Raw genomic sequence first — 65,030 nt, 5'->3', positions numbered from 1 at the left:
TTTCTTTCTTTCTTTCTTTCTTTCTTTCTTTCTTTCTTTCTTTCTTTTTTGGTTTTTCAAGACAGGGTTTCTCTGTATAGCCCTGGCTGTCCTGGAACTCATTCTGTAAACCAGGCTGGCCTCTAACTCAGAAGTCTGCCTGCCTCTGCCTTCCAAGTGCTGGGATTAAAAGTGTGCGCCACCACCGCCCAGCTTGGACATTTCTTTCTTTATTCAGCTACTAAATATAAATACTTAAAAATTGTATAGCAAAGGATAGTGTCTATATTTAAAATGCCAGCACTTGGGAGGCTGAGGCAGGAGAACTATTATGAGTTCAAGGCTAGTCTGGGCTACTCAGTGAAACCCAATCTCAAAGATATATAAGTAAAACTGGAGCTGGAGAGGTGGTTCAGCAGTTAAGAGCATTGGCTGCTCTCCCAGAGGACCTAGGTTCAATTCCCAGCAACCACATTGCAGTTCAAACTGTCTGTAACTCCAGTTCCAGGGGATCCAGCAAGCACCTGTTTATACAGACATAAATGCAGGCAAAACAGCAATGCACATGAAATTAAAAATAAATACATTTAAAAAATAAAACAGAATGTACATTTGTAATTTCAGCTCTGGGGACATGGAGGCAGGAGATTCAGAGTTCAAAGCCAGCCTGGGCTAAAAAATGGCATCCTGTCTGCCCTAATTAAAGAATCAGTCAAATAATAAATATTAAAGATTTTTATTAACTTTATGTATATGGGTGTTTTGTCTTCATGGTTCTGGTGCCTGTGGAGGCCAGAAGAGGGTATTGGATCCCCTGGAACTGGAGTTACAGACATTCATTTCCATACTCATACCAGTTCTAGGAATTGAACCTGGGTCCTCTGAAAGAGCAGCCAGTGCTGTAACCATTGATCCATCTCAACAGCACCAATAAGAAATAACTTCATTTTTCAAAATTAACTTATGTGTGCATGTGGAGGTTAGTGGGCAAGCTGGAGGAGTAAGTTTTCTACTACCATGTGAGCACCAGGGATGGAACTTAGGCTGCCAGAACTGCAAATGCACCTTTACCAGCTGAGCCATCTTGATAGTTCAAGGAAATAGCTTTCTCTCATAAATACTGTATGCAGCAAATAACTATGTCTTACCATGAAAAATATATACAGACTGTGTGAGGAATGCGAAGAGGACACTCTGGGCATTCCAACACTCCAACAGCCTCAGATGAATGCCACACCTCTCCTCACAAAAAAGTGACCACACAGAGAGAGGACGGAGGACGGAGGAGTGTGTGCAGCTGGAGCACCTCAGCGGCCTCTTGCAGGCTTCATATAGAAGAGAATCAGTTTCTGCAAGTCGTCCTCCGACCTCTGCACAAGCACACACACAAATTAATGTACACAAAGCCCTGCGTGGTGTCACAGTCTTTAATCTCAGCACGCAGGAGACAGAGGCAGAGGCAGGAGGGTCTCTGTGTGTTCAAGGCCAGCCAGGGCTAGGTAATGAGGCCTGTCTCAAAAAAAAAGAAAAAAAAAAAGTCACAAGGCTGGAGTGATGGTTCAGAAGTTAAGAGTACTTGCTGCTCTTGCAGAGGACCAGAGTTCAATTCCCCCATCCACATGGTGGCTAACAAGCACCTGTAACTTTAGGGGACACTGCATGCCCACGGTGCACAGACATACATGCAGGCAAAACACGCACACGCATAAAATAAAATACAACTTGAAATAAAAACATTAAAAAGTTCTTTTACAAGAAGATAAATATCTCAACCAGGTAGATGGGGCTTGCTGGACCGTGCAGGGTGTGGGAGGGTCCGCCCGTGCAGGTTCAGCTGGAGGCGTACTGGACAGCCTAACCCGGAGGCAGGCTCCTAGGGCCGCCCAGACCCACGCCCTGCTCCCTCCGCCCGGCACCTGCAGGAAGGACTGGAACCGCCTCTGCGTGCCCGCCGCCCGTTTCCGCCCTCCCGCTCCTCCCACGCGTGCCGCCCGGGACCCCGCAGCACCGCGGCGCCGATCCGAGGCCCCCCCTGGTCCTCCTCGGCTCCTCCCGGAAGCGCGGCGCGTGGCGGCCCGGCGGCGCGGATTGGACGCGTGGCACCAACAGAGACACCCGGGGGGGGGTGGGACGGAGGTGAGCGGGCGCCCGCGGAGGATGCGGTGGGGAACCAGCTCCGGGCGCCGTCCGCGGTCGCGCGTGGGGCCGTGCACGCGGTGGTGGCGGGGGGAAGCGCGTGGTCCCCTCAAGCGCGCACCCTGCCGCCCAGCCCTTGCGCCCGCACAGGGTGGTGGCCCCGGCGAGTAGAGGGTAGGGGTCGCCCGCGGCCGGCGCCCCGGGACTCTTATTGTGACAGGGTGGCGCGCAGTGCTTAGTCACCGTGACCCGCGCGGCGGAGGCGGAGGCAGAGCGCGGCCATGGCGGGGTGAGTGCGCCGCTCCAGGCCGCGGCCCGGGACCAGGCCCTGCGGGCTCTCCAGGCATCAGGGCTGCGCCTCGGAGCGGCGGGGAGGCCGCTGGAGCAGGCACCGGGTACCGGGCGGCCGCTGCACAGCCTCCTGCGCAATGCCAGACCCGAGCTCCGGCAGTGTGGTCACGCGTGACAGTCGTTCACTTACTGGGGCCCCTGGAGCATTTCATCCCCCCACGGTGATCTAATAGACATAACACGCGGGGATGCGACTCCAGGCTGAGCCCCAGGACCTGGGGAGCCAGCTGCAGACCCTCTTTGTCTCCCCCCATCTCCTTTGAAAGCATAACTGTTCCCCTGACCCCAGGTCTCCAAGGGTCTCCTGAATCCTTCCCCGTGGGTGCTCCAGATGCTGCACACCCCAGGACCTCGGTGCTCGCTTAGTGTTTTCTATACAGACCTTGCTTTATTTTCAGGCCTTTTGTGTCTTCCTGCTGTGTTCCTGGAGCTCAGAACAGTTCCAAGTGCATAAATGGCAGGCTCTGTAAATTTTGGTGAGGTGTTGAAGAAAGGAATTTGACATGTTGGATGAAGGGAAGGATGGCGGGAACAGTGAGGAGGTTGGGAAGGGGGTGTGGAGTTTTACAGGCCATTGAGGAGCTGGGTTTCCATTCTTGGGCTCGGTGAAAGGTGTTCGGTGATTTTGAGCAGGAAAAGGAACATGATATGTCCTGAAGGCCCGGAGTTGAGGAGAAGTTAGTTTGAATGGAACCGGGTGTGTCCAGTTTACTTGGCTTGGCAAAAAAACGGCTCTAGAAATCATTGTTTACTCTTGCAAAGAGAAGTCTGGTTGAACATGTGGCAGATACTTTAATCCCAGCCCACGGGAGGATGAGAAGTTCAGGAGCCAGCCCTGGCTATCTAAGACCCTGTCTCAGAAAAAAAAAAAAAGTGGCAGGATTTGGCCTAACCCAGCCTCTGTTCCCAGCCCTGTACTCTTCCCTCCATCCAGGCCCCTAACCGCTATTGGAGGAACTGTATCTTGTCATCAGGAACCCCATGCAGCCCGAACCCAAGCCTAGCGGGGCTCCCCGCAGCAGCCAGTTCCTGCCCCTGTGGTCAAAGTGCCCCGAGGGGGCAGGGGACACGGTGATGTACGCCTCCACGGAGTGTAAGGCAGAGGTGACACCCTCACAGGACGGTAACCGAACCTTCAGCTACACACTAGAGGATCACACCAAGCAGGCTTTTGGCATCATGAACGAGCTTCGGCTGAGCCAGCAGCTCTGTGACGTGACCCTGCAGGTCAAATATGAGGACATCCCAGCTGCCCAATTCATGGCTCACAAAGTGGTGCTGGCCTCCTCCAGCCCAGTCTTTAAAGCCATGTTTACCAACGGGCTTCGGGAGCAGGGCATGGAGGTGGTGTCCATTGAAGGCATCCACCCTAAGGTCATGGAAAGGCTTATTGAGTTCGCGTACACGGCCTCCATCTCCGTGGGCGAGAAGTGTGTGTTGCATGTAATGAACGGGGCGGTCATGTACCAGATCGACAGTGTGGTCCGAGCCTGCAGCGATTTCCTCGTGCAGCAGCTGGACCCCAGCAACGCCATTGGCATCGCCAACTTCGCTGAGCAGATCGGCTGCACTGAACTGCACCAGCGTGCCCGGGAGTATATCTACATGCACTTCGGGGAGGTGAGTGAGGCCTGCGGTTTGGGTTCAATTGTCACAAGAAGTGGGATAGGCCAGCATGGGGCTCTTCATTCAAGGCTGGGGGAAAACTGGAGGGTTTTTTTTTTTTATCCTTTTCTCCCGTAGGGTCTCATGTAGGTCAGGTTGCCCCTAATCTGGTTTTGTATCTGAGGATGACTTTAAAGTCTTGATTCCTATCTCAGTCTGCTGTAGTTACAGATGTTCACCCTCCCAATACTTAAGAGGTACTGGGAATGGAAGCCAGGGCTCTGGGCTCTGCCAGCAGAGCCCCAGGACTTGGTTTTACTTTTGTTTTTAAATCTTTTTTTAAAAATGTATTTACCTTTATTGTAAGTGGATTGGTGTTTTGCCTTAATGTATATCGGTGTGAAAGTGTCAGATCTTGGAGTTACAGATTGTGTTACACTTGTGAGCTGCTATGTGGGTGCTGGGATTTGAACTCAGATCCTCTGGAAGAGCAGCCAGTAGCACCCTCAACTGCTGAGGCATGTCTGCAGCACCTTTGATTTTGTTTATTTATTTTCTTTGACAGTCTTCTTTAGCTGAAGTGTTTTTGTTTTATTTATTTTTGTTTTTTGAGACAGGGTTTCTCTGTGTAACAGTCCTGTCTGTCCTGGACCTCAATTTGTAGACTGGCCTGGCCTTGAACTCACAGAGATCTGCCTGCCTCTGGGATTAAAGGCATGTGCCATCACACCTGGCTATTGAAGCTGCTTTTTTGTTTTGTTTTGCTTTTGTTTTTTTAAGTCCTGTATTTGCTGTCACATTCTGAGTGCTGAGATCACAGGCAAGTAACACCACACTCTGAAAAAGTGTAAAAAAAAAATTACATGTATTGTATGTGTATACATGTACTGATCTTGTGTGTGAGTCAGACAACAAATTTCAGGAGCTGGCTCTCTCTTGCTACCTTATATATGTTTCTAGGTTAAACTTAGGTGGGCCTGGCAGAAAGTGACTTTACAGCCGGGCGGTGATGGCCCACGCCTTTAATCCCAGCACTTGGGAGGCAGAGGCAGGCGGATTTTTGAGTTCAAGGCCAGCCTGGTCTACAGAGTGAGAGTTCCAGGACAGCCAGGGCTATACAGAGAAACCCTGCCTCGAAAAACCAAAAAAAAAAAAGAAAGTGACTTTACCCACAAAGCCACATTGCCGAGCTGAATACTCAGACTCTGAGCCCCTAATCCAAATACAGAGAGGCTTTAGGAACAGGTGAAGATATGCCCTCCAGCACCTCAGCAGCCTGGTTTCTCTGGGGTTAAAAGTTGTGATGGCCAGCCTGGGCTACACAGTGAGACTCTGTCTAAAAAAAAAAAAAGTGTGTGTGTGTGTGTGTGTGTGTGTGTGTGTGTGTGTTGGTGGTGATGTATGCCTTTAATCCCAGCACTCAGGAGGCAGAGGCAGGCAGATCTCTGTGTTCAAGGCCAGCCTGATCTATAGAGGTAATCCCAAGATAGCCAGGGCTACACAGAAAAACCCTGTCTTGATACCCCCCCCTCCCAAGCAGGGGCAAAATCTGATGGACAGGCAGTCAATAGTACCCACCAACCTTACACATGCAGTCTCCAGCTTTGCTGGGCTTTTCCTGGGTTCACATGGTATTGCTTTCATTTTCATTTCTCAGTGCAGGAAGTCCTCAAGGGAAAGTAATAGAACAGTTCTCGGGGAAAGCCTTGGCTCTCGGGTGCCAGTGACTAGAAAAGTCCCCTGGACATGACTGCATTCTGAATATCACCAACCCAAACCCCAAGTCTGAAATGCTCCAAAGCTTTTGAATGCCACTTGTCACCCTCAGGTGGACAGCTCCGCACCTGACCTAACAGGATGGCTGGTCACACACACAGTGACCGCACAGGCATCTTACCATAGTGCATAACATCTCCAGAGGGCCGGGGGTGGGGTGGTCGGTAGAATACTTTCCCAGCATGCATGAAGTCCTGGATTCTATGCCTACCTCACATAAACCAAGTGTGGCTGTGCACACCTTTAATCCCAGTACCGGGTAGGCAAAGGCAGGCAGATCTGTGAGTTGGAGGCCAGCCTGCTCTATATAACAAGTTCCAGGCCAGTTACACACACACACACACACACACACACACACACAGAGCCTTGAAGCTATGTAAGGTCAATATGGACCAGCATAAATGTAGTTTGTTTATTTATTTTGATTTTTGAGACAGCAGGTTGTCATAGCCCGGGCTTTCATCTGAAACCCAAGATTCTCAAGTGTCAGGTTCCCAAGTGCTGAGACTTGACACGGGCCTTGGAGGCTCACTTAAAGTTCTGTTTATACCATACTCTCATTCCTGAGATGTCTCATCATTTGTATGAAATATTCCTACATCTGAAAAAAAAAGATGCCAAGCTGTAATACTGCCTGTCATATTTTATTTTTATTAATCTAAAATTTTTATTGTATTTATTTAGGGGGCAATGCATGTGTCACAGTTCATGTGAAGGTCAGAAGACAACTTGCAGAAGTTGATTCTTTCCTTCCACCGTAGGAGTCCTGGGGGCCAAACAAACAAACAACCCAGTGCCTTTCTGAGCTAGTCAAGGCAGTCACTGCCAAGCCAGAAGACCAGTCCCAGGGTTCCACAGGGTGGAAGGTGAGACCACACCCACTAGACACGAGCATTTCACACACATACATTACAAATCAATAAACAATTAAATGTAATTAAAAATACTTTTTAAAGAGAGGGTCTTACCGTGTAGAACAAGTGGCCTGGAACTCAGAGACATCTCCTGCCTCTCTTTTCCAAGTAGCCATTAATCCGATGCTGGGATTAAAGGCCAGACTAGGTTCAATTATTTGTTTATTTTGACACAGGATCTTACTACGTTGTCCTAGTTGGTCTAGAACTGGCTTATGTTGACCAGTCTGGCCTTGAATTCAGACATCCCCTTGCCTCTGCTTCGCGTGGGATGGGGTATTGATTATAGGAGTGTGCCGCTACACGTAGTTACATATTATTTTTAAAAATTAAAATCAAAATCAATACAGGCGCCTAAAGAGTCCACACTATGGCCTGTGTAATGCCTGGTGGGTGCTCGGCCAGGAGGGCTCCCGGTCTCACCTGAGCTCCCCGCAGGTGGCCAAGCAGGAGGAGTTCTTCAACCTGTCACACTGCCAGCTGGCCACGCTCATCAGCCGTGATGATCTGAACGTGCGCTGCGAGTCTGAGGTGTTTCATGCGTGCATCGACTGGGTCAAATACGACTGCCCGCAGCGGCGCTTCTACGTGCAGGCACTGCTGCGGGCCGTGCGCTGCCACGCGCTCACACCGCGCTTCCTGGAGACGCAGCTTCAAAAGTGCGAGATCCTGCAGGCCGACGCGCGCTGCAAGGATTACCTGGTGCAGATCTTCCAGGAGCTCACGCTGCACAAGCCCACGCAGGCGGTGCCCTGCCGCGCGCCCAAGGTGGGCCGCCTCATCTACACGGCAGGCGGTTACTTCCGACAGTCGCTCAGCTACCTGGAGGCCTACAACCCGAGCAATGGCTCCTGGCTGCGCCTGGCAGATCTACAGGTGCCGCGCAGCGGGCTGGCAGGCTGCGTGGTGGGTGGGCTGCTGTACGCTGTGGGCGGCCGCAACAACTCTCCAGACGGCAACACTGATTCCAACGCCCTGGACTGCTACAACCCCATGACCAACCAGTGGTCGCCCTGTGCCTCTATGAGCGTGCCGCGCAACCGCATTGGGGTGGGAGTCATAGATGGCCACATCTATGCAGTCGGAGGTTCCCACGGCTGCATCCACCACAGCAGCGTGGAGAGGTGAGCACGGCGGGGGAGGTCCCGAAAGGCCAGCACCTGTTCTTGTCCCTGCCTCCATATGAGATTGAGTGGAGGATGCTCATCCTCTGTCCAGAGTTGGGAAGTTCTGGAGGGGCTGTCCCAAACCTATAGGAATCACCTCTGCACACTGGGGACAGTAGGAGTTACTATCATACGTGAATTATGTTGTGCTGCTTATAATTACGTTAAAATGTGTCATCTGAACGGAGATGTAGTTCAGTGGTAGTGCTCTAGTCCCTTTCTAGAATCCATGGTTTAGATCTCATCCCCAGCACTGCCAAATGGCGGGGGGGGCCGGGGCCGGCCGTTCGCGCGGGGGCCCGGGAAAGGACTGGGAGTGTGCCTCAGCTGGCAGAGCAGCAGTGGTTGCCCAGCGTTCAGGAAGCCTTCATAACCTAGTGTGGCTGTACATACCAGCTGTCATCCTAGTGCTTGGCAGGTGCAGGTAGGAGGATCAGGAATTCAAGATTATCTTTGGCTGTATGGCAAGTTCAAGGCCAGCCTGGGATATAAGAGACCCTGTCTCAAGATAGAGAAACAATTCCCCTTCCCTCCTTACCCCCCTCCACACATACAGATTTAGGGCTTGGAGCAAGAGTAAGAAAATGAGAAAAGTTTAAATTTTGTATTTGTAGTGCTGGGAATAGAACCTAGGAACTTTGCATGCTAGGCCAGCCATTCACCTCTGAGCTAACCCCACCTGTAGCCTGAAAATGGAATTTTAAACAAATGCCCTAGGGGCCTCTAATGTGTGTGGTCTATGAATAGGATGGTGGGATGATGCCTCACCCTGAGCGGGCCGCTTTCAAGAAGGACAGGGACACTATTAATAACTCCAGGAACACAGGTATGGACTGGACGCTGCTGGGCCAACCGGGACGTGTTCACCCCATCTCTGGTCATGTTGCTTGGAGGAGAACCATCTGGGAGAACCAGTTAGACTTCTGGATTTGAACACCTGCCCAGATGTTACTTAGTGACCCTGGATGTCCTGCCCCCCGTTTCCGTAGCAAATCTTGTTGTGGTGTGAGACTGTGCATTCCCCTCGGGTTGAAGCGCACAGTGCCGCAGCCCTGCAGGATAAAGCTGCCTAGGCTTAAGGGAACTCCTGTTGCTTTCATAACTGATGACAGTGAGCCTCGGTTTCCTCCTCTGGAAATGGAGCTGCCCCTCCCCCTCACTCCTGCTGACCCCTCACTTCTTGAGAGAAGTGAAGAGATCAGAGCCAAGAGTGGGGCTGTGTGTCCTTCACCCCGGCACTGGGAGACCAAAGCAGGAGATCACGGAGAGGCCAAGGCTAGCTTGGACTATGTAGCAGGATTCTATCTCCAGAAAAACACTAAAAATAAAAAGTGCTAGTAGATGGTGGACCTTGGTGTAAGGAAGTCCAGCGTAGCCTGGTGACCATGGGGTATTATGTCCTTTGCAGATATGAGCCAGATCGGGACGAGTGGCACCTAGTCGCGCCAATGTTGACACGGAGGATCGGAGTGGGTGTGGCAGTGCTCAACCGCTTGCTGTATGCAGTGGGGGGCTTTGATGGGACTAACAGGCTTAACTCTGCAGAATGTTACTATCCTGAGAGGAATGAGTGGCGGATGATTACACCAATGAATACCATCCGAAGTGGGGCCGGTGAGTGGGGCATGGGGTAAAGACACATCCAGCCCAGTGAGGAAGGGCTTCCTTTATCTGCGCCCCTCCCTGTAGCCCAGGAGTCTACAAGCCTCCTCCCAGTTTGTTTTTGTTTTGAGTAAGGGTCATTCATACCTGAGGTTGACCTAGAAGTCCTTCTGTAGGTGAGGCTGACTTTGACCTCCTGATCCTCCTACCCTAGTTTCTCCAGTAGTGGAGGGAAGGGCGGTGGCTACTAAGGTCCCTTGTCCAGTGGCACCACTCCCCCCTAGACCAGCCTCACAGTGAGTCTCACTGTGTGCTTTCATTTAGGGGTCTGCGTGCTGCACAACTGTATCTATGCTGCAGGGGGCTACGATGGGCAGGACCAGCTAAACAGCGTGGAGCGCTACGACGTGGAGACAGAGGCCTGGACTTTCGTAGCCCCCATGAAGCATCGCCGGAGCGCGCTGGGGATTACTGTGCACCAGGGCAGGATCTACGTCCTCGGTGAGGCCCTTGGAGTCTGGGGCAGGGTGCAAACATCCTTAGGTGTCCATATCTTTTCTTTTTCAAGTTTTGGTGCTGAGTATAGAAGCCAGAGACTGCTGATTGTGTGGCACGTGTTCTTTAATTGTGCCACGCTCCACTGGGGGCTTCTGGGCTGCAGCAACTCTACCACTGAGCCCCTCCCCACCGCTCTTATTACACTTCCCGCCCTGCACCCCACCTTCACTGGGAAGTCTAGGCCAGAGCTCTACCACTGAGCCACATTCCATCCCCTCCCTATCCATCGCAAACAGGTGGCTTCTTTCCCTTCTGTTCTCTACCACCAGTTTCATTAGTGGTGGGCTGAGCCCTCTGAGGGGGGTGACCATTCTCTTCACTCTCCCTGCAGGAGGCTACGATGGCCACACTTTTCTGGACAGTGTGGAATGCTATGACCCAGACAGTGACACCTGGAGTGAGGTGACCCGAATGACATCTGGCCGCAGTGGGGTGGGCGTTGCCGTCACCATGGAACCCTGTCGGAAGCAAATTGATCAACAAAACTGTACCTGCTGAACCACTTGGAATACCTGAGCACTGACAACAAGACAGAAAAAGAGTCTGTGTATTGCTGCTGTCTCTGTACTAAAGAAAAAAGAAGAAAACAAACCACAAACAGAAAACACAGGGCAGAAGAGGCAGCAGCAGAAGTCACCTCTTCTTCCAGGAAGGGCAGCTGGGATGTCTTGTCAAGGATCTTGTGGAAGACCAGAACTCAGATCTACGGGCCCCTCTGTCATAGCCCTGGAGCATCCGAGCCTGCCATGGGAGGGGGACCCTCACAGGTGAGAGGCCCCACCACCAGCACCCAGAACCCCTTTCAGGGGGGACTGGCAAAGCAGGAGGTCATGTGTGTTTTCTTTGTTTCCTGCAACTTGGTGATCAATTCCAGGGGACAAGGAGAAGAAGGGACAGGTGAAGCCAAGGGGCTGAGACTCCCTCTGGAGTCGGGGCCCTGGGGACAAGCCTGTGCAGAGACGCCTCTGGGCTGTAAGCCCTGGACAGCTATTTTATTAAATAACCCTGTACCTTTCTCATGGGAATAAAGAATGGAGTAGGCAGTGTCTTGCACACAGGTCCTCAGAGGGCGGTTGGAATCCCTCAGGGAGAGGCAGCTCTTGTATTGAAATACACACAGGTCCTGATGGGGCTGGTATCTGACACCCTCTGTTGTATCTGCTTGCCATTGTACATTCTGCTTACAAAGGGCACCCTGCTCCCCCATGGGACACACAGTTTCAGTTTCAGGGCATTAGAAGCCAATGATTTAACTTCTGGTGCCACTTCTCCTGGGGCCTCCTGTGTTTTGCTTTATTTTGAGACGGGGCTCATGTAGTCCAGGATGGCCTTCAGTTCAGGCCCTGAACTCCTGACCCTGCCACCTGCCCCAGGCCCCTGAGTGCTGGGGTTACACCTGTATTCCACCATGCCTGGTTCCTGCTTCTCCTTTTTGTATCCAAGTAGAAAAATAAGATTTCTGGGACGTTGGGTATGGCTCAGTGGCTCAGAGCTAACCTGGCATGTATGACCCCCCGGGTTCCATCCCTAGCACTGTAAACTAGGCATGGTGGATCGCACCTGTAATCATAGCAGCAGGGGACAGAACAGGCAGATAAATTCAGAGTCATGCTGGAGTACATACATCACCAAGGCAAGGCCAGCCTGGCCAACCGAGACCTTGTGACACACGCCTTTAATCCCTGCACTTTGGAGGCAAGCAGATCTCTGCCAAGTTTGAGCCCAGCCTGGTCTTCAGAGTGAATTCCAGGATAGGCAGGGCTGTTATACAGAGAAACTGTCTCCAAAAAAAAGAAAAACAAAACAAAAAAGCATGTGTAACCAACCATGCTGGGCTCTTGGGAAAATTTTTAAAAGCACCAGAAGAAAGGAAACTCTGGGTCATGCTGAGCTATCTGTAGAGCTGGAAGCTACACTGGGCTACAGGAGACAAGGTCAACAAAGTGCACACCTTTGATCCCAGGAGCTGGAGATGGTTCAGCAGTTATGAGCACTTGCTGCTTTTCCAGAGGCTCAGCTTTCATTCCCAGTACTCAGGCTGGATGCCTCACAGACACTGCTGTCTCCATCTCCAGTGGCTCCCTTTCAGTAATTTCTTTAGATGTCTTCATATGCAAAGTATAGCTTGGAATGGTGGCACAAAACTGTGACCCCAGTGATGGAAAGCTGAGGCAGGAGGATTGTGACTTCAAGGCCAGCCTGGGCTACACAGCAAGATTCTCTCTCCTAGATGTGGTGGCACACACGTTTAATCCCAGTGCTGGGAAGGGGCAGGCAGATCTCTGAATTCCAGCCCAAGCTACGTGGTGAGACCATGCCACACAACACAGGAATGTCCACACATTAGGCTAGAAAGCTGGCTTCTTGGTTCTTCCCACAGATCAGAGCCTGGTTCATAACCAGAGCCGTCCGTGAGGCACCTGTCCACAAATGTATGGACAAACACACAGCTGTATATACCTAAAAAGTCTGTCAAAGAGCTGGAAATGAAGCTCGATAGAGCCCTTGCAGACAGGTGTGGCGGTGCACACCTTTGATCCCAACACTTGGGAGGCAGAAACACATGGATCTCTGTAGTTTGGGACCAGCCTGGTCTTCATAAAGAGACCTGTTTCAAAACAAGACAGCACATGCCAGCCTCTGCCCTAGAATCCTTCAGTGAGGAGCCGGGGTAAGAATGCTCATTCTGTAAGCAAGAGGATGTGAATCTGAACTCCCAGCAGCCATGCATGTGACCCCAGCACTGGAGGCAAAGATAACGCCGCCACACCAGCCAGCCTGGTTGAAATGGTAAATTTCAGAGAGATCATTGGGGAGGGAGGGAGGGAGAGAGAGAGAGAAGAAAACACCAGCATTTCTCTGTCTTCCACCTCTATAAAAATTTGAGAATTAACATAGAGGGGGGGAGAGAGAAAGAAGAAAGAGAAGTGCTGGGGGGGGGGGTGCTGTTAAGAGAACCGACTGCTCTGCACACGACCCGGGTTCAGTCCCTAGCATGTACATCACAACTACCTGGGACCCTTCAGCCCTGTGGGGTCTGATGCCTTCTGGCCTGGATAGGCTCCTGTATGCTTGTGCTACATGTGAACTCACAAAAGCACACATACATTTTAAAAAATTTTTTTAAAGAGAGAAGGGAGTGGAGAGGATTTATATGACTGGCAGGATGTCTGCAGCATGATTGGTTTGCAGGGTCTAGAAGGAAGGGAAGAGAGGGAAGCAGGAGGGAACTTCACTGTGGGCAGCCATGAGGAATCTCAGCCATGGATGTCACCTGGGTACCCTTACAGCAGTCCTGATATCTCTTACCATTTCAATTATACTTGTTTGTGTCTGGGGAAAGGCAGGGTTGCCAACACATGTGACAGTTGTGTGGATGTCAGAGGAGAACTTTCAGGACTGGGTTCTTCTGCCAAATGGGTTCTGGGTCTCAAACTCAGGGCCTAAGGCTGGCGGCAAGCCCCTCTACCCACTGAGCCCTCTCATCAGCTCCTTTCCTGGTGGCAACACAGCATGAGGACAAGGGAAACTAAAGAGAGTCCTGTGCATATCAGTGAGAGGTCCAAAAGAGTTGAGTGTCCAGCTGAGGAGATCCGCCTCCCTGTGCTGCTCCTCTCACTGGAGTGGGGTGATCTCTGCCATGGAGAGTTATGGCCCTCACTCTCAGGTCAAGGTCTCTGAGTCCGGGAAGCTGCTGGGGCTCAGGATCAGGTGCATTTGCTTGTTGTTATCTGTGAGGATGGGACTTTGGACATGTATTGGGCAGCACGCCCTGCAGCAGCTGGATCGACTAGGGGCCAGTTTTAAGCTTGCTGACTTGTTTTTTCAGTGTTAGGGCTTGAACCCGGGGTCTGTTGCACACTAAATATGTGCTCTACCCATGAACTACACCCTCAGCCCCAGAATGAGCCAGCCTGCCTTCCTGCCTTCCTTCCTTTTTTTTTTTAATTGTTTTAATGTTTTTCAAGACAGGGTTTCTTTGTGCTTTGTGTAACTCTGGCTGGCCTCAAACTCAGAGATCTGCCTGTCTCTGCCTCTGGAGGCATGTGTCACCCCTGCCTATCTCCCAGTGCGTGTGTTTGTGTGTTGGGGTCAGTGTGTCACAGCGTATGTGTGGATAGAGGTCACAGGACAGTTTGTAGGAGTTGGCTTACTTTCTACTACATTGGTCCCAGAGATAAAACTCAGGTCATCAGGATTAGCAGCACGCCCCTTTACCACAAAGCCAACTCACTCACCCTTCCCAGTCTCTCTCTTTTTCTGTCCATTTGTGTCTGCAGACACAGGTGTGTGAACGTCAGAGCTCAGGCTCAGATGTGATTCCTCGGGAATGGTCTACAGTGTTTTCTGAGATATGATCTCCTAGGACCCGGAGCTAATTGATTAGGCTGGAGTGTCTGGCCAGTACGCCTCAGGGTCCTCCTGCATAGTCCCTCAACTAGGATTACAACTGTGCAGCCATGCCTGGATATTTACTTTGGTGCTGGAATTAAATTCAGGTTTCCTTGCTTGTGCAGCAACCATTTTACTGACTGAGCATCTCACACCTTTTTTGTTTTTTCCGTATGCCCAGGCTATCCCGGAACTCTCTCTGTAGACTGGCCTTGAACTCACCTCCCTTTGCCCCCTGAGTGCTGGGTTTAAAGGATACCACCACCACCCTGCCTGGGTAAGTAGGGTGGAGAGTGATTGATGAGGTTAGCTCAGGCTGTCAAATTGAGGTCTCACAGAAAAGCACACAACCACACTGGCAAGCATCTGGGTACATCTGCACACCATGTGTGTGTACATATGCAAAAATGAGAAAGGAAACCCTAGTTGTGAGTCATGCAGTGGTGGTGCATACCTTTTAAACCTTTAATCATGGCACAAGGGAGGCAGAGGCTGGTAGGTCTCTTGAGTCGGAGGCCAGCCTGGTTGACAGAGTGAATTTTGGACAGCTAGGGCTATACAGAGAAATCCTGTCTTGGGAAAAAAAAATAATAATTTGACCAACCTAGTAGGTCCAACTGCAGGAAAGAGTTGCAGTCAAGTATGGCAGTGGGGGAGCTCTATGTCAAGCCCCAGTCTCAACCCCAGCATAGCCATAAATAAATGAATTCATCAGCCAACATGGGTGGGTGGATGAGGGTCAAACTGAAACCTCAAAGTTCATGAGGTTGACACCTCAGGTCATCAGGCTTGGCTAGAGACAGGCGTGCATCAGGGAATGCTAGGCAAAAGGCGGAAGGCATTGGCTGTCATCCAGGGGAGAGGTTGCGGTGATTCAGGTTCAGCGCGTGTGGGTAGGCACGTACTGCAGCAGAAGACTACAGAGAGCTGATTGGAGGAATGAAGCCAGTGACAGATCACCTCTCCCTGTCACTATGCTGGAGCTAAAATCCAAGGTCTTGTAGGTGCTGTGTAAGCACACTCTCCAGCCACACCCCCAACCCGTCTAGAGGGCGGGGCGGGGTTTCAAGGCAGGGACTCTATTACTGAGCTACCCCTTCAGATCCTCACTGGGGGATTCTTGCAAGGCAGGGGGTTCTACTACGGGTAGCTGAGAGCCACCCAACGTGGGTGCCTCGAATCACTCTAATCTTTTTTTTAGTCTGAGTATGTATGGCCTAGAACTCACTACACAGAACCTCAAACTCAGAGATTCACTTGCATCTGTCTCCCAAGTACCTGGGTTAAAGGCTCTAATTCATGTTTTTATTTTTATTTATTTATTTATTTATTTGGTTTTTCGAGGCAGGGTTTCTCTGTCCTGGAACTCACTCGGTAGAACAGGCTGGCCTCGAACTCAGAAATCCACCTGCCTCTGCCTCCCAAGTGCTGGGATTAAAGGCATGCGCCACCAACGCCCGGCTCCTAATTCATGTTTTTAAAGGATGGTATTCTGATGGGGTCTGCTCAGCGAAAGTTCATTCAGTAACAAACCAGCAAATTCAGGTGTCTGGTCACTTGCCAATGCCACACTGTCTATGAAGCAAGTTTACATTCGCATATGGGGGCATGCTGAGGGGAACAAAAGGGCTGGGAAACTCATGGCGGTCACGTGAGCACAGTGCCGTCGAAGAGGACCCAGGTTTGGTTTCCAGCACCCACGCCGGGCAGCAAAAGGGAAGTCAAAAAACCAACGAGAAGGGGGAAAATCAAGCTCGTGTAGAGCGGGAAACTCAGCCCAGAACGACAGTCACGATGGAGGAGCACACACATATCCCTTCCCTGACTAAGCATCCGAAATGGCTATGAAGTCTGTGTGGGCAGGCACACAGGCCGTCAAGCTCCTGGGTCTGATTAACGCAGTCCAAACAAACAGGGAATCCGAGCCAGCCAGGTTTACAAACTCTTCAGCTGAGAGGCGAGGCAGGAGGACTTGCTGGGATCTGAAAGTCTTAACGAAGTCCTTGTTCTTTGTATTCAATGCTGCTGTGGTGTTCTCTGATACCGTGAACAAAACCAGTTTGGGGAGGAAAAAGCCTGTTTCAGCTTACACTTATAGTTCCATCACTGAAGGAAGTTAGGGCTGGAACTCAAGGCAGAAACTCCAAGCAGAGACCATCAAGGAAAGCAGCTTACTGGTTCAGTCCTCAGTCTCTGCTCAGCCCAGAATTTACTACCTAGGATGGTCCCACCCACAGAGCTACATTGAGAGACCCTGTCTCAAAACAAAGAAGTAATCAAAGTAAGGATTAAAAATAAAACAAACAAAAAGAGATTCCTCCGCAAGCTCAGTTGTCTCCACTATGGTATATCATGTGCATACATGCACACACACACACACAACATGGAGAGGGAATGGAGAGATGATATCCAGTGCTGACATCCAGTACCACATACAAGAGCAACCCACTTCCAACCTTGAACCTTTGAAAACACACACACACACACACACACACACACACACACACACACACATCATCCTCCGAACCAACCAACCAAGAAACAAATATGTGGAGTTGCATGGAACTGGCTAGGTTTTCTAGGAGATTATGCCAGTGTGTGGCCAGTTGGAGACCAGCTATTCCATGTGCGGGAATTTCATCCTTACATCTACTTCTACATCTACATCTGTCTGTCTGTCTGTCTGTCTGTCTACCTATCTATCTACCTATCTATCTATCTATGTGTGTGTATATATATGTGAGTGCATTGGATTCTCTCTGCAGCTATTTTAGAATAGCAGCCCAGTTCTGTAAGCAGTGTCACATGAGGTATCTCACACGGGACACACTGAGTTCCCTTGTCAGCTAATTTGTCCTTCCTGTGTTTCTTTCTGGCCACAACTCACTATGCTCCAAGAAGCTTGAGACCCTAATCCTCTGCTTTCACCTCCAGAGTGCTGGGGTGGGGGTGGGGCACGTCATTTTCTGCAGTCCTGGGGATGGAGCCCAGGGCTTTGAGCATGATCGGCAAGCGCTCTATCAATTGATCACAACCCTCTCAATTTTAAGGGGTGACTTGAGTCTTTGAGTCTTGTTTTTTGTTTTTCTGTTGTTGTTGGTTTTTTTTTTCTCCCCAACATAGGGGAGAAAAAAGGAGCTTTGGGTTTTTTTTAATTCATGGAACCATGGAAGATCCCATTGAATTGAAAAACATCAGAGAAGGCAACACATAAAACAAAAACAAACGAAACCACAAAACAAACAAACAAACAAATAAAGACGTCAGTGGGTAATAGTGGTACACGCCTTTAATCCCAGCACTCGGGAGGCAGAGGCGAGCGGATCTCTATGAGTTTGAGGACAACCTGGTCTACATTGTGAGGAGCCTTGAGGAGGGGTGAATAATTCTAGGGTTCTCTGAGGAAGGGTATCAGAGTTCTTATACCACAAAAGATGGTTCTCTGCAGAAACAACACTGTTGGGGACCAGCAACCTTGACTGATTAAGTGGGAAACGCCGTGAGATTACTCAGGATAAACTCATGGGGGGGGGTGCATGCCTGTTATCCCAACAGTTAGGAGATGGAGGCAGGAATTCATGGGCAGCCTGTGCTACCTGAAACTGTCTCAAAAATAAAAGGTATTACCCTAAAGTAGGATTGACGCCAGGACCAGGATACTCTCAAGAAAAAGGACCTTAGGGTCCTGTTCAAATCAAATTGAAAACAAGGTCATTAGGAGGACTACAGGAGGCAGAACCCAGCCTTCAGATCAGAAGTCGAGCGGCCGCAAACCTCATTGGCTATTTTCTCCGCAACTGACAGCGACCGCAACCAATAATAGCTTGGAATAGCCTCCCGCCCTAGCTCCGCCTCTCAGATGGTCTGCACCTGCTCCGCTTCCTGATGTTCATGTAGTTCCGCAGGTATCCAGCAGGGGACGCGCGAGGGCTTGTGCTCCCAGTACTGGCTCCTTTCTCATCTGTCTTGGGATCCATCTCATAATAATACGGATTTGACTGGTAATACAGACTATTGATAATAATAGAGTCAAACACTCTATGTCCAGAGAGTAGTCTGCACAGGAATAGTGCCATTGCACTTAACTGAGTAGATATATTAACTGGTTCAGATTTAAGCTTTGAATAAGTCTGTGTGGTGGAATGAGCGTTTAGAAAGCAACAGGGGACTCATAAGTTCAAGGGCACCATCGGCTACATATAGAGCTCCAGAACCGCTGGGATTACGTGTGACTCCATTATTTAAGCTTTTTTGATACAGGGTCTTTCTACATAGATAAGGCTGGCTTTGAACTTACAATCCACTTGCTAATGTTGGGATTAAAGGCGTGTGCCACCACACTTGGCGAGAGATCTCGTTTTTTTTGTTGTTTTTTTGTTTTTGTTTGTTTGTTTTGGTTTTTTTTTTTGAGACAGCGTTTCTCTGTGTAGTCCTGGCTGTCCTGGAACTCACTCTGTAGACTAGGCTGGCCTCGAACTCAGAAATCCACCTGCCTCTGCCTCCCAAGTGCTGGGATTAAAGACGTGCGCCACCACCGCCCAGCTAGAAATAAATCTTTTTAAAATAAAATCAATCCTACATTAATATTTCAGCAGGCATTTTTTTTAGATTTATTTATTTTATGTGGGTACACTGTCTTTGTCTTCCAACACACCACAAGAGGCCATCAGATTCCATTACAGATGATTGTGAGCCACCATGTGTTGCTGGGAATTGAACTCAAGATCTCTGGAAGAACAGGCAGTGCTTTTAACCACTGAGCCACCTCTCCAGCCCTAGAAATAAATCTTTATTAAAAAAAAAAAATAGAAGGATGCCTGGAAAGATTGCTCAGTGGTTAAGCCCTTCCTGCTTGCTCTTGCGGAGAACATTGGTTCAGTTCCCAGCACTCAAACTGGGCACAACCTGGGTCTGGTCCTAGGGATCTGATGGTGTCTTTTGGCTTCTAAAGGCAGCATACACAGCTAGTGCACACATACACAGGTATGCACATGTACACACGAAGGAGGATAATTTTTTGAGACAGGGTCCAATCTTGTAGCTCTGGCAGTCCTGGAACTTGCTATGTAGATCAGACTGGCCTCAAACTCACAGGGACTCACCTGCCTCTGCCTCCTGAGTGCTGGGATTAAAGGTGCTACCACACTTACCACATACTTAATAATTTGTTTTAACGGAGTAAGTTTTTTAAAATTGGCTCACTGGTGTGAAGGCCTGACCTCAGTCCCAGGAACCCACATAGTGGGAGAGAATTCACCCCATGAGTTGTTCTCTGACCTGCATGTGGGCCGTGTGGCACGAGCACATTCTGCATTCTCCCCTGCCTGCTAAAAAAGAAAATAAAATCCAGCTTATTCTATTTTATTTTTTGAGTCTCTCTGTTGCAGAAAATGTCTCGGTGGGCATGAGCTTTTTCCTTTTGAGACTGGTTCACATGTGGCCTAAGGCTGCCACTGAATCTGCTGAACAGTTGACCTGATCACCTTCTGTCCATCTCTCCACCCCCATTTCTCCTGGCAGGACGGGTTGCTTGGTTCCCTAGCAACTCTGAGACAGCCGATGAGGTAACCTCACCAGCTTGCTTGGTTTGGGCTCCAATATACCATGTATCAACATCCTACCAACCCTTTTACACTTGGGGAAACTGAGGCTGGGAGCAAATATGTTCAGCACTTAGGGTGTGTGTTTGCGCGTGTATCTCCCCACTCAATAACTCCCTGCAGTCTAGAATGATTTGTGGCCTCTTGACTTCCAGCTGAGTAACCTTTCCTCAGCCTGCTAGCCTTTGAAGATCCCCTGGGACGGTGTCTGGGTCTTGTGTTTGCTTCTTGCATAAAGTTCAAGATTGTCTGAAAACTTCCATTTTTCCAGGTTTGCTTTTCCACCCAGGGTCCAAGCTGGTTCCTCATCCTCTAGGACTGTTCCTGGCACCATCAATAAGGTAATCTGTCCCCTCCAAAACCTGTCCTTAATGTCACTTGGTTCCAGAGTCATCCAGTGCAGAGCCCAGTAGTCGCTGGACTGAGAGTCACCTCACAGAAAGGACATGTACAATGTCAGGAGAAGGGTCGAACGCCCGTCATCCCAGCACTGAGATGGAGGCAGGAGGTTAAGGGTTCAAGGTCAGCCTCCACCACACATCAGATTTACAGTCAGCTGGGCTGCAAGTGAGACTGAAACTAAAAACACAGCAAAAAAGGGAAGACTTCCCAGACATGGCAGCATATGTCTTTGCTTTCAGCACTAGAGAGAACAGTAGATGACTTTCAGGCTACCCTGGTCTGGGCTAAGTTCTAGGCCAGAAAGGCTTTATAGTTCTACTAAAGTGTGTGTGTATGTGTCAAAGGTTTCACTAGGTTCTAGGGCACCCTCAATCTTGACAATGCCATTACACATATTTGGTATGCTGTGCTAGGACTTGATCCAGGAAATGCAAGCTTTCCCAATCAGCCATGCTCCTCCTCTTCCGTCCCATAGATGGGACAACTGAAGCTCAGGAACATTACTTTTGTTGTTTTGGATTTTTGTTGTTGTTGTTCTTATTGTTTCCAGACAGGGTTTCTCTGTGTAGCCCTGGCTGTCCTGGAACTCACTCTGTAGACCAGGCTAGCCTCAAATGAGACATCACTTTTCTGAGGTAGGGTTTTACTATGGAACTCTAGGTGATCTAAAACTTGCCCAAACAAGACCAACTAGGCTGGCCTTGAACTCTGAAAGTCTTTGTTTATTGTGGTGCTAGGGTAGAACAGAAGCCAGGTAGGAAAGAGACTGTACTGTCAAGCCACCTCTCATAGAATTCTAGGCCGCTCTTTCTGAGTCATACCCCTAGCCTCACTGGGTAGCCGAGTCACTGGCTCGACTGCTGAACCGTGGGCCCAGCCCAGTCTAATGCCTTTCTTGTTTCTCCTCCTCTTTTTCTTCTTTTTTTGTTTGTTTTCTTTTTAAAGACAGGGTTTCTATGTGCAGTTCTGGCTGTCCTAGAACTCACTCTTGTAGACCAGGCCTGTCTCTGCTGCCTGAGTACTGGGATTAAAGGCCTGAGCCACCACCTTCATTTCTTTTCTTTTTTTTTTCTTTCCAGACAGAGGTTCTCTTTCTACGTAGATCAGCCTGGCCTGGAACTCACTATGTAGACCAGGATGGCCCTGATCCAATTCATCTACCTTTGTCTACTGAGTGTTAGGATTAAGGGAGTGAGCCACCATGCCTGGTTCTATCCCTCTTTCTTCTTTTTCCTTTTTTTTTTTTTTTTGGAGACAGGGTTCCTCTGTGTAGCCTTTGCTGTCCTGGAACTCTGTAGACCAGGCTGGCCTCAAACTCAGAGATCTGCCCGTCCCTTCTGGGACTAAAGGCATGTGCCATCACCCACCACTCAGTCACATAACCTCTACCATTAGACCGCCTTCATGCTGTAGCTAGGAGTCTGCAGGTCAAGACCCTTGCTGCCAAGCCTGATGCCTGATTCTATCTCAGAATTCACATGGAGGAAGGAGAGAACCAACTTCTAAATGTTGTTCATATACCATGGTGTGTACACCCTTCACTCACCACACACCCCGATACTAAATAAAGGTAACGTAAACACCTTTTAAGTAAGAACCCAAATCTATGTTCAGTGTGGTGGTACACAGCTTTAGTCCCAGAGCAGACACAGAGGAAATCTCTGGGTTTGAAAGAAGCCTGTTTTACATATGAGTTCCAGACTAGCCAGAAAGATGGCTCAGTGGTTAAGAACATCTGCTGCTCTTGCAGAGGACCTGGGCTCAGTTCCCAGGGCCCACTAGCACCTCATAACTATCTGTAGTTCCAGTTCCAGAGGTTCCGATGCCCTCTTCTGGTCTTCCTCAGCACTGCACTCACACAGTACAGGGACATGCATGCATCTGGGCACACAGTCAGGAACATAAAAATAAAAATAAATCTTTAGAAAACAATTATATACATAAAAATCAGTTAAAAAAAAAAGAGATTACGCAGGGTCTCTGTGGGTTTGAGGCCAGCCTGGTCTACATAGAGTTTCCCAGGACAGCCAGAGCAGTGTAAGAGAAATCCTATCTCAAAACAAAACAAAATGAGACAAAACCAAACCAAGCAGACAATCGAAAATTCCCTGTGTTGGTGAGATGGCTCGTGTGTGAGAGGGACTCACCTCCTAAGCCAAGTAAGGGCAGGAGAGAATTCCCTCCAGAGCTGCCCTCTGTCCTCTAAACATGCTTCACGGCATGACGTGTGCCCGTTACATATATGATAGTCAACTGTAAAAGAAAACCTCTTCCTAATTAATCCCAGCTGTGTTTTTAAACGTGTGTAGGAAGACTGCCTGCTTAGGGGCTATGGACACAATATGCCACTTGGGTATGGGGCTACTTCCGGTTGGCAGAGCACTTGCCTAGCATGTAGTAAGTCCTGGGATCCAGCCTCAGCTCTGCATAGACTCAGTGTGGATATCCAGGCCTATCATCCTAGCACTTGGTAGAGGCAGGAGGATCATGCATTCAAGACTGTTCTGAACTAAAAACCTTGAACCAGGGGACACACACACACACACACACACACACACACACACACACACACAAGAAAAAGAAAGAAAAGAGTCCAGATACCAGACTTCAAGTCATCAATCCTACACAGTAAGACTATGTCTCAACATGAGTGAATGAATAACAGCCAGGCATGGTGGCACACACCTGCAATTCCAGAGTTCAAGGCCAGCCTCAGCTTACAGCAAGCGTGAGGCCGGCACAGCACAAGTTTGGGTTACATGAGACCCAGGTTTTGGAGAATAGGACAGGTGAGATAGCTCGGCAGGTAAAGGTGCTTTGTCGCCTGTGTTGACAACCTGAGTCTAATTCACTGGATTCACACGGTAAAAGGGAACTACATCTCTCAAGTTCTCCTCTGATGTGTGCCCTGAACCCCAAAATAAAACATTTTAACATGTAGGAAAAAAAAACATCAAAAACCAAAACAAAAATCTCAGGAAACGAATGAAGTCGTATCAGCCGTCTGCCGGAAGCACCGGTAACAGCCTCGCTTTAATTAGGGACAAGACTGGAGGACTGATTGTCAATCCACAGACCAATTGATCAACTGTCAGTGTGGACAACATGTAGGCAGCTCATTGGGTCCTGCACTCACCATGGCAGAAGGACCCCTGACTGAGGGTCAGGGGTCTGGCCAGCTCTCGTACCCCACCCTAGGCTCGTGAAGGATGAGAACAGGGAGCAAGCTATGCCCAACCCTCATCCCTCCTCAGTTATGACACAACTTCCCATGAACTGACAGCGTGTCCACCCTGCATTCAGGGAACATGGTACAGCTATTATGATACAGCAGGAAGGTGTGACTCTCACTGGAGAACCCCTTCCTCACCTTCCCAATGGGGTCAGCCAGGGAAAGACAAGTTCACTGTTTCCTTTTGTCTCAGTAGAATAATTTATATAACCTTACAGTATGTACAAAACCCACACATGGAAAGGAGGGAGGCACGTTCTCATCACCAGCTAGGACAGAAACTATTCTTGCTTAATAAACAAACCAAAACTCTGTAAGCATCGGGGGTTGGGGGAGTGGGTTAGGCAGGGATAGCTGGGGAGGGATTGGAGTGGGGCTACAGTACCGTGTACAGAGATGTAACAGGGCAGGCAAGGAATGATAGCCCCCCACTGCCCTGCTGCAGATCGGTTCCATGTGGCAGGGGGAAATGGGTTCATTCCTTTTTAAAAGTCCCCTCACCCCCATGGCTTGGAGAAAATGGCCTTGCTCTATCTGTATTGCTTAGGGACTGCCTGTGGCTGGGGGGTGGGGGAGGTGGGGCTCAGTAAGGTGGGGAGAGGGCTGCCCAGGACGGAGGATGTGGTACACACCATTATTGCTTCCTCCTAGGGCAATGAAAGTTGGTGTAGGGGAGCAGAGTGACGGGCTGAAGGGTGGGTGAGTGGATGCTGGGAAAGGAGTGTTTATGTTGGAAGGGAGGACCCGGGGAGCAGGAGGGAGCCATGGAGACTTCATCTATGGCCACAGGGATCTTTAAGGCAGAAACAAGAGGAAGAAGCAGCTGGCAGGAGGATGTGTTTGTGCGTATGAACAGAGCCCCCTTCCTCCAATGGAGATAATTCAAAGTGACCCAAAGTGGACCAGGAAGATGGCATCCGGAGAAGGGAACTGAGACTTGGGACCCCAGGCTGAGGCTGGTGGACGGGGAGAAACCAAGAGTCCCTGGAACGTACAGCAACAGCCCATCTGACCACCTTTTCAACCACATGGCCAGAGTGTACAAAAAAAAAAAGACAGAAAACAGAGAGAGAGAAGAGACATGGAAGACTTTGTGGTAGAGGACAGTGAGCCAGAGAGAGGCCCGCTTTGGATCAGCCTCTCCTGGGACAGCCTCTCCTGGGACAGCATCTCCCGGTAGCTATTCCCAATTGGGTTATAGACTCCCTCTGAACCTCAGAATGGCCCAAAAGGAAGTGCCACACCTAGGATTGACTTTCAAGGAGCAAGTCTCAAAAGAGGCAGGAGGATGGCGCCTTAGACGTGAGGTTGATGGTGGGGTGCAGAGGGAAGGAGGCGTGCCCAGGCACAGGGGGCGGGGTGCAGAGGGAAGGAGGCGTGCCCAGGCATGGGGAGGGGGAGCATCTACAGCTGATGTGTTTCATTCTTTTTTTTTTCTTTTTGTTCTTTTTCTAAAAACGTTACAATTAAAATTCAAAAAAATAAAATCCCTTTTTTTGGGGACTTCAGTTCCTGGCTCCCCATACCCCACCTCAACAAAAAGGCCCTGTGGGCAAGGGCAGGGAGAGAAGGGTGAAAAAAAGAAAAGAGAAAAAAAACCCACTTTTCTGTTTTCTTTTTTCTCAGGAGGGCCAGGCGTCGTTGAGGTGGTCTGTGGTGAGTGGCGAGCGTGGGAGGAGGGAGGACCCAAGGGTGAACAGAAACGGGATCAGGCAGGGTCTCCACCTGACCCCCACCTGCTTGGAGCAAAGATGTCTTCTGATGTCCCAGAGCAGGCAGAATAAGCCCTCGTGGCAGCCAGACGGTCTCTTGGGGCCTCCACCTCTGCCGCCGTGGAGGGGAGGCCCAGGAGGCCCGGGGCCTCCTCTGCGGGGGATAGGGTCCTCAAGTCAGGCAGAACAGGGGTTCCAGGGCTGAAGGAACAGCCCGCAGCCTCCACGGACTCCTCAGAAGCACCACATGCAGAGGCTGTCTTCTGCCTCAAACTCTCTGCCGCCTCCACCACTGCAGCGCTCTGGCCTTCGACCTTTGACTGTTCCATAGCCTGAGCTCTGGTATCCTCTGGAGCCAAGAAAGTTTCCTCAGTGGTAGACAATCCTGGAGCCTCCAATGAATCCTCTTCCTCCTCTTCCTCTAAGGTGAGCTCAAATTGGAACTTGTCAGGCGGGGCCGGATCGCCAAGCTCTCCTGGCTCCTCTTCCAGGGTTGGGGAAGGACTCTGCCGGATGGCACTGTGGTACCAATCCCGGTTGTCTTCCAGCGTGTCCAGGATGTCTTGGGCATCAGGGTGGACTAGATCAGCCCACGTTTCCCACAATGGGTGAACAATGTAGTCGATGAAGCCCACCTAGAAGAGAGGAATGGGGTCTAAACAAGCAGCTTGGTGAAGCGAGCAGAAGGGTCTACTCAATTAAAAACAATCTTCTAGGGCTGGAGAGATGGCTCAGTGGTTAAGAGCACTGACTGCACTTCCAGAGGTCCTGAGTTCAAATCCCAGCAACCACATGGTGGCTCACAACCATCTGTAATGAGATCTGATGCCCTCTTCTGGTGTGTCTGAAGACAGCTACAGTGTATTCATATATAATAAATAAATAAATCTTTAAAAGAAAAGACAATCCTCTAATGGCCTGGGTACGTAGTGCAGTTGATTGGCAGGCGGCTCTTTTGCCTAACATTCGGCTGGTGCAGCCTACAGTGCAAGCACTTGGCAAGCCAAGGCAAGAGGACTTGGATGTTCAGTCATTCCTGAGTTTGAGACCAGCCTAGGGTCTTAAAAGCCTGTCATCAAAACAACAAAACAACATACCCCCAAACTCACCAGCGGAACAAACAAAAACCAAAACCAAAAATCAAACAGCCAGAAGGAAATGGCTCATGTTTTTAATCCCAGTACTTAGGAAGCAGAGGTGGGCAGATCTCTGAGTTCAAGGATAGTCTAGTCTAAAAGCTAAGTTCCAGGACAGTCAGGGCCTGAGAAACACTTGTCTCAAAACCCAAAACCAACCAACTAACCAACCAACCAACCAACCAACTGGGCTAGAGAGATGGTTAAGCTGTTAAGAAAACTGGCTACTCTACTAGGGTTCAATTCCCAGCACTCACAATGAAGCTCCTATCTGCCTATAAATCCAGTTCTAGGTTATCTGACACTTTATTCTGGCCTCCATGGACACCAGGAAAACATATACATTCAAGCAAAACCATCATATACATAAAAAAGTAAAACATCATTAAAAACAAAACACAACAGAAACAGAGCTGGAGAGATGGCTCAGCGGTTAAGAGCATTGACTGCTCTTCCAGAGGTCCTGAGTTCAATTCCCAGCACGCACATGGTGGCTCACAACCATCTGTAATGGGATCGATGTCCTCTTCTGGTGTGTCTGAAGACAGCCACGGTGTACTCATATCCATAAAATAAATAGATCTTTTAAAAAAAGAATGTTCCCCCAGAATTAAGTATTAGAACAACAACAATAACAAAAGCTCACTGAACAAACAAGGGGGCTGTCCTGAAGATGTCTGAGGTTGAATTCTGGCCTTGGCATATGTGTACACCTGTGGTGTACACACACACACACAACTTCCACCTTCTAACCCACAAAATTTGCTTCTTTAAACTTGCTCAAGTAGCATGAGAAAAACAAATGAGACAAGATGCTCACAGTAACTGCTGCTGCCAGGCATGGCAGTATATCGTTAATCCCAGCACTCGGGAGGCAGAGGCAGGTGATCTCTGACTTTTACACTAGCCTGGGTCTACAGAGAGTTCAAGGATAGCCAGGACTACATGTGAAAACCCTGACATGAAAAAAAAAAATCAAAACAAAAACCCAACAACTTCTGGATGTGGTTAAACATGCCTTTACTCACAGCAGAGGCAGGCAGGTCTCTGTGAGTCCAAGGCCAGCTTGGTCTACATAGTAAGTTCCAGGCTAGGCAGTGCTATAGCACAGTCCCTGTCCCAAAAAGATAAAATAACAACAAGATAACAATAAAACACGTGGGAAAGGTTGAGTGTGGTGTGCTGCCTGCAATCCTAGCACTGCCTGGGTCGACAGAGGAGAATCAAGAGTTCAAGATTATCCTACAGCGCGAGTTTGAGGCCAGCTCTGACTACAAGGAAACACTATCCCAAAACAACAAGAAAACCGTATGGGATGGTGCATGCCTATAATTGAAGCAGTCAGGAGGCTGAGGCAGTAGGATTACCACAAGTTCAAGGTTAGCCTAATCTACAGTGAGAAAACACTTGATATATCCCATACTGGGGCTGGAAAAGAGGGCTTAGTAGTCAAGAACACTAGTTCTTGCAGACAATAGAAGCTCAGTTTCCAGAATCCACATGGTGGTTCACAACCATCTGTTACTCCAGTTCCAAGGAATCTGATGCCCTCTTCTGGCCTCTACAGGCACTGGGTGAGCACGCGCGCACGCACACACACACATACACACACACACACACACACATTAAACCCAAACACATTAAAAATAGTTCCATATATATCAACTGGTGATTTTTTAATTTGAGACACTCTCATTGTATAGTCATGGCTGGCCCAGAACTCACTATGTAGACCAGGATAGTCCTGTACTCCCAGAGATCTTGCCTGCTGCTGCTTCTTATTTGTTTGTTTGGTTCTTTGAGATAAGGTTTCTCTGTGTAGCCCTGGCTGTCCTGGAACTTGCTCTGTTGACCAGGCTGACCTTGAACTCAGCAATCCACCTGCCTCTGCCTCACCAATGCTGGGATTAAGGCGTGCCACTACCATCCAGTTTATTTAATTTTAAGTGTATGAATGTTTGCCTTTGTGTGTGTGTGCGTGTGTGCGTGTGTATATGTGTGTGTATGCATGTATGTATGTATGTATGTACACCATGTTGATGCCTTATGTCCAAAGAGGACAGATGAGGAAGTTGGAGTCCTGAAACTAGAAGAGCTACAGACAGTTGTGAGCTGCCACGTGGGTGGCCCCAGGTGCTTTGGGAGAACAAGTATCTTTCCAGCCCTATCCCGACCTCCCAAGAACATACTTGGCCTTTAATTCCAATACTGGAAGCTGAGGCAGGCAGATCTCTGAGTTCTGGGCCAGCCTGGTCTACACAGTAAGCTCCAGGTTAGGTAGAAATACATGGTAAATCCTAGCCTAAAAATCAAAAAAAACAAAAAGCCCAAAAACATTTTTATTAAATTTTAATTTATTTTGGGGACACATATGTGCTTTGGCATGAGTGTGAATGTTGGCATGAGTGTGAATGTTGGCATGAGTGTGAATTTGGAGGAATCTTGTGGGATCATTTCTCTCTTTTCATGTGTCAAGCACCTTCACCTGCTAAGCCTTGACCCACAGACAGAATCCTGTCAAGATGCCAAGCTTGCCCCCAATGTTTAGGCTAAACGTGCCTCCTGCTTCAGTGTGAAGAGCAGTGTGTCACTTGCCCAGTATAGACATAGGTATATACTGATACTGTGAGGGCTCAAGTTATGTTTTAAGTTTAAATGACTGCTTAACAGACCTATAAAACAAGAATGACTCTGATCTGTAAGCCCCGCTCGTCCAGGGACAGATACCTTCTTAGACCGTTGGGAGCTGCTAGTCATGTAATACAACAAGCCACGTATTTTTACTTCTGTAAACAAGCTTGCTTGCCCAACTGCAAGGGATCTGGCTGATCACATGTGGGTGAGAAGTACATAGGTGTGAAGCTCATCAGGACCAATGCTTGCTCCAGTCTGGACAAAGGCAAAAGCTACATAGCCTTATGGGTTTTGCCTGTATAAATCTCTAATGTAATTTGGTGCCATACCCTGAGAAGCCCAGTATTAAATACTGGCCAGTATTTAATAAGGCTTGCTTAAAAAGTTATGGTCTTTTATTTGCCCAGTAAGATTAACAACACAACTTATTTTAAAAAAAAAAGAAGATAAGGGGGAACTGGGCTGTAGTTTGGCGAGCAGAGCTTGCTTGCCTAGAGTGCAGGAGGCTTTGTGCTTCACTCACAGACCACATAAACTAGGTGTGGAGGTGAGGGCCTGGGATCCAGTCCTAGAGACAGGGCAGGAAGACCAGAGATTCAAATTTATCCTTGGCTATAGCAAGTTCAAGGCTCAAATGTAAAACAAAAAACTAAAACCACCCCCCTCCCAACACACAAAATATTGTTTTTAAAACTGCCTAGGGTTGCAGCAGACTGCTGCCATGGGAGGTGGAATAGCCAGAGATCTGTGAACATGAGCCTGCAAGACGAGAGTGACCTGCTTCAGATGATCACATCACCAAACAGTAACTAACTTCTGGCCCCCAGAGAACCCTGAAAACAAAGGAGCTTGTTACCCTGGAGAAGTGGGCCAAATCACGCCTGTGCTCGGGCCCAGGGGGCCCTGTACCCCTACCTGAGACTTCTCCACAGACGCTGTGTGCTTGTCGCACATAGGGCTAATCTCCATTCCTCGTTCCCGTTCTCGGTCACCTTGCTGGAAGAACTCGGCCATGATGCGGTCGGTCCATTGCCGGTACAACTCCAGGGGCTTGGTGGGGTTGCTGAGGTCCGCACAGTGCACCATGTTCCTGAGGACCTGGTGAGGATAGGAGGGGGACCTTCAGAGGCCTGGTGGAATCCCAGTCTGTGGGGCCACTGTCTCTGTCTGTCTTTTTTATGAGACAGGGTCTCCTACAGCCCAGACTGGCCTTGCACTTGCTATGTAACGATGGATGACCTCATCTTCTGAGTGCTGGGGATGCAGACATGCAACATCACACTCAGGTTTAGTTTTTACTGGTTTTACTTGGCTTTTTAAGAAGGGTCTCCAAACAAAGTCTCAGCTGGTTTCAGACTTGCGGTCATCTTCCCGTCTCTACTTTTAGAATGCTGAGATTATGGGCACTCAATAGGCCTAAGGTTTTCTTTCTTTTTTTTTGGAGGGGGGAGGTCGAGACAGGGTTTCTCTGTGTAGCCCTGGCTGTCCTGGAACTCACTCTGTAGACCAGGCTGGCCTCGAACTCAGAAATCCACCTGCCTCTGCCTCCCAAGTGCTGGGATTACATGCGTGCGCCACCACTGCCCGGCATGCCTAAGGTTTTCCTAACTCCCAACCATGTGTTTGTATGTGTGAATGTGTGTGTATCTCTGTGTGTGTGTATCTGTGTGTATGTGTATGTGTGTTATCTGTGTGTAGTGTGTGTGTCTGTGTGTGTAGTGTGTGTATGTGTGTGTATATCTGTTTGTGTGAATGTGTGTGTGTATGTATATCTGTGTGTGTGTGCGTGTGTGTGTGTGCTAGGCAGATGAATTGGAGTGAAGGAAAAAGCTGAGGCGAGAAGTGTGAGGGAAATGGAGAGAGGTGAGAGACATCTGAGGCAGATGGGTGGGTGGTGAGAGAAGCTGGATGGGGCACCTCAGGGCTGGGGAAAGACGGAAGAGGTTGACAAAGAGACATAAGGGAATGTGACACAGGGAGGAGGGGCAGTCAAGAACGAGGAAGAGGGCATCTGGGGCACCTGGATACGATCAGAATAGTTGTCCAGCAAGAGAACTCCAGAGCTGGTCACTTTCTTCGTCTCCACCATAGTCTTCAGGTCAGCCAGGAGGGTCATGTGCTTGGACATGTCTGTGGCCAGCACCTGAAGGCAAGGTATATCAAGTAAAGGGGCGAAAGCTTGCCCACCCTCCCCCAGTCATCAACTATCTGTGTCACCTACCCTGGCCCTAGAATTATTTTCCTCTGCCAAACTGCCGAGTTCTTAAGGCCCGCCCCGCCCACCAAGCCCCGCCCACCGCACTGGCCCCGCCCACCATGTCGATGACCATCTTGCGCAGGCTCTGCCGCTGGCGTTTGCTGAGGTTCTGGAAGATGTCGCAGTTCTCTTCTTGCAGTAGCTTGAATCCCACAGCCAGGTGGTGGTTCTCAAGCACAGACTCATCGTTGTACATCAACGCCAGCTCCGAATCTGCGGAGTACCACGTGGTACCACCAGGGTACCATGTCCCTCCCCGTGCGCTCCCAGTCTGCAATTGGCTCCATCCTCAGTCTGACCAGTCCCAGCTCCCTCCTCCGCCACAGCGGTGCAGAAGTACATCACCATAATCCAAGCGTCAGGCGTCTAGACTGTTCCTGCTCCACTTTTCCTCCTCTGGCTGACCTCAACCCTAACCTAGCTGGCCCATCCCATCCTCACAAGCCCCGCCTGGCTGGCCCCACCCTTAGCTCAGTTGGTTTAATGTCACACCCCATTAACCAGGTTCTCAGGCAGATTGTTTCCCATCTGTATATTAAGCCCCAAAGCTAGTCTTGCTAGCCCCTCCCCTAGCCAAGGTGGTCAAATCTCTACAACACAACTGGCTCTTCCTTCATCCTGACCAGCCCCAGCCGCAGCTAGACCAGCTCCATTCTCTCATCCCAGCTTGGTGGGCTATTTCCACCTCCATTCAACCAGATGTTGCTTCTGGGTCAAATGGCCACACCCTGAGTCTGACTGTCTCCCCCCTGAAAAGCCACTCACTGGTGTTGATTAGGAACTGGTTGGAGACGCCAGGGTGGTCCACATCGTGGATGGCAGCAGCGAAGAGGGCAGCAAGAATCTCCAGGTCTGTGAACACGGCCTGGGGGCAAGGAGAAGTGAGAGAGAGGCAGAGTCTGACACAAATCGGACAGCACAGACAGAGATGAGGAAGAAGATGGGATTCCAGAAAGATGAGGGAAGAGAAAGATAAGAGGTAGTGTCTGGGCCGATGACAGCTGAACCAGTAAAGCACTTGCTTGCTATGCAAGCGTCAGGACCTGAGCTTCAAACCCGCAGCCCACATCAAAAAGCCAGGCCCGATGGGCTGCTCTTGCAATTTCAGCTCTGGGGCAGGAGAGGGGTCAATCTCTGGGGCCCCTGGACAATCTTTCCTACTCAGTGGCCCAGGCCATAGACCCTGTTTTAAAAATGAAGGTGTTACTCTCAGCATTCAGGAGTCAGAGGCAGGCAGGTGTCTACAAGAGTTAGTCACCAGCCTGGTTTATAGACTGAGTCCCAGGTCAGCTAGGGCCACACAATGAGACAATCTCAAAATAAAAAAGGGTATGCTGGAGAGGTGGCTCAGTGGCTAAGGCACTGGTCATGTAAATATGAAGACATGAGTTTGAATCCCCAGAACCCATGTGAAAAAGCCACAGTGTACATCTGTGACCCCAATATTCCTACAATGAGACGGGAGCCAGACAGGAGGCGCCTGGGAAGCCCTTAGGTCAGCTAGTCTGGGGTATGTGGCAACACGTGAGATCCTGACTTTAAACAAGGTAAAAAGGGAAGGTAAAACACACAGGAGTGCTCTCTGACCTCGCACATGCCCCATGGCTCACACATACATGCCCCGCCCCCTTACACATACACACTATGTGCAATACAGACACTAGCAAGGTGGCTCACTGGGTAAAGGAACTTGCCACCAAGCCAGGCAACCTGAGTCTGGTTCCTGGATTTACATGGTAAAAAGGCAGAAAAGATTTGGTTCCAAACGTTCTCTGACCTCTACACATAGGCAACAGTACTCCCAAACAAAGAAAAGACAAGATCAGAGAAATGGGTTAGAGATTGAGGGACAAATGGGAGGAGAAGGTGGTGACAGGGGAGGTGGCGGGCACTCACATCCAGTGCAGGCGTGGCCAGCAGCACGTGTGTCGACTGCAGCACATCGGCTGCGTGCAGGCTGTTGTGGTAGGCCACGTCAGCATGGTAGTGGTCCTCCAGGGTCAGCATGTAGGTCATCATGGTGTCCACAGGGATGTGAAATTTCTTCAGTAGGTCCCGCTCCTGGGAGCCAACAGAGACAAAGCAGTGACTCCTGCTGACCCTCCAAGGACCCTGCCCCCGCCCCCTGGACCCCAGCCAGCTCTGTTTGCCCCATCACCTGGAATATTGTATACATGATACAGCTGAGAGAGCGGCCTCCGGCGTACTCTGACACACAGAAGATGTTCAGGCCCCACTTGCTCAAGTTCTCCAGTTCCTGGCAGTGATGGGAGTGAGAGGTCAGGAGCCTGCATGGCCCAGGGACATGAAGGCCACTTCCTACGACTCTGGGTCTCATTACTGCTCACAAAATGTGTTCAAATGCATGGACTCTTTTAAACTTAAAAAAACATATTTATCTCATGTACATGAGTGCTCTATTTGCATGTATGCCTGCACGCAAGAGAGACCATCAGATCCTATTGCAGATGGGTCACAAGCTACCATGTAGTTGCTGGGATTTGAACTCAGAACCTTTGGAAGAGTAGCTAGTGCTCTTAACCACTGAACCATCTCTCCAGCACCCCCCTCCTCAGACTGGGTTTCTCTTTGTAGTCCTGGAACTCACCCATCTACCTGCCTCTGCCTCCCTCATGCTGGGATTAAAAGCATGGGCCAGAGTCATGGACTTTAAGACAGACTACTATCTTTTTATGTGTATGTTCCTATGTGGAGGTACGCATATCTATAGAGATCAGAGGTCAACTTAAGATTTTTTGTTTTTGGTTTTTTTTTTTTTTTCGAGACAGGGTTTCTCTGTGTAGTCTTTTTTTTTTTTAAGATTTATTTATTTTATGTATATGAGTACACCATTGCTCTCTTCAGACACACCAGAAGAGGGCATCAGATCCCATTAAAGATGGCTGTGAGCCACCATGTGGTTGCTGGGACTTGAACTCAGGACCTCTGGAAGAGCAGTCAGTGCTCTTAACCACTGAGCCATCTCTCCAGCCCCAATCTTTCTTTTTAAAATTCTTTAAAAATATTAATTTTTTTTACGTGTATGTATATCTCTGTATATCATTTGTGCATAAGGCCAGAAGATGCATTCCATTCCTGGAGCTGAAATTACCCACAGCTGTGAGCCCCTGGCCTCCCCATCATGGATGCTGGGAACTGAACTGGATACCTTTGTAAGAGCAGCAAGCACTCTTAATGGCTGAGGCATCTCTCTAGCTCCTTACGTGTGTGTGTGTGTGTGTGTGTGTGTGTGTGTGTGTGATCACATGTGTGGAGGTCAAAGGACAACTAGGGGTTGTTGCTTTTCTCTTCCTAGTATGTGTGTCCTGGGGATTGAACTCAGGTTATCAGGCTTGGTGGCAAGTGCTTGCTGGCCCCAGGCTCCTTATTTTTTAAGACAGAGTTCCTAGTGAACTAGGAGCTCACCAGTTTGGCTATATTGGCTGCCCAGTGAGCCCCAGGGATCACCCTGTCCTGTCCTTACCCAACACTGGCATAACTTTTGATGTGGGCAATGGGGATCTGAACTCAGGTCAAATACTGAGCGACCGCCTAGCACCAGCCATCTTGTTCTGTGATGGATCTTCTGCAGGCCATGCTGGCCTTAAACTTACTCTGTGGTGGAGGATGATCACGGATGCCTCATCTCCTGCTTCTACCTGCCCAGTGCTAGGATCACAGGCCACCGCTCTGGGTTTATGTGGTGCTGGGAAGGGACTCTGGGACCATAAGTATGCCAGGTTGATTCCCAGACCTAGGTCAGACTTTAAGCCAACCTGCTCATGAGACCTCAGTTGTGTTGGGGTCGGGGAAGGAATGCTGGTCTCCTCGAAATACATTACACACTCAGTTAATAACACTGATTAAAGGGGGGCTGTACCAGGGCTGGCCACAGTGTGTTAGAATGAATGGCTGTCTAAATCCAGGGCCCTGTTGAATCAAGCTTGGAGTCCATTTTCTGACCATCCTTTCCTTCCACCCACAGGTCAGAATCTGCATCCCAGGACTGGGATGGATGAGCCCCAAAGCCTGGGCCCTTTGACAGATACCTCCCAGACAACGCTGCCCCTGCTGAGACCCCCTCCCCACACCTACTTGTGCTAAGAGGTCTTCTTGATCTGTCTTGACTCCAAATCGTGGGATATTGGTGTTCAAGCTTCCGGTGTGTACCAGCTTTTTCAGCCCTGTGATCTGAGACATGGGCTGGGACTGTCGCACCACTGATGGCGGGGGCTGCTGGAAGGCTCGCTGTCGAGGCGTGGGTGATGGGATCTCTACTTCGTGCTGCTTGTCTGTCAAAGATCAGGTAAGAAACATGAGGGGCCCTTTCCAGGAGGCTGCCCCACATCCCTGAGACTGTGGTGCTGTCCTGAGATATCTCACTTGATATGAGGTCATCCTTCTGAGGGTAATGCTGGTCTCTTTTCTGAGGCTGGAATCTGGGACACATGTAAGAAGTTTTCTGGGCGGTGGTGGGCTGGAGTGGGGGTCTTAGGGATGGTCCTGGACTATGGAGTACCCTCAGACTGGTGCCCAGTTTGGGCCACAACATGGTATGAGACATGAGGATGTGGGGTGAAGACCCCCAAGTAAGTTGCTGCTGCTGACTCTGGACAGTGAGGGGACCTTCTTGGCCAGGGAAGATATCACTAGGATGGCTGAGGGTAGCGGTGGGAGGGGACATCGTTGGTAGATGGGAGGGAAGGGAGGTCTCTGGATCCATGACCCCCGCCCCTTGGCACCCTTCAGCCTGAGGAGCAGCCCCAGAGACTCTTTTCTTAAGCTTTCAAAGGCTTCTGAGAACCAGCTGGGCTGACCCCATTATGACCTTGAAGGACCTAATTTGCATGCAACCATCCCACTGGCTGCATCCTCAGAATTCTAAGACATACCACAACCTCCCTATTGGAGGGAGGCTTAAAACTCTGCATCTCCCAATCTTCAAACATTTTTTGACACGGTCTCATCATGCCGTCTGGGTTCACCTGGAACTTGAGATTTTCCTGCCTCAGCCTTTAACTGCTGGGATTTTGGAGGTATGCTTCACCACCTCACATAAAGTTTCTTTTTCGTGACAGAAATACCTATCTGTATGAGCATGCAGATACTCTGAGAGGCCAGAAAGGAGCATCAGATGCTATGAAACTGGAGTTCCGGGTAGTTGTGAGCTGTCTGGTGTGTGTACATGGAACTCAAGCTGAATTTACTCTTAGCCACTGGGCATCTTTTTAGAGCTTCCCCCACCCCTGCATTTTATTGACTTGTTCCCCACCTTGGTATTTCAAGACAGGGTTTCTCTGTGTAGTCCTGGCTGTCCTAGAAATCAATATGTAGACCAGGCTAGCTTTGAACTCAGAGATCTGCCTGCCTCTGCCTCCTGAGTGCTGAGATTAAAGGTGTGCACCACTACCCTTGGTCTTTTATTGATTTGTTGTTGTTGTTCTATTTTGTTTTGTTTTTCAAGACAGGGAATCATTATGACTGGCTAGAATTCTGAGATCTGCCTGCCTTGTCTCCTGAGTGTCATGATGAATGGCATATGCCACCACACTGTCTCTCTTTTATTAATTTTTAAACATTATGCATTTGTGTGTGTGTGCGCATATATGTGTGTGCATGTGCCACAACACAGAGGCAGGGGTCAGAGGGCAATCTTGGGTATCAATCCCCTACTTCCACCTTGGTTTTACTTGTTTCTTAGATAGGGTCTGACTGTATATCCTTGGCTGGGCTGGAATTTTATCTATAGAGCATGTTGGCCTTGCACACACAGAGATCTCCCTGCTTCTGCTCCTGACCATCAAGATTAAAGGCTGTGTGAAAGAAATGTTCAATTTATTTTATTTTGACTTCTTGAGACAGCATCTCACTATGCAGCCCAGATTGTCCTTAAATTTACAATTCTCAGACTTAACATTCTGAGAACAAAGATCAGAGGAGTGTGCCAACACACCCTGCTCTTTGTCCATATGTGTGTGGGGGATGCGGCGGAGGTGGGTGGTTTAGTTTGAAACAGGGTCTTTCTTAGCCAGAAGACTTCTAACCAGCTCTGTAGAGCACCGTGACCTTGGACTTCTTCCTCTGCTTCCCCAGAGTGCTGGGACGTCAGGCCTGTGCCATCAGGGTGGGTTTATATTATGCTTGGTAAGAGACCTCAGGGCTTGTGCATGTAAGCCAGTGCTCTACCCATTGGACAACCTTCCTGCACACTGCCTGGAGTCTCTTCAGAGTTTAAAAATTCTGTTTGAGGCTGGGCAGTGGTGGCGCACACCTTGAATCCCAGCACTTGGGAGGCAGAGGCAGGCGGATTTCTGAGTTCGAGGTCAGCCTGGTTTACAGAGTGAGTTCCAGGACAGCCAGGGCTACACAGAGAAACCCTGTCTCGAAAAAAAAAAAAAATCTGTTTGAGCCTGGTCCACATATCTAGTTCCAGAGCTACACAGCAAAATCTGACTAAATGAATAAATAAATAAATAAATAAATAAATAAATGAAAAGTGAGTAAGAATTCTATTGAATCTCTGTGGAGATTTTTATCTTCTTTTTATCTTCTGTTTTACTTTCTGCGTGTGCACATGCGCACATGTGCAGGACAGAGCTAAGCCCCGTTGTTGTTCCAATACCGCCCATCTTGATTACTTTTTCCTTTTTCTTTCTTTGAGACATATGTAGCCTAGGTGTCCTGGAACTTGCTATGTAGACCAGGCTAGTCTCAAATTTGCAGAGATGCTTCCCAGTGCTGGAGTTAAGGGTGTGTGTCCCCACGGCTAGCTCTACCTTAAGTATTGAACCCGGGCTCACAGATTTGGCTATATTGCCTAGCTAATGTTTTCTTCTACTCTGAGCTTGATTATGGGTGTACGACATGGTGCCTGGCCTTTTCTCTGGGTGCTAGGGATTCCAACTCAAGTCCTTATACGTCTGAGGTCAACACTTTAGTAACAGAGCAATCTCCCTGGGCTGAGATATACTTATAAATTGGGCTCCACAGAAATTGAGTGGGCTTCACAAATGGGCTCACAAATGAGCAGCTCTTGAACACATGACCCTTGACCCAATGCCCCACCACCCCTCTCACCTGCTGCCCTGCACTCACCCAGGAATGTGTTGGAAATGTACTCTGAGACCTGGTTTCCTGACCTGCTCATTTCCGACAGGTGTGTGAGTTCACGGTTCAGCATCCTTTTGAACTGAGGAGTCAAAAAAGAATGGGTGATAGGCACCATGATGGGGTACATATGAACATGCATACATGAGAGCCCTTCCCAGCAAATTCCTACAGGCCCACAAATTTTCTACTCAGAGCCCCAATTAGGCTGCTTGAGGAGTGGAATTAGCTTCTCCTGTCCTGTTGGCTCTGGAGGAGGGGCTCCCCTAAGCTTGGGAGGAGGGGATTCCCAGGAAAGGAAAAGGACCCCCTCCTCCAAAGAGTAATGCAAGGGGCACCTGTGGAGGGGAGGGGCTCCGGTTGACCACAGAACCAATAGCACACCAGGAGACTCCCGTTGCCATGGTGATGGGAGTCTCCTTAGCAACTCCCCTTCCAACCAGCTGCTGAGCCCAGGAAAGGGGGGGGCAAGCCTGAGGCCCCTTAACCCTTACCTTCCCAGAGCTACCTCCCTCCACCATGGCCTAGGTGTTGCCAAACATGACCTCAATTCAGGCGTGGAGATGGGAGGGGAAGGATGAGGGTCTGTCAGCTAGCCCAGCCCAAACTGCAAGGTCTCACAGTATCCAAGCTCTGGGAGGAGAGGCGAGGGTTTGGCTAGACACCAGGACCGAGTGAGCCTAGGAAATTATAGTCCCATCACCTCGGGGAGGGGGTTCCCAGCAAACTCCCCCCTCCTCCATCCTCAGAGAGGTAGATAATGTACATTGGGTGGAATATGTCCACAAATGGGTTTGGGGGTCCCCTCCTGGGTCCCCCCCATGTCCTTTCACATAGGTGTCTTCTGTGACATTGGGCTTGGAGCAGAAAGGGCATTCGCTCCCCACCCCCAGCACCCCACAGCAGGGACACACTCTTTTATGGGCAAGGTGGGGGGGGCAGACAGGAGGGGTGAGCCACACTGAAGATTGGGGTGTCACTTTTCTCAGTACTACCCAGAGACCCTGGACACAGACACACAGACACACTCACATAACTGCACATAATCACAATTGCCTTCAGTCTATCTAGCATCGCAAAGCTCAGATGCTCAAATCCACCAATCAAAGGTACACATCCCAATTAAGTCAGTCATTGACATTTGGGGGTCACATACCCCCAGAAACATCAGGTAGCACTGCATGTAACAAATATGCCCCGACACATTTCAGGACCAGGTAGGATGCCCAGTTATTGCAAACACATGCACATCCAGATACAGGTCAGTCACACCCAGCCAGAAAGACACCCAAATACACACTCACACGCAGACTCTGCCATCCACACCCGGCCATGGGTCACACAGAGGCCACCACGCATTTATATGGCTCAGCCACACATGAACATAGCTGAAGCCAAGCCCGTCCCATAAGATCAGAGGTCCCTGATGGAAGTTGTGCCCCCCGCCCCTGACCCTGCATCCCCCTACCTGGTCCCACCAGCCCACCAGCCAGGGCTTGGAGCAGGTCTCACAGAAGAAGTCAACCAGAGGCATGATGGAAGCTTAGCTCTGGGCTGGCACACAGATAAGGTAGGTTTGGCCGAGTCCCTGGGTCAGTGGTTCCTGGGGGCCGGGGGCAATGAAGGGGAGCAGCTGGGGAGGAGGGGACAAGGTCCAAGGGGAGCCGCGGAGGGGCCTGGGCCAGCCCAGCAGGACTGGGGGCCCCCTTCCCCTCCGCGCTCCCAGCAGCAGCCCTGGTTACATCCTCTGCCAGCCCCTGGTCCTGATGAGTCCCTCTGCAGCAGAGGCAGGAGGCAGTGGGGGGCTTGTGCCCATGAGGACAGGCAGGGTAAGTGCCCTGGGAAGCAAACTGTGCTGAGAGGCTTAGGGCTCTGTGTGTGCACTGGTCTGTGTGCGCCCGCGCTCGCTCACTGCGGTACTGGAGGCTGCACTTGAAGTCAGGTGGTGTTGGGGGTGGGGGGGCGTTAAAGGGGCATCGGAGCCCATGGGCCTCAGCAGGACTCAGAGAAGGCTGCTGAGGGGAGGCACAGAGGCCCTAGAATCTCAGTGAGGACACAACTCATCCAGGGACATGGCCAGATAGAAAGATACTCCATACCACACAAATGCCTTGAGACACACTGTCCTCAAACCCAGACACTGAATGCAGTCAGACACCAAATGCTTACACACACACACACACACACACACACACACACACACACTTCAACAAACAGTTTAACCTGTCCCCAGGGACACAACTGCCCCTGAACTCCTTTTCCCAGACAAGCCTCCACCCACATGGATGTATGCATTCCTAAAGGAAGACCGCCTCCACCTGCACACTCATTTCCTGACAGACGCCCGCCCACAGGGGCTGCAGGCTCCCAGAAGCAATTCACACAGTGTACTTACTGAATGGTGCCCCTGGAGCTGGGCAGTGGGCGCGCCACACACCTGGGCAGGGAAGCCCTAAGCCCTCCCCTTACATGCATAGAACTTGCACAAAACCAGAGTTACTCAGATTCCAATCCAGACCAAAGTCACACCCGCAGACACAGCCTGGACACCCAGAGCACACTACACGACTGCTTGTGCACAAGCACATGTGGTTCTGATGGCTCACACCTGCACACAACTGCTCAGAACAACTCCAAATATACTTGCAAATGAGCAGACAAAAAGGCCAACTGCCAGGGCTAGAGAGATGGCTCAGTGGTTAACAGCACTGACTGCTCTTCCAAAGGTCCTGAGTTCAATTCTCAGCACCCACATGCAACTCACAACTGTCTGTAACTCCTGATCTAGGGGATCTGACACCCTCACACAGACATACTATACAGTCAAATCACCAATGTACATATAATAAAAACAAATAAAGAGGGTTTTTTTCCTTAGGTTTTTCGAGACAGGGTTTCTCTGTGCAGCCCTGGCTGTCCTGGAACTCACTCTGAAGACCAGGCTGGCTTCGAACTCAGAAATCTGCCTGCCTCTGCCTCCCAGATGCCAGGATTAAAGGCGTGCGCCATCAGTGCCTGGCAAATAAATAGTTTTTAAAAAGCCCAGAGCCATATAGGCTGGAAGCCAGCGATACATAGAGATGACACAAGCACACAACCTCCATGAGTGACAGTCACCCACAGAAAATACGTACAACAAAACCCCCTCCCACCCCCCTCCCACCCAGCACTCAGTTCTGAGGTGCAAACTACCTTTGTCAGACTTTGGCCACGCCCACCACCTAAAATTGGTGACTAGCTTTGCACACAGTCCCTGCTGGCAGCCACTCCACTTCCCAACTCAGTAACTGGCTCTGCCACGATGGACCTTGCCACACCTCTGTCACCATTCACAGGCCACGCCTGGTAAACACATAGGTCCTATCATGGGATTGGATTTACCCATGAATTCTGAACCCTCCAGCCACCCTGCCTAGAGGTCTGTCCACCCACACCAGAGGAATAACCCCGTTCCCTATACCACCCATTCTGAAGTAGTCAGGCTGCTCACTGGCCCAAGACTCACCTTGGGGACTGGCTCCACTCGCCCTGTCCACTGGTCCTACCCACCCCAGCCACCCTGCCCACCAGCCCTCTTCTTCAGGGGTGCATACTATGTACTAGTCCTAGCCACCAAAGGACTCGCCCAGCCTCCCCCCCTTAACTGCTCCTCAGCCCCGCCCACCTTGTGCGAGGCCATCTCGCTGACAGAGCGGTAGGTCTGCATGGTCTCCAGCTGCTCCAGGCACCAGTCCAGCTCTTCCAGGGTCTCCCGGGCCAGCTGCTGGCACGTCTCCTCTGAGAAAAGGGTGGCCAGGGAAATGACCTAGAGGGTCCCCAGACAATCCCCCACTCCAGTGATGAGGGTCTACCCGGGGTAAGGGGGCCCCTCCCCAACCTCTAGACTTAGGCTTAGCTACCTGACAGTGTGGCCTTGCAGACAGAGGGTGGGCCACCCAGTGGGGACCTCCTGCAAAAAAAAAAAAAAAAAAAAAGAGAAAACTCCAATGTTACCCTGGGTTCTCCCAAAACCAGCCTCCCTTACCCATGAGTAACACCCTCCTTACAGCCTGCCTTCTCAGCTATGGGTCACAGATACCACCCTTCCTTGTAGATAAGATGCTGGTAGGGGGGACCCAGGTATCCATGCAAGTTAGAAGAACTGAGCCCCAGCCCAGTTTCTTATTTGTTTATTTTTGTGGTGCCTGAGATTAAATCCTGACCTCCAAATGCAGGGTAAGTATCCTACCACTGAACTGAATACCCAGCCCAGGAGCCGGGACAGAGGGAGAACATAGCGGCCCGGTTAGGTGAAACTGGATTCTTGTGCAGGTGGCAATGCTTGAAACAGGATCTCCCTGAAGCACAGGCTGGACTGGAGCTCTCCTTGCCTCAGCCTCCCTGAGTCCTGGGATACACCATCTAGCTGGAATCTAGTATCACTGAGTCTACACTGCCTATCTGTGGTTGGGCCAGATCCTAGGTTCTCAAATCCCCTCCCCCCCAACTTCTCAAGCTTTTGAGAATGGCTCTTACACAAGGGCTGGTAACTCACTACCACACCCTCAGCCCTAAAACAAGGACCATCTCTCCCCTACTTTTTTTTTTTTTTTAAAGATTTATTTACTTTGTTTATGAGTACACTGTAGCTGTCTTCAGACACACCAGAAGAGGACATCGAATCTAATTACGGATGGTTGTGAGCCACCATGTGGTTGCTGGGATTTGAACTCAGGACCTCTGGAAGAGCAGTCAGTGCTCTTAACCGCTGAGCCATCTCTCTAGCCCCCTCTCCCCTACTTTTTTTAAAAGACAGGGTCAGACCATGTAGCCCTGGCTGGCCTGGAACCAATGTGTAGACCAGGCTGGCATTGAGCCCAGAGCACCCCTGCCTCTGCCTCCAGAGTGCTCAGATTAAAGGTGTGTACAACCACCCCAATTTTTAATGTTTAACTGTGAGTGTGTGTGTGTGTGTACACATGCACATGTGACTTTAGGTGCCCTCAGTCCAAAAGAAGGCATTGGATCCCTCAGAGCCGGAGTTACAGGTGGGGTTGTGAGCTGCCCCACAAGTGTGCTGAGAACTGAACTCAAGTCATTGAGAACAGGGCCTACTCTCAACCATTCAACTATCCATCTCTTTAGGCCCCAGGCCTATTTTTCACATTTATCACATGTGTGGGTATGGAGCATGCAGGCCACAGTGCACAGGTGGAGGTCAGAGGACAACCGGTAGGAGTCAGTTTTCTTTATCCACTGTGTGGGTTCTGGGGAAATGAACTCAGGTTGTCAAGTTTGATCATAAGCATCTTTTATCAATTGAGCCATCTTGCATGACTTGAACTAATCTTATTTATTGACCATATACTATGTACCAGGAAATGTTCTAGCACTTTCTGCATATCAACTCTTGGGTTTCTCACAGAAGCTTTCTAATTAAAGCCCTTCTGCAGCTTTCATTTTACAGAAGACAAACACCTCTCATGGCCATCTGTCTTCCAAGTCATCATCTTCGCTGTCACAACTGGGAGCCTAGGGCTGGAGCTGGGGCCCGGATCCTCAGCACCACCATGGGGGCCTCTAGGCCTTTATTCCCAGCATCCTTCCTCTGACTTAGAAAGGGTTGCTTCAACAGAAGGGCCACGTGCTGCTTGGCCTGAGGTTTCGAAGCGAGCTCAATCTGAACCCTGATGTTCTTTTTTCTTTTCCTCCCCTGGAGACAAGGTCTCACACAGCCTAGGTTGTCCTGACACTCCCTGTGTCGCCAAGGATGAACCTGAACTCCTGATTCTCCTGCCTCGCTTTCCTGAGTGCTAGCCTACAGGTGTGCACTGACACACCTGGTTTATGGGTTGGCATGAGCCACATCTGCGGACAGCCATTCCTGCGTCCTGAGTGTGGGTGCTGGCGACTCAGCTCCACTTACTTGTTGCTGGGGATGGGCACATTGGTTAAGAGCGAGAAGTTGCTTCGAACGTTACGGAGACTGGCCAGCACCTGGGGTGGGGGACAGCTGTAAGGAGAGGCTTCTACCTGCAGGAACCAACGGGCTGGGCCCCTTTCCCAAGAGAGGAGGAGGTCTCACCTGGGCAAATGGTGTCACAATGAGGTCTTCAGCATGCCTGAAATTAAGAACAGGGACAGGTGAGGACCCCGGGTCCACAGGGTGGGCACTGTGGGCTCAGGACTGGCAGGAAAGGAGGGTATTCACGCAGGAGGGAAGAATGCCGTGTAGGGGCTGCAGAGGGGGAACAGCCTACCCAGGGAGTGGGACTCAGAGAGAGGAAGGCAGGTAGATGGGGGCTCCCACCCCATAGGGGCTTATAAGCTAGGGAGGGCTGGAGGGGGTCCCAGAAACAGGACCTTTGCTGGAGAGACACTTGAAGGAGGGGCACAGCTCAGTGGTATAGTCTTGCCCAACATGTGTAACTCTCTGAATCCACTACCAGAACCAAAGTAGAAAGGAACAGAAACTACAGAGAGCCAGTACTGTACCATGAGCTTGTAAGAGTGCTGAGGCAGGAGAATCACAAGTTTGAGGTTAGCTTGACTGGTCATGGGCATGTAGCTCAGTTGGCAGAGTGCCTGCCTAGCCTACAGGAAGGCTGGGGTTCAATCCCCAGCACCCCATAAATAGGGCATGGTGGTATGAATCTAATCCTCACACTTAGGCAGCGGAGGCAGGAGGATCAGGAATTTAAGAACAGCTTCAGCTACACAGGAAGCCTGAGGCCAGCCTGGGCTACAGGCTCTGATTAGGATGGAGAAGAGGGAGAGCCAGACATGAAGGCAACCTGGGCAGAGCTGGTGGGTGAGCCAAACCTTGTAAGATTGTAAGTCCTGCGTAAGAGGGAAAGGGATTGCTTACCCTTAGCAGGGAGGATAATGTGTGTGGACTGACCAAACTGGGGGTTCGGTGCCCCACTCTTTGCTGGAAAGGGCCAGGCCTAGGGGATCTGGTGAGTAGGGCAGGGTGTGCTCACGCTTCGCTGGTGACGGATGAGTTCCTGGACATAGTCTTCGGTGACATGTCATAGTCGCTGTCTGAGCGATAGAGGAAGGACTCTCGGCGCTGGCTGGTGGCTGCCCCAGCGTGCAGCAAAAGTCCGGGACTCGCCTGCGAGTCCAGGGGGCTACGGCCAGGGGATGGCGTTGGCCCATTTTCTGCGTCCAACCTGCAAGGGACAGAGGGAAGAGGAGTCAGGGGGGCTGAGATGGTGCTGGTGAGATCACAAAGTGTGAAGGTGACCAAGAAGGTTTGTGACAGGGACTCGGGGAGAGAGGGCTGGGAGTTGACTCAGGTGGTAAAGTGCTTACCATGTGCTGTCCCAAGGCCACACCCTGACAGCCATACAAGCAGGAGTTTTTTTCAAGACAGGATTCCTCTGTGCAACCCTGGCTATTCTGAAACTGGCTCTGTAGAATAGGCTGGCCTTGAACTCACAGAAATCTACCTGTCTCCTTGCTTTTCTGTATACACTGTCTGGGTCTGAGGACACAGTAGTTGGTAGAGTGCTTTCTTAGCTTGCCCAAAGCTCTGGGTTCCATGCCCAGCATGGCATAAAACCAGGAATGGTGGTGCATGCCTGTAATTCTCTCATTTGGGAAGTGAGGGCAGGAAGATCAGAATTCAAGATTACACTGGGATTCATGAAACCTTGTCCCAAACAAAACAAAATGGGGTGTGTGTGTGGGGGGGGAGACTGGAGGGATGGTTCAGCAGTAAAGGTGCTCAACACACAAGCCAGCTGACCTGAGTTTCTTTCTTTTTTTTTGTTTTTGTTTTGTTTTGTTTTTTGAGACAGGGTTTCTCTGTGTAGCCCTGGCTGTCCTGGAACTCACTCTGTAGACCAGGCTGGCCTTGAACTCAGAAATCCGCCTGCCTCTGCCTCCCAAGTGCTGGGATTAAAAGCATGTGCCACCACCGCCCGGCTTGACCTGAGTTTCAACTGAGACACAAATGGTCAGAGAACAAAATGACTCTCACAGTTTTCCTCTGATCTACAAACACACACACACACACACACACACACACTTGCAGAGCTAGTGTGCTGGCTCACATCTGTAATCTCAGCACTTGGGAAGCAAATCTGGGTATACAGCTAAATCCTGTCTAAAGTCAATTAATTAATTTAAAAATTTAAGGGCCACTGAGATGGTTCCATCCTCCATTCCAACACGCCTGCACACTTGCCTACCTGTATCACCTGTATCTCACAAAATAAATAAGAATGTTTAATTACACACACACACACACACACACACACACACACTCAGGGGTGGGGGGTGTAATTTCGAAGTTTTCACAACAGCTCATTGTTCAAGTGCCCATATACTAAATCCAAAGAAAAGCACTGTGGGCTGGCAGGACATGGCCAGAATGAAGCCTCCAGGAAAGGCTATGTGAAGATAAACCTTGGTTCCCTCTTTAGCAAACCAAGGTGACCTTGAGTTCATTGGAAGGACCATACATACCATTACATAAAGTCTTTGCTAGGCACTTTAGTCTCAATGCTTGGAAACCAGAGGCAGGCAGGTTTGCGGTCAGCCTGGTCCACAGAGTGGTAATAGCCAAGGCTATCCAGAGAAACTATGTCTTTAAAAAAAAAAAAAAGGCTTTAAAAATAAATTGAGGGACTGGAGACACAGCTCAGCTCTGAAAAGCCCTGGCTGCTTTGCTAGCAGACATGGATTTGATTCCTAGCTCCCGACCACCTGTAACTCCAGTTCCAGGAATCTGATACCCTGGTTTTGCTGTCTGCAGGAACCAGGCACGCACGTGGTACACAGACATAAGTGTAGGCAAAACATTCATATGTTAAAAATAAGGTTTTGCGGCTGGAGAGATGGCTCAGCGGTTAAGAGCACCGATTGCTCTTTCCAGAGGTCCTGAGTTCAATTCCCACCAACCACATGGTGGCTTGTAGCCACACGTGTGAATGTGTGCCACGGCCCATGTGTTCAGAGACTGTGAGAAAGTCAGCTCTTTCCTTCCACTGGGGTCCTGGGGATTGAACAAGGTCTTCCTGCTTCACTTCGAGTCCCTCACCTGCTGAGTTCCCTCTCTGCTGTTCCACTCCAGTGAATTTTACTAAAAGATACAAGCCAGGGATGAGGAAGTGGCTCAGAGGATACAGCATTTGCTGGGCAATCCCAAGAGACTGAGTTCTGGTCTCCAGCATCTCTGTAAAAGCTGGGTGCAGCGGCGAGCATCTAAAGGGGTCTGACACAGCACTGCTGAGGAGCAGAGGCAGGCAGACCCTGGAGGCAGATCCTAATGGCCATCCGGCACAAACGCCTCCGTGTCTCCACAGGTAACATGGAACATAACAGAAGACGCCTGATGCTGCCCTTAGACTTCCAGATATGCACAAGTCAGCGCATGTGCCCACCCATCCCACATGCCTGGTACATGCAAAGACAAAAGTAGAATATAGTCACTCTATATTACACAGGCCGGAGCTCACAGCTGGCCCAGCGTAGTGTGACACACCTCTAACTCCAGTATTTGGGACACTGAGGCAGGAGGATCACAAGTTTAAGATCAGTCTGGACTACCTACATGAGACCCAACTAAGAAAATCAAAGCCCAGGAGAGTAGTAAGACACTTTTGAGATGCTGGGTTCTATCCCCAGCACTGAAAGACAAGCAAATATAGACTCAGGCCAGGGGGAGCTAAGCTGGGGGGGTGGTAAAGGCACTGGCCACCAAGGTTCCACCCAGGATTGGTTCCTAGGATCCACACAGTGGAGAGAGAGATTAACTCCTAAAAGGTGTCCTCTGACCTCTGAGTTAGAGGTACACCACACTGCGCTGGGCCAGCTGTGAGCTCTGACATGTGTAATATGGGGTGACTACATTCTAGTTTTGTGTGTATCAGGCATGTAGGATGGGTGGGTGGGCACATACTCCTAGGCAATACTACACACGCACACACACACACACACAAAGTGTATTTAAAAATAAAAATAGGGGAGCTGGAGAGATGGCTCAGTGGTTAATAGCACTGGTTGCTTTTCCAGGGGACCTGGGTTCAATTCCCAGGACCCACATGGCAGCTCACAACTGTATGTAATTCCAGTTCCAGGGGCTCTCACAACCTCACACAGACATATATACAGGCAAAACATCAGTGTGCATAAAAATAAATAAATCTTTTTAAAAATAACAATAAAAAGTGCTGCCTTAATCCCAGTGCTTGTATAGCAGAGCAGGGGACCTGTGTGGTGAGGGGCTGGTCTGCTCTGCATAGACAAATGCCGGCCTCTGGTGACAATGGCAAAGTTCAGTAAGCACCTGCTGTGCCGAGGGCATTTTTAGATTGCATTCCCCTCTCAGCTGCATTTCTGCAGCCGCTGGTTCTGATTTCAGACTGGTTTTTACATTTAGCATCTTGGCCTTCATATCTTGGGCACAGGACTCTAGCCTAAACATGGAACCGACTTCCATTTTTTAAAATTATTACATTTTACTTGGTTATTTAGTGTATGTGAGAGAGTGTGTCAGTGTCATAGTGTGTGGAGATCTGAGGACTTGCAAGAACCTTTACCCAGTGAGCCCCGGGGATGGAACTCACATGGTCAGGTTCAGTGGCAGATGTGTCTACCCACTGAGCCATCTAGCCCACCCTATGTCTCATATCCTTACTGTCTCATATCCTTACTGTCTGCCAGCTTCTGTTACAATACTTTGACATACTGACCCATTTATTTCTACTACCATTTCTTGAGGTAAATCGTATTAAAATAAAAAAGAACAAGAAAACTGAGACACAGAGTTGTCACCTGCTACTTGGTGGCCTCCTAGCTGCCTGATGGCCATAACCTGTCTTTCCAGGACCAGTGCAGTTTGAGGTTCCCACTGAGGACTCCCAACCCTTGACCCTCTATGCAGGAACTCAGGCTACAGTTTAGGGAGAATGAGACCCACACAGACCCTGAGAGGGTTTTCAGCTGGCATCCTGGTGGCAAATCTGCCTGCCCCTAGGGAAGCAGTGCACGTCACCGGGAACATAGGGGCCTGCATGGTAAGGAGATGGTCCCTTGGGCCCTGTTGTTTGTGCTTCAGGCCTGAGTGTCCCCTGAGCTGAGCGCAGACACAGGGGACAGGACTGGGCTGTTGAACTGAAGCCTGGGGAGAAACAAGGAAACAAGGGGTCAGGTAACCTTAGCCTGGAATCAAGCATAGCAACCTCAATCTGATCCCTGGGATTTACACTGGAAGAAAATACGTGACTCGTACAAGCTGCCCTCTAACCTCTGCGAGCATACTGTCATACACATGCCCATATGCACACACACTTACACGCACCCAAAAATACAAATGTAAGGAAACAAGACAGCCCTAGCCCTCTTGCCTGTCACTCGCTTTAGGGATGGCCCAAAGTCAGCCATAGAAATCTCAACAGGAGGCAAAGTCACAAACTATACTGAGAGAGGACAAGATGTTGGTACCACAGAACCACCACCCAGACAGCATGGTTAAAGTGACTCTAGACTCTCGCTGCAACCTCGGGCAACAACGCAGTCAGCAAAGTACCGGGCACAGAGCAGGGGGGTCTGCGTCTGGGTCACCACTGGCAGCACAGCATGAGGAGATGAAGACAGCACTGCTGGGTCTCCCTAGCCACAGAACCTTGCTCCATCAGTGAGCTTCCGGTTCAGTGACTGATGCTACCTCAAAAACAGTAAGGTGAGGAGCCAGTGCCGTGGCTCGTCAGGAAAGGGTTCAATACCCAGGGGCTCGCACAATGGGAAGAGAGAGAATGGCATCTGAAAGTTGTCCCACGACCTCTGCAATGTGTCAGATAATAAAAGAACGTAACGCTGAATAGACACAAACACAAATGCTATTGAGTGTGTCCCATGCTGGGCACACAGGCTCACACATGCATTAGCCCCCCATTTTCCAGGCAAGGAAACTGACCATGAGGAGGTAAGAGAGGATGCGTGGGGCTGGGCTGCAGCTCATCTGGTAAGGCACTGCCTGGCACCCACAGAGCCCTGGGTTCCATCCCAGCACCCCCAGGATGTACAGACAAGATCAGTTGTTTAAGGTCAGCCTCAGCTACACAGCAAATTAGAGGCCAGCTTGGCTTAACCAACAAAATGCTGAATAATTTGGTTAGGGGTGGCTTTGAACCTGGGGCTTCTAGGCTCTACATTCTGGGGGCAGAAAACAGAAGACAAGCCTGCTGTCTCCCAGTCCTCCTCCTTGCCCTTCCCCACCTGCTCGCCTCAGAGGAGGTGCCAGGAAGCCTCTGTAGAAAGGACTGGTTCGCTCTGTGAAGGTCACTCAGAGGTTGAGTGCCGGCTCTGGCATGTGTCTGCCAGGCGGGCTCACGGTGCCAGGTGCCACTGGTGTTTGTGGGACTGGATGTCAAGTCTTGGCACATGTAAAGGTCTAGGGCAGGGGACCTTTGTGTTCATACGTGTCATGCAGAACTACACATGATGGGGAGGGTCAGGTGTCCCAACTACCCAGGTGCCTATTTTCATGTCCCTGTGACCTCATGAGAATGCTTCGCAGACACTGTGGCTGTCTCTGACCTGAGTGGTTATCAAGTGTGTGTGTAGGTATTTTGAGGACAGTGTCTTCCTGGGAAAGGGAAGGCGTATACCAGTCTGTGTAGGGGTGTTCTGTAACTGTTAACATTTGTGATCACTTGTTATGGTCATAGGTCACCCGAGGGTTCTCCCAGTGCCTTGACTAACCTGGAGACCCTGGTGAAGTCTAGAATAGCAGACACTGGGTGACCTAGCTTAACCCATCTGTGGGTGTGGCCCTGTGTGTTTTTGCTGGAAACGATGTGTCTGTGTCCATCAGGGTTTCTGACCAGATTGTGCAGTGGGGCAGGGAAGAGACGTCTTAACTCCAGAAAACTTAAAGGTCACTTCCGGGAGCAGCTCTACCCACCCAACTCAAAATGCCCTAAGGGCACTCTCAGGCACCTTCCCCCACACACCAGGACTTGGCTTTCAGTCTGACTGCCCCAGCTAGGGGTGGGGTGGGGGTAGGGGTTGGAGAAACCATGTAAGGCCTGGCTCTTGGCCAATGGCTTGGGAATGGAGCCCAGGTGACAGGCTGGACACCCATATTTGCTGCCAGGGAGAGTGCTAGACACTCAGGTTGAAGGGAACAAAAGGACCAAGGAATCCTAACTTTGAACAGACAGGTTGAGGTGAAAATTAACACCCAGTTTTGGAGCCCTACCATCAGCAGGAACCCACATTATTAAGGTTAGGGCAGGGAGAAGGGTCTCTTGCCAGATCTGGGACACTATTTAGTGGATTCCCCAAAGGGTGGCTACTCTAGAAAGGGTCCTCTTCCCACAAACAGCCAAGAGCACCTTCAGGTCACAAAGAAAGGCCACTGGCTGAAGGCCACCCACCTGACACATCTGCCCGGAGGGTGTCGAAGAGTGTCCTCCTCGCTGAAGGAAAAATGGGTCAGTGACTCCGGTCCTAGGGGCAATGCCAAGGCTGGGGGTCGGGGCCGGGCCCGGGGTGCTGCACTGGAGCGCATGAGAGCCAAGCGCCGTCGGGGCCGGCATTGGGGACCAGCCGCTGCACGGGGAGGGTGTGCTGCGCTGCACGCCAGGGCCGAGGTGCCAGCAATTCTCTGGCACCGCCTCCACACTTGTCGCGTCCTAGCCCCCGGCACCACCCCCGTGGTCCCTCACGGGACAGGAGCACCCGGGTGCCTGCGTCCTCCTCACGCGAGTGTCCGCAGCGCCTGCCTCCCTCTTGCAGAAGAGCCCTAAGAAACTCAGCGTCCACTTCCCGCCGGTCCCACCCCAGGCCTTCGGGACGCCCGGGGCTCCGGTTTCCCCGGCTTCCAGCCCGCGGCCTTTCCCTCTGCCCCGGCCCCGCCTTCCACCCCTCCCTAGCCTGACGTCGAGCTGTGCCACCTCCAAGTCTCAGATCGCCACCGTGTGCCCGCGGGGGAACCAGATGCACCCCGGAGGGCGGAGTGCAAGGCTAGGAGAGCAAGACCCTAGGGAGGGACTGGGTGACAGATGCTGGGAGGAGCTGAGAAGTGGAGGGACAAATAGGGAGAGAGACACAGAATCAAACCCAAGGGACATTTGTGTCCCCCCACACCTTGCCCCCATCCTAAAGGTCAAACCTCTACTTTTTTCTCTCCCCCCCCCCACTTCTTGCCCAGTGCCCAGAGTGACTCCCCAAAGCCTCTGTCCTAAACAAGTATGTGTGGAGAACAGGCCCAGTGACAGGGAGGAGACCCAGCAACAACCTGGGCCCACCTCCAGGCTACCACAAAGTTCAGTCTCTAGGAGAAATGGATTTTTGGAAGGCACACCTGATGTGGTTTCTAGGCCACTTCCTGAGGCTTTCTGTCCCCACAGCCCATCCACAGTCTGACAAGGCAACTATCCATACCTCCGTGCCAAAAGGTGTATCCACTACCAAAGACCCTGGGGAGGGACCTGCCTGGAGGCAGAGCTGGGGAGTAGAGCAAGACAGAACCAAACCCACCCCCATAAAGGAACATCATGTCACTTCAGAGGCTGTTAGATGCTGGTAGAACTCAACACAAACTTGTTCCCAGGTGTGTTAGCTCAGGCCTCTGAGCCAAGCACTCTTGCTCTAGGTTGGGACAGCCTGGGCTACAGAGTGGGACCTTACCTCAAAACCACCGGGCTGAGTACACAGCTCAGATAGTAGAGCACCTGTCTAACACACACAAAGGATTTGGCCTGAACCTGCCTGGTGTACCATGACTATAACCCTAGTACTCAGGAGGTAGCTGCAGGAGGGTCAGAAGTTCAAGACCACCCTTGGCTATAGAGTAAGCTGGAGGCTAGCCTGGGTTACATGAGACTGTGTCTCAAAACAAAATCCAAAACACAAAACCACATCTGGAGAGATGGCTCTGTGGTTAAAAGTACAGGCTGCTCCTCCAGACAGCCTGGAATTCATTTCCCTCTATCTATATGGTGGCTCACAAGGATCTGTAGGGGATGCCATGCCCTCTCTGGCCTCCAAAAGCACCAAGCACACACATGGTGCACAGACACACATTCAGGAAAATTCTCATACACATAAAAAGTAACGATTTAAAGTAAAGGCAAAAAAAGCTAACACACACACACAACTTTAAAAAATAAGTCTTGGTTGGGTGGTGGTGCATGTCCTTGATTCTAGCACTGGGGAGGCACAGACAGGAGGACCTTTGCGTTTGAGGCCAGCCTGGTCCACAGATCCACAGGTTCACAGAGTTCCAGGTCTACTAAGGCTACACAGAAAAAACCTGTCTCCGAAAAAAAAAAAAATCTCCTGAACCCTTATATTTATGCTTATGTATGTGTGCATGAGCGAATGCACCACTGAGTACAGGGGACTGGTCCTGTGTTGCTGGAGGTAACTGTGTGTGGTGGTTGTGAGGTCCCCATGTGTGATGTGGTATTGGGAACTGAACCTCAGCAAGTGCTCTTAACCTCTTAGCCATCTCCCCAGCCCCTAAGAGGAAAAAACACAGGTCCTGGGGTCATAATGGATGCTGAATAGGCCTCAAGTCCCCCAGGGCATAACCACAGCTTCATTTAAGCACAAGAAGGGGGGGGGGGAAGACCCTGCATTTATTGAGCACCTACTGCATGCCCTATCAGATTTCTCCACAGCAACTCTAGAGGGCAGGGTGATTTTTATCTCTACCTCAAACGGAAGAAGAAAAAGGGAGGCTTCAGCAAGTAAGCCGCAGCCCCCTCCCCGAGCCCCGCAGACGGCCTTGCTGGAGAGCGCAGAATAGCCTCGAACCCGTGGCCTGAGCTGTGCGCACTCACCCGGCCCACGCCTGGCGGCAACAGTCCTGTACGCTGCCTCGGAAGAGCCGCAGGCGTCGGTAGGGCGTCGGGGGTGTGCTGCTGAAGAACCCGGACACCGTGGGGGGCCCGGGCAGGAACGCATCGTCCTCTGCCGCCGCCTCCGGGAAGGCCGCCGCGCGCGGCCCGGGGATGCGGCCCCAGCCCCGCCGCGCCATGCGCCTCCCGCCCGCCCGCCTCGGCCCTTCCGGCTGATCTTGGGCCGCCCTCGGGGCGGAGCCCGGCCGGGCGCCTCAGACCTCAGGAAGCCCAACCGCCTTCCTCCAAGGCACGTTGCTTGAAGTAGCCACAGACCCCTAGATGTCATTGCTTTCTGAATCATCCCACTCCCAAAGACCAGGGTGCACCAGGAGTGCATCCACAAATCCCGGTGGTGTTCTGAGAGCCCAAGGGGGTCCTTCAGACACCAAGGCCACTCTTAAGATTGATTTTTTTATTCGTTGCTTCTTTGGGGGTGGGGGGAATGTCAGGGTGAAACAGGGTCTCGCTAGTGTAGTTCTGGCTAGCCTGGAACACCCTGTGAGACCAGGGCAGCCCCAAACGCAGAGATCCACCTGCTTCTGCCTTGCAAGTCCTGGGATTAAGGTGTGAGCCACCAGGAACAGCTGCTGAGATTTTCCAAAACTCTTACAGCATGTACAGACACCACTCCCAGCACCCCTGGGCCCCTCTCCCACAGGCAAAGGCAAGGTCCACGGGCCAATGGGGATCCCCCATATCCTACAGTCCTTCACGCACGGCAAGAAATGTCCCCACATTGCCTCATGCCCCACCACCCTGCAGTGGCTCCACAGCACCCTAGAATGTCCCCCACAAGTGCTGAGACCCCAACATAAGTTCAGGGGTATCTCTGGACACAAGGCATGTTACCAAACCATGGTGATACTACCAAACTGCTGACAAACCCTAAAGACAAGGGTGTCCGAGGTTAGTCCATGGCCAGCACTAGCCTTTAATTCATATCACTTATTATTTATTATTGTGTGTGTGTGCACTCCCACTTGTATACATTCGTGCAAGGCACAGTGCACGGCGGAAGTCGGAAGACAACTTCGGCAGTCACTTTTCCCCTTCCGCTGTGGGGACCCCAGGGATTAGACACGGCACAGGAGACTTGGCGGCAATCATCCTTACCCACTGAGCCATTTCACTGGCTCCACTCCCAGATTTCAGGTCACAATCTGATACATCTAACTTTTTGGGAATGTCTCAGAGAGCCACCGATAGCTCTCCTGATGTCCCTAACACTCCTGTCTGCTTATCTAAGCTGTCTCATGTAGCCCAGGCCGACCTTAAACTTGCTCTGTGGCAGTCTGAATACAAACTTCTGGTTTATATTCAGACTGCCACATCTCCTCCAGTGCGCGGTTACAGGCAAGACACCATGCCCAGGGTATTTAGTGCTGGGGATAGAACCCAGGCCTCATGCACTCTAGGCACACATTGCACCAGCAGAGCCACACCCATGGTATTCTTCTTACCTCTTAAGAGCCCCAGAACCCCCAGGCATGAAGGCTCAGGCCTTTAATCTTAGCTCTCTGGAGACAGAGGCAGGAGGGAGATCTGTATGAGTTCAAAGCCAGCCTGGTCTACACAGTTCCAGAGCAGCCAGGGCTACATAGTGAGACCCTGTGCTGAGAGAGAGAGAGGGAGAGGGAGAGGAGGAGGGGAAGGGGGAGGGGGAGGGGAGGGGGAGAGGGAGAGGGAAGGAGGAAGGAGGGAGCCCTGTACAAGTCTAAGACACCATCAACTCTTCCTCACCTTACTTTGTGACTGTTCCACACACACAATTCATGAAGCAACCCCAAGAACACATGTTGCCTAAGGAGGCAAGCCCAGTAGACCTGACCATCTAGGATGCGAGAGATGACCACTGTGACCCAGTGGGGCCAGGATAGCCCTTTTGGTGACAAGAAAAGCAGTCAGAGTTCAGAAGACTTGAACAGCCAGCCTGTGACTTAACACCTCACCCTCCAGCCTTCCCCGTCTGCCAGCAGCTGCCTATGCCTCTTGGGTGCTGACAGGATGGGCATGTACATCAGGCAAGAAGCTTGCTCTAGATCAGAAAGGGGCACAGACTCTGAGGACAGTGCTTCCGAGAAACACCTTTCTGTCCAGAGTTATTGGCATTCGTGCCATGGGGCCCAGAGACATGAGCTAAACTTGAGCCTAGGTTTACTATCACCGTATCCACTTGGCAAATCACTTTCACATAGCCTCAGTTTGCCCAACTGGAAACTAGGTACAATAAACATACCTGACTCAGGTCTAATACTGGGCTCAGCGGGTGAAGTGCTTGCTTAGCCCACACACAGCCGTGGGTAACATCCCCAGCACAACCCAGTGCTATTCCAATGCTCCAGAGGTGGACACAGAAGGATCATAAAACTACTTAGTGAGTTCAAGGCCAGCCTGGGCTACATGGTCCAAAAGCCCCATGAACGTCTAGGTGTAATGTGGACTAACTCAATAGCTATAGCTGTTATTACCTGAGAAAATGTTTGATGTTTCAGTGTACAAGTCAAGGACAACGGCTTAGGGACAGTGAAGGTCATTCCCTGTACATCCAGTACTTCCCAGCCTGTCCTAAACACACAAGAGCTGCCCCGGATGGCTCACTGGGTAAAGGAGCTTGCTGTCAAGCCTGACTAACTAGGGTTAACTTCCAGGACCCATGTGAAGGTGAGGACAGACTCCAAACAATTATTTTCTGATCTCCACAAAGTGCTTTCAAATTGTGTGCCCCCACAGTAACCAGTGCACAGAGAAAGCACTCACCAAGGCAGCATGGTGGTTTCCATCCCAGCACAGGGGAGGTAAAGGCAGATGGAGCTATGAGTTTGAGGCCAGCCTGGTCTACATAGCAAATTCAGTGGCAACCAGAGGGGGGTGGGAGTGGGGGTGGGGGGAGACGGGGAGAGGGGAGCCTTGAAGAAAGACAGTCTTTTTAAGGTTGTTTCAAGGTCACATGATCTGTGAGTGGTTGAATTGGAATCTAAAGCAGTGTGGGTTTTTTTGTTTTGTATTTTCTAGACAGGGTTTCTCTGTGTAGTCCTGGCTGTCCTGGAACTCACTCTGTAGATCAGGCTGGCCTCGAACTCAGCAATCCACCTGCCTCTGCCTCCCAAGTGCTGGGATTAAAGGCGTGCGCCACCACCACCAGGCCAAAGATTTATTATTTTGCTTTGTTTTCTTGTTTGTTTGTTAGTTTTTATTTGTAAGTACACTGTAGCTGTCTTCAGACACCCCACAAGAGGGCATCAGAAATCATTACAGATGGTTGTTAGCCACCATGTGGTTGCTGGGATTTGAACTCATGACCTCTGGAAGAGCAGTCAGTGCTCTTAACCACTGAGCCATCTCACCAGCCCCCCCTTTTTTTATTTTTATTTTTTTATTTTTTTGGTTTTTTGAGACAGTGTTTCTCTGTGTAGTTCTGGCTGTCCTGGAACTCACTCTGTAGACCAGGCTGGCCTCGAACTCAGAAATCCGCCTGCCTCTGCCTCCCAAGTGCTGGGATTAAAGGCGTGTGCCACCACCGCCCAGCTCACCAACCCCTTTTTAAACTGTTTTTAAAAGATACTATTTGGGGCCCTGGAGAGACAGTTCAGCTGTTAAAAGCACGCACCGTTCTTCCAAATGACCTGAGTTTGATTCAGAGCATCAATGACATGACAACCTGTCACTCCAGCTCCCACCAGACCCCCTGCAGGCACATGTGTAAAACTGGTTAGCTAGTATGCTCTTAATCCAGCACTTAAGAGGCCTAGGCAGGTGGATCTCTGCGAGTTTGAGGCCAGCTTGGTCTACAAAGCAAGTTCTAGGATAGCCAAGGCTATACAGAGAAATCCTGTCTGGTAAAAAACACAAAAATAAATAAATAAATAAATAAATAAATAAATAAATAAATAAATATTTTAATTACTTGTTATGCTTATGTGCTATATGTGGTGGTTGTGGGGTGTCTGAAGAGGCCAGAAGATGGTGTTCGAGTCCCCTGGAGCTGGAGTTACAGATGGCTGGGAGCTGCCTGGAGCTGGGAACAGGGCTCAAGTCCTCTGCAAGGGCAGCTAGTACTCTTATCTCTTAGCCATCTCTTGCTTTTATTTTTTTTTCTTGCTTTTATTTTTAATTCTTGAAATGCTTATTCGTTGATCTAGTGTGTCTATGGGTGCACGTGTGGAAGTCTCGGGGCAACATGAGGTACCATGTCTACCTCAGGACCAAATTCAGGTCGTCATAGTTACAGGAAGTGCCTTTATCTGCTGAGCCATCCCTATTGCCCAAGGTTTGGTTTTTTTTTTTAATGCATTTTGAGTTGGGTGTGTTGGTGTGCACCTGTCACCCAAGTATTTGGAAAGGCAATTATATCAGGTTTAAAGCAAGCCTGGTCTATTTGTGGAGGCTCTGCCTGAGGTGAGGAGTGGGAGGGTCTTGGGGCGGCAGGGGTGGGGCATGGAGATACTCAGCTGATGAAGGCATAGGACATAAGCCAATCTTTGGAGCTCACGTGATGGAAGGAGAGAACTGACTTCCCAAAGCATCCCCATGAAAACCAAGGACCCACCCCAGATGCACCATCATCCCAAAATAAGTAAATAGATGTAATTTTCTTTTAAAGTTGGAGATGGGGGTTACTGAAGAGCTGATTAGTTAGGAGCACTGGCTGCTCTTCCAGAGGACCTGGGCTTGACTCTCAGCACCATATACCGGTTCACAATCCTCTGTAACTCCAGTTCTGGGGGATCTTATGCCCTCTTCTGGATTCTTCCATCACTGCAAACTCATGGCATATAAACACACATGGAGGCAAAACTCCCATACATGTGACACAAATACAAATCTCCCTTTTTTTTCCCTAAAACAAAAATTTTCTGGTCTGAGAGGATTGTACTGGACATGTAGAGACACCATGGTGCCCTACAGGAACAGCCACAATGTCATACCCTGCAGTGGTGGTAGGGTGTCCTGCAGTCACTCCCACAGTGACGCCGATCTGGGAGTGTCGCTCAGGGGCAGAGCACGTGGTGAGCATGGTTGAGCACTGGGTTTCATCCCAGGGCGATAAAATCAATCAATAAATAAAAATGAACTGCATACAGAAATCCCTACAAAGCAGCAGTTTTCCCCCACCCTAGATGTGGTGTCATTTTCTTACAAACCTGGGGCTTCCCACCCTTGGCCCTATTGACCCTTGGGGATTAAGTGACCTCTGTGGCAATCACGTGTCTCTTGTCTTAACCACCATGTATCAGTAGCACATGACAGCTTTGGGTATGACAGCTAAAATGCCTACAGTCTTGGCCACAGCCTCCTGGAAAGCAAGAAGACAGACCTCAGGTTTGAAAATTCCTAGTTACATTGTATTGTTTAGAATGGCCCTTGGTAGTGGGGTTTTTTGTTTGTTTGTTTGTTTAGTCTAGTTTTTTTTTTTTTTCAAGACAGGGTTTCTCTATGTAGCCCTGGCTATCCTGGAACTTGCTCTGTAGACCAGGCTTGCTTGAACTCAAAGATCTGCCTGCCTCTACCTCCTGAGTGTTAGGATTACAGGCATGCATCACAGGCTAGAAGAGAGCCAGTGGTAAGGTTCTTACTAGGACCATTTCAGAGATGCAGAAACCAGAGGGCAGAAAAGACCAGTCACTTGGACACAGTTACCCAACCTGGAAGGAACAGAGCTGAATTAAAAAAAAAAACCAAAAAAAAAACCCAATTAATGTTATTGTGTATCTACAGGAGTTTTGCTTGCATGTATGTATGTATGTATGTTGATGACCAGTGCACAGAGAGGCCGACAGATCCCTCTAAAACAGTAGTGAGCTACCATGTGGGTGCTAGGAACTGAATCTAAATCCTGAGAGTAGCTAGTACTGTTAAGTGACGTGTCACCTCCTCAGACCCTGTGATGGCGACTCTTGGTTGTGAACGTGACTACACCTGGAATGAACCATGATTCAGAAATGGAGGGCACACCTGTGATTTGGATTGTGAGGCAGGAAGACAAACATTGACCTGGGCCACATCTTCTGTTGGAAGCTCATATAAAGATACAGAAAAAGCAGCTCTTGATCTTTGCCTGCTTGCCCTCCCCCTTGTAGCACATCCATTCCTTCATTGGCATTAGAGCCCACTTCTTTGGGATTTCAGCATCTAATGAAGACCAGCCTTGTAGACTGAACAACTACAACTACTAGATTCTTGGACTTTCCACTCACAGATGGCCATTGTTGAATTAACAGGACTGCAGCCTGTAAGTCATTCTAATAAATGCCCTTTATATATGTGTGTATTTACACACACATGTGGGCATATAAGAGGGCATTCGAGTGTGTGCACACACACACATACACAGGGTGGGGGGGAGGAGAGAAAAGAGAGAGATTCATTCCGTAAGTTCTATGACTCTACAGAACCCTGACTAATACAAACCCCTAGAGCTAGATTTCTAAAAATAAAATTTAGTTTTTTAAAAATTCTTGCTGGGTGTAGTGGTGCACACCTTCAATCCCAGCAGAGGCAGAGGCAGGCAGATCCCTGAGTTTGAGGCCATCCTGGTCTACAGAGAGATCTAGGATGGCGAGGGCTACACAGAGAAACTGTCTCTAACAACAAAAACCCTTTATTTTAAAATATATGTATAGTGTGCCCATGGGGTGTATGTATACTCAAGTGCAGGTACCCACAGAAGTTAAAAGACAAGATGGTGTCAATCTCTTGGAGCTGTAGTCACAGGCAGTTGTAAGCCTGTGATATAGGTGCTGAGAACTGAACCTGGCTCCTTCTGTAAAAGCAGTGTGCTCTTAACTGAAGAGTGTCTCTCCAGGCCCTGGAATTCTTGTTTGCTTGTTTCACATAGTAGAAACTATATCCTTGAATTTCTGCTTCTCCTGCCTCTATGTGAGCTGTCCTAGGGTTGCCAGTGCCTCCCCTGTTTACTTAGCACTGGGATGAAGTCAGCGCCACACATTCAAGCACATAGTCTACTGACTGAGCTACGAGCCCAGCTGCTGCTGCTGCTGCTGCTTCTTTCTTTCTTCTTTCTTCCTCTTCTTCTTTTATAAAAAAGATTTAACAAATTTTATTTCATGTGTATAAGTGTTTCGCCTACATTTATGTATGTGTCCATGTGCTTGCCGTGCCCACAGAGGCCAGGAAGGGGCACTGAATCCCTTGCGCAGCCAAAGGACCCAGATTAAACTCCCAGCAACCACATGGCAGCTCACAACCACTTATAATCTCAGTTCCAGGGGATCCAATGTCCTCTTCTGGCCTCGGCAGGCCACCAGGAATACACACTGTGCGCAGACATACATGCAGACAAAGTACCCACACATATAAAATAAAATCTTAAGAATTGTATCATTCTCCAGCTTCGAACTCCAGAAAGTGTGACTGTCACACTCAGCTTCTATCTCTTCCTGGAAAGTGTCTGCAAAAGGAGTCTTTAGCCACTCCTGACCAAGCCCTAGAAGCTGCCTCTTCAACTCCCTCTCACTCTGCCCCAGGGCCTTTGCACAGGCCTTTCTCACTGGCTAGTACCTCTACCACTAGACACACCCATACTCACTAGGTTTCCGCTCAAATGTCACCTTGCCTGACCTCAGGATTCCTCTGTGCTTCCTGTCCCACTTGTCATCTGCATTATCTGATGGCTTTGTTATTTCTGCCTCAACCACTGTCTGAGAACTCCAGACAAAAAGGCATTTTTTTTTCTTTTTTTTGAAACAGGGTCTCATGTAGCATGTAGCTCAGGCTGCCCTGGAACTTGCTATGTAGTAGCATATTACTGTGGACTCCTAATCCTAATCACCTGCCCTCTGAGGGCTGGGGTGGCAGGTGTGGTTTCTGGGGCTAGGGATGAAACTGGGGCATCTTCTTCTTCTTCTTTTTTTTTTTTTTTTTTTTTGGTTTTTCGAGACAGGGTTTCTCTGTGTAGTCCTGGCTATTGTCCTGGAACTCACTCTGTAGACCAGGCTGGCCTCGAACTCAGAAATCCGCCTGCCTCTGCCTCCCAAGTGCTGGGATTAAAGGCGTGCGCCACCACTGCCCGGCGAAACTGGAGCTTCTTGAATGCTGGACAAGCAGTTCATCAGCTGAACCCAGACAGTCTTAGTGGTGTATGTCTGGAACCAAGGGCACCTTACAGATGAGGAGGCCGGAGCCAGCGAGCAAGGGAGGAACAGAGGGCTGCATTTGATTTCTTTTAAATCAAGAAGTTCAGTAAGCACATGCTGTAAGCCTGAGGCCTGAATTCAATGCCTGGGATACACATGGTGAAAAGAATTAGCTCCCACAAGTGTGTCTTCTGACTTCCACAGGCTTGCCACGGTGCCCTAAATCTCTCACAATACAAAATAAATCTAAAGAAAAGCAACAAAAGTAAAAACCACCTGGAGGCTGGAGAGATGGCCTAGCACAGGCTGAATTCTCAACAACCCCAGGCAGTGAAGTATGACTGTAACTCCAATTCCAGAGGATCTGACACCATCTTGTTGCTCCTGAGTGTGCTGCACACACGTGACACACAGATATAAGACGCAAACAAAGCCGGGCGGTGGTGGCACACGCCTTTAATCCCAGCACTTGGGAGGCAGAGGCAGGCGGATTTCTGAGTTCGAGGCCAGCCTGGTCTACAGAGTGAGTTCCAGGACAGCCCGGGCTACACAGAGAAACCCTGTCTCGAAAAACCAAAAAAAAAAAAAAAAAAAAAGACAACTATACAAAAAATATATATAAATAACGGGCTGGAGAGATGGCTCAGTGGTTAAGAGCACTGACTGCTCTTCCAGAGATCCTGCCTGAGTTCAATTCCAAACAACCACATTGAAGGCTCACAACCATCTATAATGGGGTCTGATGCCCTCTTCTGGTGTCTCTGAAGACAGCTACAGTGTACTCATATATATAAAATAAATAAATCTTTAAAAAAAATTTAAAAATTTTTAAAAAATTAAAAAATAAAAATAACTAAATCCAAAAAAAAAAAAAGTAGCCAGGCAATGGTGGCACATGCCTTTAATCCCAGCACTCAGGAGACAGAGGCAGGTAGATCTTTGAAATTGAGGCCACCCTGGTCTACAAAGCAAGTTCCAGGACAGCCACAATAAATAAAGCACAAGTTCTGGGCAAGCCTGGTCTACTATTGAGTTCTAGAACACATAGAGCCACATCAACAATAAAACCAAAAAAACAAAAACCAAAAACCAGGGGCTGGAGAGAGAGCTAATGTTAAGGGCACCGGCTGCTCCTATGGAGGTCCTGTATTTGATTTCCAGCACCTGCACGTAGGCTCACAACCATTTGTAACTCTGGTCCCAGGGGACCCAATGCCTTCTTCTGGCCTTCAAGGGTACAACATGCACCTGTTGTTGCACAGACATACATACAGGTAAAACATCCATACACATAAAATAAATAATAAAAAAAATTGAAGAACAAAATCTGGCAGTGGCAAGAACTTGTAAACTCAGAGCCAAGGGAGGTGGAGACTGGGGATTACTGGCCAGCCAGCTTCGTCTAAGTGAGGCTGCCCCAGGCCACCGAGAAACGCTGTCTCAAGAAAACAAGGTAAGACAGCTGTGGTAGAACACACTTTTGAGCCAGCTTGGTCTACACACCAAGACACAGACAAAGGTAGATGGCTATGTGGATGGATGCTGAAGTCTGCAGGCACACCTGTGTGGGGAGCAGGCCAGCAGCAGAAAAACCAAGCGAGGTTCAGTGAAGGATGCTATCCCCAAAGTAAAGTGCTGGGCTCCACACAGAGCTTGGTGGCTGAGAACATGTACTGGCCTTGCAGAAGACATGGTTTGGTCCATAAACCCACACGGGGCAGATCATAAGTCCCCCTCCAGCTCCAGAGGGTCTGACATCCTCGTCTGACTTTCAAAAGGACCTGCACACACCTGCACACGCCTGCACACACACAGACATTCAGATCCACACATATAAAATAAAGTAAGTCCTTATCTGGGAAGATACCTCAGAGGTAAAACAGCTGCCATGCGGGCTTAGGGACCTCTTATCATCCACAGAACTCATGGTGGAAGGGAGGAACCAACTTTCTAAAGCTGTTTTTTTTTCCCCCCGAATTTGCACTGTGCCCAAAGTCACACCCAGACCTCACACAATATTAATAACAATAAAAGCTGGGCAGTGGTGGTGCACGCCTTTAATCCCAGCACTTGGGAGGCAGAGACAGGCGGATTTCTGAGTTTGAGGCCAGCCTGGTCTACAGAGTGAGTTCCAGGACAGCCAGGGCTACACAGAGAAACCCTGTCTCCAAAAACCAAAACAAAACATAAAAAACAAAAACAAAAACAAAAAACAAAAAAAAACACAATAAAAATACAATAATATTTCATTGCTTTTTGGTTGAGGCATGGTCTCACTGTGAAGTCGTGGGTGAACAGGAACTCACTATGTATCCCAGGCTGGCCTCAAACTCAGAGATCCACCTGCCTCTGCTTCCCAAGTGCTGCGATTAAAGGTGTGTGCAACCATGCTCAGCCATACACACACTAATAAATAAAACAAACAAGGAGGGAGAGCAATAGAGGAACATGCACATTCTTATTTCTGTTTACACACACACACACACACACAATATACACACAACATATATACATGCATACACACACAACATACACA

General features: G+C 49.9%; 2 protein-coding genes across 6 annotated transcripts; one reads left to right on the top strand and one right to left on the bottom strand.

The window, feature by feature from the left end:
• The first annotated feature begins 1,864 nt into the window (after positions 1 to 1,864).
• On the top strand, positions 1,865 to 11,232 carry Keap1 (kelch like ECH associated protein 1). Of its 5 annotated transcripts, none has more exons than XM_028763803.1 (6): positions 1,865 to 2,115; positions 3,401 to 4,086; positions 7,200 to 7,885; positions 9,336 to 9,541; positions 9,854 to 10,030; positions 10,419 to 11,232. In XM_028763803.1, the coding sequence occupies exons 2-6, from the start codon at positions 3,448 to 3,450 to the stop codon at positions 10,583 to 10,585; spliced, it is 1,875 nt and encodes a 624-aa protein (XP_028619636.1). In that variant the 5' UTR covers positions 1,865 to 2,115; positions 3,401 to 3,447; the 3' UTR covers positions 10,586 to 11,232. The 5 variants fall into 5 exon arrangements, with proteins under 5 accessions (XP_028619636.1, XP_028619637.1, XP_028619635.1 ...); XM_028763804.1 differs by having other exon boundaries at positions 1,865 to 2,404; XM_028763805.1 differs by lacking the exon at positions 1,865 to 2,115 and adding an exon at positions 2,537 to 2,627.
• Positions 11,233 to 23,467: 12,235 nt separating this feature from the next.
• On the bottom strand, positions 23,468 to 54,447 carry LOC114618127 (cAMP-specific 3',5'-cyclic phosphodiesterase 4A). The gene is made up of 15 exons (XM_028763775.1): positions 54,342 to 54,447; positions 45,522 to 45,713; positions 44,624 to 44,660; positions 44,465 to 44,535; positions 42,459 to 42,508; positions 42,224 to 42,336; positions 38,548 to 38,641; positions 35,548 to 35,744; positions 33,611 to 33,709; positions 33,349 to 33,513; positions 32,218 to 32,317; positions 31,511 to 31,665; positions 31,216 to 31,338; positions 30,111 to 30,293; positions 23,468 to 26,060 (listed from the first exon to the last, which is right to left on the bottom strand). The coding sequence occupies exons 2-15, from the start codon at positions 45,566 to 45,568 to the stop codon at positions 25,422 to 25,424; spliced, it is 2,073 nt and encodes a 690-aa protein (XP_028619608.1). The 5' UTR covers positions 45,569 to 45,713; positions 54,342 to 54,447; the 3' UTR covers positions 23,468 to 25,421.
• Positions 54,448 to 65,030: the final 10,583 nt, after the last annotated feature.

The sequence above is a fragment of the Grammomys surdaster genome, unplaced genomic scaffold (assembly GCF_004785775.1).
Source record: "Grammomys surdaster isolate TR1022 unplaced genomic scaffold, NIH_TR_1.0 140, whole genome shotgun sequence".
Lineage (NCBI taxonomy): Eukaryota > Metazoa > Chordata > Mammalia > Rodentia > Muridae > Grammomys > Grammomys surdaster.
The sequence above is the reverse complement of the archived record's forward strand: the minus strand, read 5'-3'. Positions and strand labels throughout refer to the sequence as shown.

Bases quoted from the DNA above. Each gene is read 5' to 3' on its own strand.
- Keap1 (XM_028763803.1), top strand. From the start codon at position 3,448: ATGCAGCCCGAACCCAAGCCTAGCGGGGCTCCCCGCAGCAGCCAGTTC. The intron at 9,542-9,853 runs GTGAGTGGGGCA...GCTTTCATTTAG, and splicing joins TACCATCCGAAGTGGGGCCG to GGGTCTGCGTGCTGCACAAC. The intron at 10,031-10,418 runs GTGAGGCCCTTG...CTCTCCCTGCAG, and splicing joins GGGCAGGATCTACGTCCTCG to GAGGCTACGATGGCCACACT.
- LOC114618127 (XM_028763775.1), bottom strand. From the start codon at position 45,568: ATGTCACCGAAGACTATGTCCAGGAACTCATCCGTCACCAGCGAAGC. The intron at 33,514-33,610 runs GTGATGGGGCAA...GTTGGCTCCCAG, and splicing joins TCATGTATACAATATTCCAG to GAGCGGGACCTACTGAAGAA. The intron at 31,339-31,510 runs GTGGGCGGGGCC...CCTTGCCTTCAG, and splicing joins GCAAGATGGTCATCGACATG to GTGCTGGCCACAGACATGTC.